Source organism: Zingiber officinale, chromosome 9A (genome assembly GCF_018446385.1).
Source record: "Zingiber officinale cultivar Zhangliang chromosome 9A, Zo_v1.1, whole genome shotgun sequence".
NCBI lineage: Eukaryota > Viridiplantae > Streptophyta > Magnoliopsida > Zingiberales > Zingiberaceae > Zingiber > Zingiber officinale.
This window is the reverse complement of record NC_056002.1, coordinates 28,672,540-28,744,628: the sequence shown is the minus strand read 5'-3', so window position 1 is coordinate 28,744,628 and position 72,089 is coordinate 28,672,540. Positions and strand designations below refer to the sequence as shown.

Below are 72,089 nucleotides of genomic sequence, written 5' to 3'. Positions count from 1 at the left end.
TCCAAGCGCCTGGATGGGGTTGAACCCAGCCATATAAGAAATTAAGTTGGCAAGCTCTAGTTGGACAACACACATCAAGGTACAGGCGCCCAGAGTTGGATCGACTTTCGTAGATAAAGCTTTGTCGAGATACAACCACATCAGTGGTCCAGGTGCTCGGGGATGGTTTAGGTGCCTAGAGGTGGATAATCCATCAATAAATCATGATCAGATATGTTGGACCCCGTGGTAGTTTTGATGTGATCAATCAAGTTGGTTAGGTCCTGCGTTGTATTTGATCCCTGTGTCTGAGTGTGCAGGAGCTTAGGAACACAGGAAGTCGAGCGGAAGACGCAGCTAGCGAGAAGGACGGCACAGGAAGGGAGCCGACGGGCTCGGTGCGTCCGAAGGACGAGAGAGCTGCGGAAGAGTACTCCGGTGGCCATGAAGAGCGTGCACGACGTTCGAGGGACGTTAAGCTGGGACGGAAGGCTGCTCGAGGAAGGCTGAAAATTGGGTTCGGGTGAGCCCTATTTCGGTTGGCCACAATCACCCAAAAGATCGGAGCATCGGAAGTCGCAACAAGATGGAAACAAAGTCAAAGGAGCTGAGCTGCTAGCTTGGAGGCGCCTCCAACCTGATTGGAGGTGCCTCCAGCTTGAAGGCGCCTTCAACCAGGTTGACGGCGCCTTCAGCCAGGCTGGAGGCGCCTTCAGCCTGATTGGAGGCGCCTTCAACCAGTCAAAGTGACCGTTCTGCGCGCGAATAAAGTTTTATCCGTTGACTCCCATGGAGGCACCTTGGACCCTCGTTGGAGGTGCCTTGGAGCCTCGGGATAGGATTTCCAGGACCTATATAAAGGCCACTGGAGCTAGAAATTCAATATCAACTCAAGCATTCAATCTGTAGTGTTTCATAGCAATAGTTCTGAGCTTTTGAAAGTGTAAAAGGCTTCTCCGCCTTCAGCAAAGGAGAGTTTCTTTTAGTGCGCTTCTACTGCCCTGGATTAACAACCTCCTTGGTTGTAACCAGGTTAATTCCTGAGTCTCTTTTTATTAATTTATTATTTTGTTAACTATTGCACTAACTGAGTTGGAAAGTACGAGGAGGGTATAGTTACTTTTTGTTTTCAGCAATTCACCCCCCCTCTTGCCGGCCTCCACTGCACCAACAAGTGGTATCAGAGCCTGGTCGCCTCAGAAGGACTAACCGCCAACTGAAGCACTACGATCAAGACAATGGCCGGCGCGAACATCCATCCCCCGAAGTTCGACGGAGATTTCGCTACATGAAAGCTCAAAATGGAGGTATTTTTTAAAACGGATTTTGATATTCTAATTATGATGAAATATGGTTTTGCAGCGCCGAAAGACAAAGAAGAAAACACATGGAGCAAGAAGGAGCAAGCCGATTTCGTCGCCAACGGAAAGGCAGAGTTCCACCTGCTCAGCGTTCTACCACCACAAGAAGTAAATCGGATCGGAAGCTACGACTCAGTGAAAGATCTCTGGGAAAAATTCCTGGAGCTACACGAAGGTACTTCCGAAGCAAAGCTAGCAAAACGTGACATCCTCCGGAACCAATTAACAAACCTCCGGATGAACCAAGGCGAGAAGGTAGCGCAACTCCAAGCGAGAATCAAGGAGATGATAACGCAACTAACGAACATTGGAGAAGAGGTAACCAATCGGGACTCTATCCGGTACGCGCTCAACGCCTTCCCTAGAACTCCAGAGTGGGCTTCCTTAGTAGATGTGTATTACATCTCTAAGGACCTCGAGGTAAGTACTTTAGAACAATTATTTTCCACTTTTGAACTTCACGAATCTCGAGTTTCAGAACCCAACGGAGCAGAGAAGACAAGTCAGAACATTACCTTAAAGGCAAAGATGAACAATTCTAACTCCGAAGCCTCAGTCGACGAATCCGAAGCGACACTACTGGTAAGATGCTTCAATAAGTTTTTTAGTACTAATAAATTTAAATCGCAAAGGCATCATCGAAAGAAGAGGACGGTTCATTGCTACAACTGCAACGAAGAGGGACACATTAAAGATGACTATCCAAAGCTAAAGAGAAAGGAGAAAGAAAGGGCAAAGCCAAAATACAAGAAACCAGAACCCTCCAAGCACAAGAATCTGAAGGCTACTTGGTCAGATTCGTCATATTCCGAATAGGAAGTCGAAGAATTCTCGGGACTAGCACTGATGGCCAACCATCAGAAAGAAGAAACGTCCAGCTCAGAGATGAGCATCGATGAAGGGGGAGGAACATCAGAAGAAGAAAGCAGCAGTGAAGAGGGAGCGTCACCAGACCAAGTAAGTAAGGTACGCAATCTAACCCCAACTCAATCTTTCAAATTTATCAAGTCTCTTTCTAAAGAGTTAGATCAATTAGAAAAAGAGAATGCTGAACTAAAGTTGAACTTAGCAAGAGCATGCCCGTTAGAAATGTATGATCATCTAAAATCAGAAAATGAAAATTTAAAATTAGAAATTGAAAAATTGAAAAATGATGCATGCTTAAAGAAATTTCCAAAGTCACAAATTAGAACTTATGGTAAATTAAATTGGTATATAAGGAAGCATCAAGGTCAACTTAGAAAAATACCAAGAAACTATGTACCCCCTAGATTTTTGAATAATCCTGTAGGAAGGAACCTCTATTGGGTTCCAAAATCTGTGCTTAATTAATTTTTCAAAAATTAAAAGCTTAAAGTGAGAAAATTAAACATTGAAATTCTTTATAGAAGCTTTGTCTAAGGAAGTGGTTGTTGCTCCAATAACCAAGAAGGCCTAGTGCCTCGCCACGACCTGCAAGCTAAAATATTGAAAGAAAATATTTAATTAACTTTCTGAAAAAGCATTAAACTAGAATCAAATAATGCTTTAAAAGTTTTTTTAATCTTTTTAAAATTCTAAAAAGTCAGATTGTGAAAATTTTAAAAAAAAAACAAAAAAAAATTTAAATTTGACTTAGAAATTTTTTTATTGACTTAGAAAATTTTTTCTGAAAATTCAAAAATTTGACTTAGAATTTTTTTGGGAAAAATTCATTTTGACTTAGAAATTTTTTTTTAAATAATTCATATTGAGGTAGAAAATTTTTTCTGAAAATTCAAAAATTTGTTTTAGAAATTTTTTTTGAAAAATTCATTTTAACTTAGAATTTTTTTTTATTCATATTGACTTAGAAATTTTTTTTAAAAATTCAAAAATTTGACTTAGAAATTTTTTAAACCTCAAAAATTTAAATTTGACTTAGAAATTTTTTTTGGAATTCATTTTTAACTTAGAATTTTTTTAAAAAAAATTCTATACATTTCACTTAACTTAAGTCATTTGTTTATTAACCCCATTTTTGCTGTGATCAAAGGGGGAGAGAAAGGCACAAGTTCAAGGGGAAGTTAAACAAGGGGGAGATAAAATTTTAAATGTTTACTTATTGCAAATTTTTTTAAAAAAAAAGGTGTTGCAATTTTATTTATTGCAAAATTGTACTTAACCTGTTAGTCTAGTAATTTATCTTTAAAATTACTATTTATGTCTATGTTGTCCCTAACTTGAACTTGGGTTGATGCACATCAAAAAGGGGGAGATTGTTGGACCCCGTGGTAGTTTTGATGTGATCAACCAAGTTGGTTAGGTCCTGCGTTGTATTTGATCCCTGTGTCTGAGTGTGCAGGAGCTTAGGAACACAGGAAGTCGAGCAGAAGACGCAGCTAGCGAGAAGGACGACACAGGAAGGGAGCCGACGGGCTCGGTGCGTCCGAAGGACGAGAGAACTGCGGAAGAGTACTCCGGTGGGCGTGAAGAGCGTGCGCGGCGTTCGAGGGACGTTAAGCTGGGACAGAAGGCTGCTCGAGGAAGGCCGGAAATTGGGTTCGGGTGAGCCCTATTTCGGTTGGCCACAATCACCCAAAAGATCAGAGCATCGGAAGTCGCAACAAGCTGGAAACGAAGTCAAAGGAGCTGAGCTGCCAGCTTGGAGGTGCCTCCAACCTGATTGGAGGCGCCTCCAGCTTGAAGGTGCCTTCAACCAGGTTGAAGACGCCTTCAGCCAGGCTGGAGGCGCCTTCAACTAGTCAAAGTGACCGTTCTGCGCGCGGATAAAGTTTTATCCGCTGACTCCCATGGAGGCGCCTTGGACCCTCATTGGAGGCACCTTGGAGCCTCGGGATAGGATTTCCAGGACCTATATAAAGGCCCCTGGAGCTAGGAATTCAATATCAACTCAAGCATTCAATCTGTAGTGTTTCCTAGCAATAGTTCTGAGCTTTTGAAAGTGTAAAAGGCTTCTCCGCCTTTAGCAAAGGAGAGTTTCTTTTAGTGTGCTTCTACTGCCCTGGATTAACAACCTCCTTGGTTGTAACCAGGTTAATTCCTGAGTCTCTTTTTATTGATTTATTATTTTGTTAACTATTGCACTAACTGAGTTGGAAAGTACGAGGAGGGTATAGTTACTTTTTGTTTTCAGCAATTCACCCCCCCTCTTGCCGGCCTCCGCTGCACCAACAAGATATGCCTTAATTCAGGTGTCCAGGGGTGGTTCAGACTCCTAAAAAGGGATATAAAAAAAGCTTCAACCATCAACACCAGAACAACAATTGATCTGACTTTCATACTCATGTGCTACTCCTAGAAGCTCTCCATGATACCAAAAAGCTGCTCTGGCAACCAACTCTCAAGCTATTACTCCACTTGTTGTCGACATATTTTACTTATTTGTTTTGTACTTAAAATTTGTATAATCATTCGAGCTTATAGTGATTGCCCAACGAAAACACTCACTGAGTGCGGACCTTGGAGTAGGAGTCGTCAAAGGCTTCAAACCAAGTAAAATCAACTTGTGTTAGCATTTGATTTTCTCTTTCTACTTTCCATTCCATTCTCTCGAGTTTTTGAAAAACATAAAAAAGTAACTCATACTATTCACCTACTATAGCGCTTTATGATCCTTCAATTATGAGTTATTTAAAAAGTACTAATAGGAAGTTATAATTTAGTCCAAACACTTGATGTATTGTTGCACTAGGTATCTCTATTAATGCCCATATAGTAGCATATTTTATTTGTTGCATTTTGTTTTTGTACAACTATAAAGATATATGTCTTGTTTGCTAAATTGGGTTATATTCTTTGCTTTCGTTTATATAGTACTCTCAACGTCTGCTAATTTGAATAACATTCCAGTGCTTATTGGCACAAACTTTGGACAAAAGTATATTACAGTTTTGTTAGGCTGGATGGATTTAGACTTTGCATTTATGCATGATCGCTCTACACCTTTAACTAATGATTTCACTGTGGATTAAAAGGTGATCTTTGACAAGTGAGAGCGATCAAATCGCATAAATCTAATGATCATGAAGATGTCTATTTTGAAATCACTTAGAGGTTCAATTACCGAAAATAAGGATGTTAAAACCTTCAATAGGGAGTTGGCAAACAGATTCACTTCAAATGAAAAGATCAAGACTACTATACTTCTCACAAAGTTAGTATCCATGAAGTACAATGGGAAGGGTAACATTAGGGAGTACCTTATGAAAATGTCAAACTTAGTTACAAAGTTTAAGATACTAAAGTTAGACATGTCTAAAAGTGTCATTGTGAACTTTATCCTAATCTCTCTGCCTACACAGTTCACTGCCTTTAAGATTAGTTACAATACTCAAAAGGAGAAGTGGACACTAAATGAGCTCATAGCTCAGTATGTATAGGAAGAAGAGAGACTAAGGGCTAACATATCTCATAGTATTCACTATGCATCCTCGTCTCAATATTTAAATAAGAAGAGAAAAAAGGGTAATGGTAAAAATAAGGGTAAACAATTTGCAATGACCGGGGTTTTAAGGCATAAAGTACAAAAGTAACAAGATCCAAACCTAACTTATTTCTTTTATAAAAAGTAAGGTCATCTGAAGAATGATTGCCCTAGATACGTCAACTGGCTTATTAAGAAAGGTAAACTTATCAAATTGGTTAGTTCAGAAGTCAACCTAGCTACTGTACCTAATAACATTTGGTAGTTAGATACTGGTGCACTAACTTATATAAATATAACTATGCGGGGTTGTCTCAAGAGTAGAATGTCAATTGATGTTGAAAGATTCATCTATATAGGAACTAACAAGAAGGTAAAAGTAGAGGCAATATGTGTCTTTAAAGTTTGTTTAGGGAACAATGTACTTTTGAATTTGGAAAATGCGTGTAGTGTTGTCTTTTAGGCAGAACTTAATTTCTATTTCATGTTTGGATAAATCCGAATACACTTGTGGAAATGGAAAGTTTAGTATTTTTTTAAAATTCTATCTTGTGTTATACTACTTCTTTGATTGATAGACTATACAGATTAGATACTGTAACCTATATGGATAATATTGTGATACATAGTATAGGTATGAAGCATGGTATGATAAATGAGAATTCCTCCATGTTGTGACATAAGCATTTAGGATATATCTCTAAATAATACCTAGAAAGGTTAATATCACTAGGAATTCTTGATTCCCTCGATATATTAGATTTTGGAATCTACATTGAGTGTATCAAGAGAAAAATAACTAGCAAAAGTAATAATTATTGGTGCAATTTCCCTTGGGTCAAGTTTGACCAAGTTGACAAGCTTGAGTTAATTCAATCTTGAGTCTTGATATTTGAGTTTTGATATTTGACAATATATGAAGATTGCAGGTGCAATTATCCATATGAGAGATTAACGGTCAAAGGTTGACCAGAAGAGTCAAGTAGGTCAAGGTTGATCGAATACTTGATTGAAAAGTCCTAACTGAAGGTTAGGCAAGGGCAAGTCCAATGAAAATGTTAGCAGAAGAAGAAAATCCAAATGAGTCATGGATGACTGGACACTTGGTGTGGAAAGTTTTAGTGAGTGAAGCCAGACAAATTGGAAAGTTCTTATGAGTAAAGTCAGGCAAATTGGAAAGCCCTAGTTAGTGAAGCTAAGTCAATGGAAAAGTCCTAGTGGTGAAGCTAGGCATATAGAAATTCTGGTGAGTGAAGTTAGGTGAAAAGCTCTAGTGACTGAAGCTAGGCAATGAGAAGTTCTGGCCAGTTGGAAAGTCCTAGTGAATGAAGCTAGGCGGATGAAAATCCTGGTGAGTGAAGCCAAGTGATAAAGTCTTAATGAGTGAAGTTAGGCAGTGAGGAAGTCCTGATGAGTGAAGGCAGGTAGTAGAAATTTAGGTGGGTCAAGGTTGACCAGACATCTAGTGAGTGGAAGTCCAAGTGGATCATAGATGACCAAACACTTGGCATGAGGAAAAAAGTCTAAGTGGGTAAAAGGGTTGACTAAACACTTGGTGATAAAGTACCAACAGGTCATGATTAATCGGATATTGGGCAAGGGAACCCTAAACTTGAGTTGAGCAAGATAGAGTTGGTAAATCGAACGGTCGATCGATTAAACTAGGTCTCAATCGATAGATTGGGAGAGTGCTGCGAGCAAAAACAGTTCAATCAATCAATTGATTGATTGGGAGAAATCATGAGAGCACAGTGTGCTCCCTAATCGATTGGGTCACTCCAATTAATTAGTTGATCGATTGGAACTATTTTTCTTACGAAGATGTGAGGGAGCTAGAATCAATTGGTCAATCAATTCTGGGTTTTCTGTGAGAGCACAGAGACACTCTGAATTGATTAGTTGATTGATTAAAGCCTCCTCAATCAATTAGTCAATTGATTGAGATATGACTATTACACATGTTGTGAGCTTTGGACGACTATGATCACTGGGATATGACGTGGCAATCGATTGGAAGCAAGTCCAATCGATTGGGAGCCCTAAAAGTGTAGATATAAAGGCAATGACGAGTTCAAATGAAAAAAGCACTCTCTTCGCTTCTTCTCTAATTCTCACCACCGGTTCTTAAAGTTTCTTGGAGCAAAGTGTTGCTGCATTTCTAAGTATCAAGAGGCATTTTCAAATAAGAAGAGAGCAAGCTAGGGAATTGTTTTTGTAAATCTTATAAGATTTCATTTGTATTTGCTTTTCTTATTTTCTTGTTATATTTAGAGTTTGTATGAGGTCTATACCTCCAGAGTATTTTCGATAAGAAGTGTATTTCATAGTAGAGAGTGTGCTCGGCGTGGATCCTTGGATTAGTCACCTCATCTCGAGATGAATACTAAGTAAATCCTACTTGTTAGCATTGGGAGCTTGCTTTGAGTTTATCCCCTATAAAATCAACATCAACGAAGTAAGGAAGCGAGCGAGATGAGCTATTCACCCCCCCCCCCCCCCCCCTCTAGCTCCGGAGTATCTCAACAATAAGCGTTCAAGGTGGAGTAATGGTGTCTTAGAGCTTATACATACGGATATATGTGGATTGTTCCCTAAGGCTTTTTGAAATGGTTAAACATACTTTATAAGCTTTATAGATAACTATTTAAAAGAAGTCACAATCCCTAAACATGTTGAAAACCTTCAAAGACAAAATTAAAAATCAAATTGATAAGAAGATTAAGGTTGTAAGATCAGACCGTAGTGGTGAATACTATAGTAGATATGACGAATCAAGTGAACAACGTCCTGGGTCATTTACAAATTACCTTGCACTGTGTGGAATCATGGTGCAATACACCATGCCTTGGACCCCTCAGCAGAATAGTGTAGCAGAACAACAAAATTGGACCCTAAAAGAAATGGTGATCAATATGATTGTATTTTCTTCGCTACCGGAGTCTTTATAGGGTGAAACACTCAAGACTACGGTTTACCTACTCAAGAGAGTTTCTAGTAAGGTGGTAATAAAACCCTATACAAGTTATGGACATGTAGAGAGTCTAGTCTTAGGCATCTATATGTAGAGAGCCTAACGAAAGGAGATTGGACTCAAGAACCGCTAGCTGCCATTTTGTATGATACTCTAAAAACTCAAGAGGATTCAAGTTTTTTAACCCCTTGAGGAGATCCTTTTTCAAGATAAAAAATTCCAAATTTATTGAGAATGGTGAGAGTGATAAAGTTAGGAAAATATCATTTGAGAAGAACATTAGTGATCCTAATATGGTAACTACTAATGTAGCTGATAGTGAAATGGTTATCATTCCATATATAGTTGAAGCCACACAACTAGAAGGGGTAGTTGACCATGATATTTCCATGTCACCTCCAATTCATTTTAAGGTATGTCATCATAAATAGAGGTATTCCTTTCTATGGTTGAGAATGACTCCCAACTACTTTAAGATCAAATGTCATTAAGGCGATCCATTAGAGAAAAAAGATCAACGATGTCTCATGATTATGTGCATCTCCAAGAGCATGAGTTTGATATTGGGTTGGAAGATAATCCCACATCCTTACAAGAAGACAAACAATACCCATATCCAAAAAAATGGATCAAAGTTATGATAGAAGAGATAAAGTTTATGGTGGGCAACGACATTTTGGGAACTTGTCGAATTGCTTGAAGGTGTGAAATTTGCTAGTTGTAAATGGATATTTAAAACCAAATGGGATTCACATGGTAATGTCAAAAAGTATAAGGCACGCCTAATCACTGAGGGATTCACTCAAAAGGAGGCAATGATTACAATGAGACCTTTTGCCAGTTTCAAGGAAAGACTCCCTTAGGATAATTATGACACTTAGCTCATTATAACCTAGAGCTACACCAAATGGATTTTAAGACTGTATTTCTTAATAGAAACATTGAGGAAACTATATACATAGTACAACTGGAGAACTTTGAGTTGGGAGATTCAAAGCACCCAGTATGTAAATGTAACGCCCGAAAATTCTCAAAACTATATTAGAAATATTCTATAATTATTCTGGAATTTTTAGATGTTTTTTCAGAATTTTTAAAGTAGCGAAAGTAGCAAAAATAATTAGAAAAGCAAAATAGCTTAAGCGGGAATCGAACCCGGGACCTCTCGGGTCCGCTAAGCCTTTAGACCACTTAAGTAGCCAGTTGAACCCAGCAGGGCCATGCTGAAAGAAAGGGGAGTCAATTATATTTATATTTAAGTTGGGCCGAGTTACCCACTTAATATAAATAGAAGATTTAAGTGGGGTTTGGTTTATTTTTAATTGGTTCGGCAATTTCTCCTCCTCACCCTAACCTCACGCCGCACCTCTCCCTCTTCTTCTTCCTCTCGGCGCCAATCCTAGGGTTCCCTCCCTAGGGCCCCAAGGTCATCTTCCGGTGACAACTCCGGCACGAGGACGCTCTTCTTCGCGAGGGGAACGCATAGACGCGAGAAGATCGTCGAAAGGATCGTCTCCACCGGAATTCTAGCGAATAGAATTGTAAGGAAATTAGCGTAAGAGGTAAGAAACCCCTCACCTGCAGTATAAGTAGCTTTCGTTTGATTGCATGCCTTTAGTTTAGCTATATGCAGATTTTTCGGCACCCCGGGGTGTGTTTAAACCCTCCTCACAGATTAGGGATCTAGAGGAGCACCTCTAGATGGGCCAGACACGTTGTTCTCCTTCAGTTGGAGGCTCTAGACGTCGTCGGGTGCCTAGAGGTGGTCTCCCTATTAGAGGGGAGAGTTGGAGCACACCAGGTGTTTGACAAAATGATTAGTGTAGCTAAATACCACCTCAGATATTTTTAATAGCTCAGTTAAATGCATTAGTAGCACTTAAATCAGTACATTAGTCTAGTTTCAGCTTACATGGGACTACGGTCCAATGGGTGGGCTCCCACAGTCGCCTCTAGGTTTAGATAACCTAACTCTAGGTTCAGATAACCTAGAAACAGCAAAATAAGAAATTAGTAGCTATATTCAGTATTTTATTTTCAGTGGCACTGTACTGGACCAGATGTCCATTTGGGTTGGGCTCCCACAGTCGTCCCTAGGTTCAGATAACCTAGTAAACCCTACTAAATGTGGGACTTGCATATCCGGGTCTAGTTAGGGATGCGCGCACAGCAAGTACAGTTGTCGGGCCCAAACAGCAGCATGATTACTATTTTCACTTATTATGATAATAGCTTTCAAACTCATAATCTAGTTATGTGATTATAGTTTAAGATCAGTACTAGCTCAGTTTTAGCTCAGTTTCAGTTACAGTTTCAGCTTATTTTCTCCTAGTTGATACCATGAGATAGCTCCATGCTTATATTTTATTATGCATGTCATGTTTCAGTATTTATGCCATGTAACTGCAGTATGCCATGCTTTAACAAATTCAGTGCATATTTGTAAATAGCATTCTTTAAAGACATGATTGCATCGTTGCATGTTTTTGTGAGGTAGATGGTTTCTTACTAAGCTTAAAGCTTACAGATACTTTTTCCTTATACTGCAGATAAAGGTAAAGGGAAAATGGATTAGCAGAGGAAGCTGAAGGTCAATGCAGTGATGGTGTGTGTGACAGAAACCTGGAATGAAGATCCTTAGGGAGTTTAGCAAATTAAGAACTTAGTTTCTTTTCTCAAGTACCTTTATGCACTTTTAGACCTTAGAATGTTTAAACCATGGAAGATTTGTTTAAGTTGTTAGTAATTATGTTGGAATGCTAGTTAATAGATGTTAGAACTTAGTTCAATTGATTTTAGAACTCTTATATGAGATTTTGGCACGAACTAGTGCTGAAATCAGGGGTTCTGATTCGAAATCAGAAACCAGATCGATCTACAGATCGATCAGAATTGGGTTGTGCCACTGGATCGGTCAGCCGACCGATCAGTGAGCCACCGGATCGGTCTACCGACCATCAGTGTACTCCTGGATCGGTCGATAGACCGATCCAGCCGCATACAGAAGCGATATAGCTTCTGGATCGGTCAGCCGACCGATCCAGGGTTTTCTCCGTGCCAGTATCAAGCTGGATCGATCACTGGATCGATCCGACAGCCCAATCGATTCATGGATCGATTGAAATGCCTGATTACAGCTAGCAGTACATCCGAGAGGCATAGATTATCTTCCCTAGCATGTGTACAACTCCTAGGTACACCTAGAATATTAAGTTCAGATTTTACAGTAATCAGTTTAGCAAAATTTTAATCAATCCAGATTTCCGCATTAGTAATTTAGCACAGCATAATGTAGCGATCGGCCTCACAGCCTAGTTAGTAGAAGGCGGGTCGTTACAGTAAACTAAGGAAGTCCATTTATGGTTTAAAGCAGACATCTCATCATGGTACTGAAAGTTTGATCAAGTGGTATCTTCATATGATTTTAAAGAGAATACAGTCAATCAATGTTTGCATATCAAGTTCAACAGGAGTAAGTTTATTATGCCTGTTTTCTATGTGTATGATATATTTCTTGCAAATAATGATAAGAGTCTACTGCTAGAAACCAAGTCATTTGTATTAGGTGAATTTGAAATGAAGGATCTTAGTGATGCATCCTTTATCTTAGGCATACAGATTGTACATGATTGTTTAAGGTATTCACTTAAACTATCACAAAAGGCTTATATAGAAAAGGTACTCATTTGGTATAACATACAAAATTATGCTCCTAGTGACACTCTAGTGGAAAAGGGTGATAAACTTATCTTATAACAATGTCCACATCATGAACTTAAGATTAAGGAAATGCAGCAATTCCTCTATGCATCAGCAGTAAGGAGTTTGATGTATGCTCAAGTATGTATACATTTGGATCTTGCATACATTATGAGGATGTTGGGTAGATATTTGAGTAACTCTAGACTAGAGCATTAGAAAGCTATAAATGAGTTATATGGCATTTACAAAGAACGAAGAATTACATGCTCACATATCAAAGATCAAGTCATCTGGAGATCATTGGATATTTAGACTTTGATTTTTCTAGATGTTTGGATAGCATAAAATCTAACTCAGATTATGTCTTCATGATGATAGGAGGGGTTGTATCATGGAAAAATGTTAAACATATGCTAATAGCCACTTTCACTATAGAGGTAGAGTTTATAGCCTACTATGAAGCTTCCAACCATGGGATATAGATGCAGAACCTTATCATAGGTTTATAAATTATTGGGGGTATTGATAGGTCATTAAAGATCAACTATGATAATAAAGCTACAAAATTATATTCTGAAAACAGCCATAGTTCATCAAAGTCTAAACACATCTACATAAAATTTTTAGCGGTTAAAGAAAGAGTTCAAAATGGACAAATAATGATAAATCATATAAGGGCAGATTCTATGTTAGCGAATCCACTCACTAAGAGCTTATCACCCAAGATGTTTCATCAATATGTGCTAAATATAGGGGTTCTTCCTTTTGATAAAGCACTCATTATGTAGGAATCTGCATTTTGTGTGATGCTCTATATTAACGAACACATATTTTAGCTCATTGTATATACTATAGATTTTCTATATATGTGCATGATTTTGACTTTTTCTAACATATGAATATCATATTTACTATTATGGTTTTACATTTGGTTATTGAAAATATGATGTGGACTGTATTTGGAGCCATAAGGTTGAATCATGATTAACTCTGTAGTTTAGCATAAGGTTTTGGTAAATATGATTTGGATTCGGTTTGGGTCATAAAGAGAACTTATTGAGAATATACACTTATAGATCATATTTTGTGTCATTCTTGTACTACACATCTACACTTGATCTAAGTCATTAATGATATTAATATTGTGATTACCGTTAGATCTTTTTATAGTTACAGTAGCTATGACTTCTTTAGTCTTGTACTAATTAATTTAATAGGCTAGATTATTTAAACGTTATTTAACCCAAAAATTTTGGCATGTTGAGCTCGACTAAGGGATTGTGTTGTATATAAGAGATCAAATATAGTCCAAGTGGGAGATTGAATGATTAAGTCCACATTGGTGGACTCAACCCAATTAAGTCCATATGGATGGACTTAATCTCCATAAGGTGGACTTACACTTGATTAACACACACACAAAACTAATTGTTATTAAGAAAATAAACCCTAATTAAATGATCTAATGCTTGTAGCATGAAGGGGGTTTAAATTATTGGATGTGGATTCAATGTATAGATCCATTAATCTAGTTCATTAACATTGATGGGTTGTTAATGAGAGATGAGCTTTATGGTGGATAGTCCCTATAGGTTGGGTCAGGTATATAAAGGAAGAAATGAGGTTCATTTTAGGGCATACTGAATCGTGCTACCTTTCTCTTGATTCTTCTCCCCCATTGAGAAGGACCTTTGGTTGTCAGCTCAATCCTATGTGTAGGATTCTTAGTGTCGGCTTAAGGGGGTGAATAGCCCTGCACAATAAAAACAACATTCCTCGAACTTTATAGCTTAATTAAACTAACACTTGCATAAAATAAATTAAGAAGTAAACTAAGAGTAGTGGCACAAAGGGGTTACTTTGTTACAACTAGGGAGGTTGTTAATCCAATGAAGATGAAAAGCTCACTAAACAATCACCTTCAGGTGGAGAAGCTTCTTACAACAGTTGAAGCACTCAATTACAGAATAAGACTGTAAAATAATTAATTACAAGTGTTGTTCTGAATCATTGGGACCAGGGTTGTATTTATAGCCCTAGTCGGGGCACTTGGAAGGTTCTAGGCGCCTCTAGGGGGATAAAAATTTATCCTCATTGCAACACAATGTGCCACATTGTGTTTAGCTACATTTTCTGATTTGGGCACCCGGAAGGGTTCCGAGCGCCTGGAGTCTGGGTGCCTAGACCAAGTCTGGGCACCCCGGACAGGTCCAAGTGTCCCGGACTTGGTCAGGGCACCCCAGATCAAAAATTCAACTTTTTTTTTATTTTTGATCCCGGTCTTCCACTCTATTTCCTCTCCCATTGGTCTGGGTCTTCCGCTCCAGCTCCACTCGCTTGGGTGATCTTGACCATCCGGAATAGAGCTCACCCGAACCCAACTTCTGACCTTCTCGAGCAAATTTCTGCTCCGACTTCTCGTCCCTCGTCAATGCTACGCGCCTCCTCATCCGCCCACGTACTCTTCCACAGCACCTCGTCCCTTGGACGTACTGAGCCCGTCGGCTCTCTCCCGTGTCGTCCTTCTTGCTAGCTGTGTCTTTCGCTCGACTCCCTGTGCTCCTAAATTCATGCATAATTAGACACTAGGGTTAAACCATAATAGGATCTAACCTGACTTGGTTGATCACATCAAAACTACCACTGGGTACTTGCAATCTCCCCCTTTTTTATGTGATCAAACCCAAGTTAAGTTAGGGTAAACCACAAACAAATAACAGTTTATAATAATTTTTTTTGCAAGTAACAAAAAAAATTGCAAGTACAAAAAAATTTAAAAATTTGTACTAACTACCCTCCCCCTAGACTTAATCTTAACTACTCCCCGTTTTGATTACATTAAAAATAGGCTACTTTTAAAATGACTTTAGAAAAGTTTAATTTAAAGTCTAAGGGAAAAAACATAAAAGGTTAAGCTTCAAAAATTCTGATTTTATAAACAAACTCCTTTAATTGTTGAGAAAATTTAACAAGGGTTGAACAAAAAGTTGAATTTTAGGGAAAAAAATTACTTTGTGATAACTAGTTTATAGAAAATTTTCTAACGAAAAAAAAAATTCATAAAAAATTGTTTAGATTAAAGTTTCATAGAAAAATAAATTTTAACCATCAGAATTTTACTAATAGAAATTTTGACAAACAATTTAAAGCATTTTTATAACTGCTGAATGCTTAACAGTTAGTCAATTAAATACTTATTTCAATAATTGGCTTCCAGGCTGTGGCGAGGCACTAGGCCTTCTTGGTTATTGGAATAACAATCACTTTCTAGACAAAGCTTTTTAAAGAAATCAAATATTCAATTTTCTCTCTAAACGCCCTAAGAAAAAAAATTAATCTAAGTATTATTTTAGAACTCAATATAAATTCCTTCCTACTGGATTAATCAATAATTTTTTAGGAATATATTTCTATAATATTTTCCTAATTTGACCCTTATAATATTTAAGATACCAGTTAAGTCCTGAAAATTTTCTAAATTTAGAAGGAATAAAAATATGAGCATACACGACTTTTCAAATTTTCTATTTCCTTTTTCAATTTTTCATTTTCTATTTTTACTTTATTGAAATCTTCTAGTCTACAAAAACCAGCTAATGTTGATTTTAACTCCTTATTTTCTTTTTCTAACTTGCGGCAATTTTTCAATAATATTTTTATAAATTCAAACATTTTATCCAAAGGTAGAGATCGTACCTGATTTATCTTATCGATCTCGTAATTTGAAACTCCCCCTGAAGTATTGCTTTCTTCCAATGTCGCTCCTCCTTCATCGATGCTCTCGATGCTCATTTCAGATGTGCTTGCTTTGTCTTAGACTTCTTGGCGGCTTTCTACTAGCGCGAGCCCGATGAGGACTTCTATCTCCGATTCAGATGACGTGTCGTCCCACATCGCCTTTAGATTATACTTGGGTCGGACTGGCTTCTTGTTCTTTTCCTTGTCCTTCAATTTTAGGCAGTTATCTTTAGCATGCCCTTCTTCATTGCAGTGGTAGCATCTTACTTTCCTTTTTCTTTTTATACCCTACACTTGATTAAATTTATTAGATTTAAATATTTTTTAAAATTTTCTTACCATGAGTTTCATTTTTCATCATCGAGAGAAGATTCAGAATCTCATTCATCCTTTTTTGCCTTTAAGACAATGTTGTGCTTTGACTCCTTCTTCAGATATGCATATCTTGTTTCATGGACTTCAAATATTGAAAATAATTCACATAACGTACTTAATTCTAGATCCTTAGATATCTAATAAGCATCTACTAATGATGCCCATTCAGTAGTCCTAGGAATGCGTTAAGCGTGTACATTAGTGAATCTCGGTTGCTTACCTTTTCCTAAGATTCGTGAGTCTGGTGATGAGCTCCTTTATTCTTGAGTAAAGTTGTACAATGGTTTCGCCTTCTCCTAACTTGATGTTGCTGATCTAGTTCCTAAGTAGATCCCGTCTCTTGAGTTTTGCCTCTGAGGTCCCTTCGTGTAGTTCGAGGAATTTCTCCCAGAGCTCCTTGGCTGACTTGTAGGCTCTGATCCAGTTGACTTCTTATGGCGGTAAGATGTTCAGCAGATGGAACTCTGTTTTGTCATTTGCCACAAAGTCGATTTATTTCTTCTTTGTTTATTGGTATTCTTCTTTGCCCTCAGGTGCTACAAAACCAAATTTCATAATTAAAAGTAACTCAAAATCTGTTTTAAAGAATACCTCCATCTTTTTCTTCCAGTTCGTGAATTCCCCCTCAAACTTCGGTGGGTATATACTTGGTCCGGCCATCTCATGTGCTTCGTTTGATGGTAGTCCTCCTTAAGTGACATCGTTCTGATACCAATTGTAGGACCCTTGGCGGCCGACTAGAGGGGCGTGAATAGCCCTGCACAATAAAAACAACTTTCCTCGAACTTTATAGCTTAATTAAACTAACACTTGCATAAAATAAGTTAAGAAGCAAACTAAGAGTAGAGGCACGAAGGGGTTACTTGGTTATAACCAAAGAGGTTGTTAATCCAAGGAAGATGAAAAGCTCACTAAAATATCTCCTTCATGCAGAGAAGCCTCTTACAGTTGTTGAAGCACTCAATTATAGAACAAGACTACAAAGTAATTAATTACAAGTGTTGTTCTGAACCATTGGGACCAAGGTTATATTTATAACCCTGGTCGAGGCACCTGGAAGGGTTCCAAGCGCCTCTAAGGGGATAAAACTTTATCCTTGTTATAACGCAATGCGCCACATTACGTTTAGCTAAATTTTTTGGTCTGGGCGCCCGAAGTCCGGGCGCCTGGACTAAGTTTGGGTGCTCGAGACACGTCCAAGCGCCCCGGACTTGGTCGGGGCACCCCGGACCGAAAAATCAACTTTTTGTTGATTTTCAATCCTGGTCTTCCGCTCCATTTCCTCATGCATTGGTCCGGGTCTTCCACTCTAGCTCCGCTCGCTTGGGTGATCTTGACCATCCGGAATAGAACTCACCCGAACCCAACTTCTGGCCTTCTCGAGCAAACTTCCGCTCTGACTTCTCATCCCTCAGAAACATCGTGCGCCTCCTTGTCCGCCCGCGTACTCTTCCGCAGCACCTCGTCCCTCGGAGGCACCGAGCCCGTCGGCTCTCTCCCATGCCATCTTTCTCGCTAGTTGTGTAACGACCCAATTTTTCCCATTTCAAGTTCTAAAGGGCCATAAAAATATTTGGAAATGCCTTTAAAATATTCTAGAGATTTTTAGGAATTTTTAGAGTATTTTTACGTAATTTTTGGAGGTCGTTTAGTATTTTTACAAAACCAAAGAAGTTTAAGCAAAAAGTGTTGGAGAAGAGGTTCGAACCCGCGACCTCGGGTCGGACCAAACCAAGCCAAACCGGCTTGACCAGCTGGGATAAGAGATTTATGTTAATCTCAAATAGAGTTAAATAAGGTTATAGTATAGTTGAGTTATATCCGATTACTTATAAAAGGAAATAAGTTTTGGGATTTTAGAAAACCTAACTTCTTCTCTCTAAATTCTTCTTCGCCTTCTCCCTCGCGACGGCGCAAGAACTCTCGGCGGAAACCAGGAGCAGCTAGGGTTGGAGATTCCGACGCCGGTGAAGCTTCCCTCCAACCGTCCTTCATCCACGGTGGCTGTTCCCGACGGAGAGAAGCCCGAGAGCTCAGAGGACACGCCGGAAAAGGGATCTACCTAGCCCTAGAAGTTCCCTTCCCTTCTTCTCAGTTGTAAGTGCAAGGACAAGCAAAGGTAAGTACTACTCACCTGCGGTAGGAGTTGTTTCGAGTTTTGCTTCGATTTGTTGGCTTTCGGAATGGAAATAGTATGGATTTTGAGATCTATGGATTTCTGCCGTGAGTTTTTGAGGAAGGATTGGGTTTTGATTGTCTTTTGCCAATCTAACAAAGCATGATTTGAGCTTGCGGGATTGAAGTTGTGTGGGTTCTTGATGTCAATCGAGTCCTGCCGTGAGCTTTACAGGGAGATCCGAATTTTGTTTAGATTAATTAAACTTGTAGTATGATTTGTGCCAAGTGGCTTTACCATTGGTTTCGTTATACAGTTAAGTAGTTTTTTGTGTTACCTAAGCCGCTAGCTCCTTATACCAAGTAGATTTTGAGCATTTCTTACATAGAAATTCTATTTCGAACTCCTGTTGAAACTGGACAGCCTTAATATCAGCTTATAGTTGTCTTTTAAGCATGCCTACAGCCCTTAAATGTAGTATTCGTGTAGGTCTAATTGCTGCCATAAATTCCAGCAAATGGATTTAGGGTTTTTACAACATGATAAGAAGCATAAAGTTGCATTCTTTTACTTTTATTGCAGCATGCTAAAAAGTCTAGAATTAGCTTCCTTTTTACTATATTTACAGTATGATTGGAATCACTAAAGTAGCATTCCTTGCCTATTTTTACAGCATGAATAGAATCACTAAAGTAGCATCCTATACCTGTTTATTACAGCATACTTAGAAAGCCCAAAGTTAGCTTCCTTTTGCTTTATTTCTAGCATGATTAGAAAGTTTAAAGTAGTATGTTTTTGCCTATTTTGTATAGCATGTTTAGAAGATTAAAGTAGCATGTTTTATTCTATTTTTCAGCATGTTTAAAAGCCTTAGAGTAGTCATCCTTGCCATGTACTTACAGCAGGGTTAGAAGCCCTAAAGTATCGTTCTATACTTGTTTTTACAGCATGATTAGAATCATTCCATACTTGATTTTACAGCATGTTTAGAAGCACAAAAATAGCATCCTTTGCCATGTTTTCACAGTATGATTCAAAGGCTTTAAATTGCTTTCTTTAGTTTAGTTTATAACATGCTTGGTTAGTTGTAATCCTACACTTGTTAGATATATCTACAGAATTCTAATAAGCTCTAATAAAGGATTATGAATAGTGTGAGTAAAGAAAAAGACCAAGGTCTAGTTAAAAAAAGAGATAACAAGTAAACTAAAGTAAGAGGCTAGTACCCGACATCCAAGAGCTTGTCGTTAAACAAATCCAGGTGACCATTTCCGAGGTCTTGGCCCTGGTAGACCGAGGTCTGCTCTTTTAGGATTGGTGGCTCGCAACCCCAACCTATTAGGGAACGCGCATGAGATGGTACTAAACCTGGGCCCAAAGAAAAGAAAAGTTAAGAAAGAAAGAAAGAAGAAGTGAGTAAAAGATAGGAATTAAAAGATTAATTTCTAACACAAGGATATAAGAAATGAAATAAGTTCCAAGCTTAGAATAAATAAGAATGGTTAGTTTTCTTTGATTCTAAGTTTACATTGTTAGTTTCTTGTTATCCTGCTTGATACTGAGTATGATTTGTATTCTGTTCATTTTCTGTATACCATGAGCACATGCAGATAGCTTTATTATTTCAGTTTCAGCACTTATGCATTTCATTTATGCATTTCGAGTTTTGTGAGATAGATTAGTAGCGTTTTCGCTTATAGATCTTGTCTTCTTTCCTCCTACTGCAGATAAAGGAAAAGCTAAGATATGAAGGGAGGCGACAGGGTGGTGGTGATGACGGATGTGTGTGGTGACTGAACTATGGAGAGGTCCAGAGGGGACTAGCAAGACTTATTTATTTAGAGTTTATGTCTAGTTTATTTTCCTTATTTCTGTTATGAAATTATGAGTTTATGATTGAGTTTGATGTGCATTGTAGCTTATTATGCTTCATTCTGGGAGCTTGAGTTTAGTTCATGTTGCTAGATTAGTTTTTGATTATGATATGATTTATTACTGCGTGGTTGTGAATAAATTGTGATCCAGCCGCATGTGGCTGTGTATATATCTTGTGTATTATAGATTTGGTCACCGGTACAGGGGAGACTCTGCCGAAATTTTTCGGTAGGAATTTCTCTGAACCGTGATAAATCTAAGTGTCGCTAATAATAGCATAAGTGACACTAGTAAGTAGAGTAGGAGTTAGGTAACGGTCGCCCTTAGAGAGTAGTAGTAAGAAGGGTGGTTGTTACAAGTTGCGTCTTTCGTCCGACTTCCTGTACTCCTAAATTCTTACACACTTAGACACAAGAGTTAAACCACAACAGGACCTAACCCGACTTGGTTGATCATATTAAAACTACCATGGGGTACTTACACTATGGAAGACTTTCACTGCGTTTGTAGGATCTTCAGTAACAAGTAAGAAGCAATAGTCCTTTGCGATAGATTCATATCAATTCTTCGCTAGCTATTTTTTTATTTTTCAATACTACTTTAAAGATTAATGATTAGCTAGATCTTGTTGTAGATGCGTCCTTTAGTTCCTTATGGATTTATCACAATTCGAACATGACTTGGCATAACCAGTTGATGTTTAGTTTGATGACTTGGAAAAGGATGATCTAGGGCACCCAAGGGACCACATAAAAGGAGAATCAAGGTCATAGCTTTGACAATAGCTAAAGGAGGCAAACTATGTAAATAAAAGAATGAAGTTGTAAAGGAAAAACTTTTAAATGATTTGTAAGAATTGAGTGACTAGTATTTTGGTTTAGTAGATTCTTAAGTGTAAGACTTGATCAATAAATAAAGTATTTTAAAATTATAATCAATGATTAGTTGACTAGATGTTAAACCCATGGTTGACCGGTGTACTTAATCAACTAAGGAGTTAACTCACATTGATCACGGATAAAATATTTCTATTCGGGATAAGTTGACTAAGTCGTTGATTGAGAATTAAGTTGATCTAACTTTGTAAGGCACTTTCTGAGTAGATTGTAGGTCGTTCACCTTATATATGTGTTTTTATATGTTCATATACATGATGTATTTTCATATTGGGTGAATTGCAGGTCATTCATGTTAGTGCAGTTGATACTAATAATCTAACTTAGGTTTTAATGTATGACAAATGGTTAAAGTTAGACTGTGTTGATATATAATGCTCTTACCAAGTGTGCAGGACTTGATAGGTCTGGAGGACCTGACACCTGGCTGGAATCTAGTTAGGTATGTTGGATATGATAGCTAGTGGGAAGTCCAGATAGGTTTGGAGAACCTAATATCTAGCATGAAGTCCAATTGGGTCCGCAGGATTTGACAACTGATTGAAGTCCAATTGGGTCTACGGGCCTGACAACTAGTAGGAAAATCTAGTGGGTCAAAGGAGAGTCGAGCGATTCTGCATGGTAAATAAGATAAGTTACTAGAGGAGAGTGATCCAATGAGGACGAGTCTCAGTTAGAGACTTGACACATTAGTCCACCTTAGATTCAATTTTAAATGTCTAAGCTGAGACCAAGACTAGATCCTGTCATCCTGATCTGAAGGATAGGATCTAATTAATAATGCTTATAAATTATGTTAACTCTATTTTACAGATTTTATTATTTTTCTATACATTAATATATCTTTGCAGGAGTTAGAAGCAAAAGAAGCCTCAGATATTATTCACCCGAGGTGCTTCAGTTGGATTGGAGGTGCCTCAGAGCAGCTGGGTAAAGCCTCTATGGTAGTGTGTCAAGGCACCTTAGTGCTAAGGAGGTGCTTCAATGCATAAGGTGCGAAGGCGCCTCAAGGGGAAGGAGGTGCCTCCCCACTCGAATAAGGATTGCAGCCTCAAAGGATAAAGCCTAGGCAAACTGAGGTACTCCAGTGGGAAGGAGGCACCTCTGTATGGATAAGAGTCGCTGTCTTCGATAAGGATTAGATCAATCGAAGGCACCTCAAAGGGAAGGAGACACCTTGAATCATCTATAAAAGACAATGCCAAGTTGTAGCCAAAGCACAACTTTTCTATACACTACAATGCTCATGTTGCTTCTCCGTCTTCGTGCCAACACTCTGCTACTCTGTTAAGACACTACTCCGCCCAGCACCTGAGCCTGATCCAGTGATCTACAAAAAGTGTTGGGTAACAAATTTATTGTTAATTCTTTAATTACTTCTTAGATAAAGTGTAAAGTTGTTACACTTTCTCTGATCTTATGTATTTGATTTACTCTTTCAGTAGTTTTCTAGAAGAGAGATATAGTGAATTGTTCATCTATATGGTTCGAGAGATCATGAGTCTTGGAGTAGGAGTCGTCGAAAGCTCTGAACCAAGTAACTGACTTGTGTTCTTGTCTTTCAATTACTCGCAATTTATTTTTCGCTGCATACTTTAGTTTACGAGAAGATTTTTTTTAATGAAAAGTTTTAACACGCGATTCACCCTCCCCCCCCCCTCCTCACGTGTGCTCATTAAACCTATAATTGATATCAGAGTGGGGTCGCTCTAAATTGGTTTAACAGCCATTTGAACAAATTTTTATATGATTTCAGTCTTTTCATTAATAATCAAAATCGGTGCAATTACCCCTTCTGATTAATTTTTTTGCTCGTGCTTTTTTTTGTTTTTCAAATTTGGTGCAACATCACTCAATACTTTTCTCTTTACTATTATTCTCCTGCACTACTTACCCCAAGACCTAGTTTGAAATTTATGTAAAAATTTGAGCTTTTATAATTAGATGACCCAAATCGAAGGATATAGAACCGCTCCCCCCCCCCCTGCGGGCGCTCTTCAACGGGGACAACTTCCCATATTGGAAGAAGTGAATGGAAGTGTACCTAAAAACCAACATCGACCAATGGTTCAGTATCTGAAGAGGATATACGACCCCGATCAATGACAACACCGGAATTCCATTTGACTCAGAAAAGTGGAATCCGGAAATGAAGAAGAAAGAGCAAGTTAACTTGAAGGCAATGAACACAATCCAGTGTGAACTCACAAAGGAAGAACTTAACCGCGTCAGACCACACAATAATGCAAAAGAGCTATGGGGCAAACTCATCAAACTACACGAAGGAATAAATGATACTAAGGTAACGAAACATGACCTCCTCTTAGATCATTTATTTAATATTAAAATGCAGGATGGGGAGACAGCAAACTAGCTACATACAAGAATCAAGGACATCATCAACGGACTCCATATGATTGGCCACCAGATGGAGAACAGAGATATTATAAGGTACACCCTAAACTCATTTCCCCAACGCACTATGGGCATCGATAGTAAATACCTATAAAGTTTTAAGAAATTTATCCAAGTTAAAATTAGACGAATTATTCTATAAACTAGAACTGCATGAATAAACTAACTCCAAAAAAACCGAGAAAGGTATTGCTCTTCTAGCAAGTTTCTCAAAAGAAGTTGTTGGGGTTGCAATGTTGCAAACATAGTCCCACATTGAAAACACATGGGAAAGATCATGGGTTTATAAAAGAAAAGATATCTTCATTGGTATGAGGCATTTTGGGTAGAGCCCAAAAGCAAAATCATGAGGGCTTAGGCCCAAAGTGGACAATATCATATCATTATGGAGATATTTAAATTCTTTACGATCCTACAATTGGTATCAGAGTCCAGAATGTCAAAAGGTTTAACCACTGACTGTGCACAAGGGTTATGGTCTGATTGAGCCATGTGAGTATAATATTGACCTCGAATAAAGAAAGTGGGGGCTCCTATGTTCAGATCAAGAGGACCAGACACCATGCAGGAAGTCTTAGTTGTGGCTAGGTAAGGAAGTCCTAGTAGGTCGGGTGGACCGAGGGGCAAGAAAACCTGGTTGGTCGAGGATCGAACATGGAAAGCCTTGGGGTTGCAATGTTGCAAACGTAGTCTCACATTGAAAATACATGAGAAAATCATGAGTTTATAAGAGAAAAGATATCTTCATTGGTATGAGGCATTTTGGGTAGAGCCCAAGAGCAAAACCATGAGGGCTTAGACCTAAAGTGGACAATATCATATCATTATGGAGATATCTAAATTCTTTTCGATCCTACAGAAGTAAATACCAGAACCCAACTTAAACCAGGGACTGAGTCTGACTCAGACTTAGACACCAAAGACTGAGTCTCACTCAGACTTAGACCAAGAAGAACACATAGTGAACTTGGTAAGGAAGATATTCACTAGAAAAAAGGACTTCTCCAAGAAAGACCTACAGAAAATGGTCAAGTCTACTTCCAACAAAGCAAATGTCACGTGCTATAGTTGCAACAAGAAATGATACTACAAGAACGAGTATCCAAATCAATACTAGTCTAAGAAATCAAAGAAGAAGAAGGCTCTGCAAGCCACTTGGGATGAGTCATCCTCTGAATCAGACAATGATGAACCAAAGCAGAACTATCTCGCTTTGATGGCTACCAAAACCAAATCATGACAACGAACTAGACGAAGAAGGTGTGTCCGAAAGCAAATCGAGTCACAGATCCATATCCATTTCTGAAGGTTCTGATGAGGTAGAATCTCAAATTATCTCTAAATTCTTTAAAATTATTTCTTGTTTAAATAGAAACTAACAAAATTGAAAATCAATTAAATGTGATCCTTAAGGAAAACTAACACCTTAAGGAACAACTAAAATTAGATCAAACAACTAAACCAGTTCAATCTAGAAATTCAACTCAAGTTGCAAAACTTGAGGAAGAAATTTCAGCTTGAAGGGTGAAGTTGAAAAATTAAAAGAATTATTAGAAAAATTCATAACTAGATCCAAGTACCTGGATATGATGCTTAGATCACAAAGGGCTATTTACAATTGATCTGGAATTGGATACAAATCTAGATCAACAAATAAAACCTTTATTTCATTAATAACTCAAAATAAGAAACTAACTAAAACTTGGGTTCCGAAAGCTTATTTGACTAAACAAGTAGGATTGAATCAATACTATATACCAAAAGGTCAAATTTATTATGTAAATAATAAAACAAAAATTCTATGATTCAAGGGAAGTCACTAAGTTAGTTGGGACATCAAAAAGATAAACTACGTTGTTGGAAAATTAGGACTAGATTAAAAAGATAATTTGACTCTTGCCCAACCTAGTACCAAGGTGGGGCGAAATAATAGTATGTTAGGGAATCTTGGTATAGGGAGTCAAGTGGGGTAAGGCGTACCCTTTTTGATATATTTAGCCAAGTGGGACTAATCAAAGCTATCTCACCACATCCTAGACTAGTTAAACTAGAGTTTCTCAGTAAGTTGATTAAATGTATAATTAAATGTTCGTTGCTCCGATACCCAAGAAGGTCCCTGTGCATTACCACTACCTGGAAGCCAATTTTTGAAATGTGTATTTAATTAACGGTTAAACCTGAAACTAACACAAAGTCAAATTATGTTCAAAACTTATTTAACTCATCTCACAAAACTATATAATTACATTGGTTGAACAATTAAAGCAGGTGAGATGAAAAAGGATATTCAAAATTTAAATTTTAAAACTCAAATTTTAAAAACTCAAATTTAATTAAAAATGAATTTCAAAATTTCACTTAACAATTTATTTTCAAAATTTAAATTATTCTCAAAATTAACTTTAAAAAAATTATTTTAAAATTTTACTTTAAAAATTTATTTTAAAAATTAACTTAAAAAATTATTTTAAAAATTAACTATAAAAAAATATTTTATAAATTTATTTTAAAATTAACTACAAAATATTATTTTAAAAATTAACTTAAACAAATATTTTAAAATTTTACTTTAAAAATTAATTTTAAAAATTTTATTTTAGGAATTATTTTAAAAATTAACTTTAATTTTTTTTAGTTTCAAAATTAATTTAACTTTAAAAATTATTTTCAAAACTAATTTAACTTAATTATTTTTAAAATATAAATTAAAGTGAACTTAAGTTTTTTTAAAAAAAATCAAAATATTCTGAAACAATAAACTTAATTAAATTTGTGAAATCAACCGGTTAGAGATCCCTTAAACTAACCGAGGCGCTTCTCATTAAGACGATAACTTTTCTACTCAAAGCCAAGTGAGGCGCCTCATACCAATGCAAGGGCCTTCGTTCAAGTCAACTGAGGCACCTCCCTTCAATAGAAGCGCCTCCAATTCTAAAATCATAAATTCATAGAAGTGATATGTCGCCTCTGTTCACACCACCACCAATGAGAACATAGGCACCTTCCTTATCGATTCTCCCCTTTTTTTTCCTCTTTTCTCTCAAGGATTTCATCTTTTTCACAAGATTCAAACACCACGTCTCCTAGGTATAACTTTTAACCCAATTTTTCCTTTAAATAAAGTTGTTTTTGGATTTTATGTACTATATATATGCTTGTTTAGGAAAAAACGGATTCTCAATCCGCCTTCTACTACGGGGATGATACCCCCTCTAAGGATAATAGATTCTCCACTGAGACATTAAGGCTTAGGTTTTAATGCATACATATGTACCTCGCAAAACTAGGTATCTATCTAGGTCATATTTTACTAGGCATTGCATGGACATTATAGAAATAATTGATTATTATCAACTTGACAAATTAGTTTATTATAGTTAATCAGTTAACCTAGCTCTCTGTGCTCATTTTTATAATAATTTGGTTAAAATTGATGATCTTACCTATTCTACTAGAGTAGCAGGGAATGACTTTAGATTTTCACCTATAGTTCTAAGGGATAACTTAGGACATAGACCATCTAGTTGTCCCTTTCTCTGCTACCATAGTAGAGATTTGCCCTTTGGTGAGCCCTATTCTCACATTACATTAGATATCAATCATCTATATTTTTTGGGTAGAGAGGGTTCCCACAGTGACTGCCTTTATATCACTGTCTTTAAGGGTAGACGGAGTCCATACCGCATGTATTCTATCTATTACATCTAGGGATGTTGTCACCATCATACCATCACATTCATTCTTCCTTTATATCACTGTCTTCATATCACTGTCTTTAAGGGTAGACAGAGTCCATACCACATGTATTCTATCTATTACATCTAGGGATGTTGTCACCATCAGACCATCACATTCATTCTTCCTTTATATCACTGCCTTCATATCATTGTCTTTAAGTTTTAATGCATACATATGTACCTCGCAAAACTAGGTATCTATCTAGGCCATATTTTACTAGGCATTGCATGGACATTATAGAAATAATTGATTATTATCAACTTGGCAAATTAGTTTATTATAGTCAATCAGTTAACCTAGCTCTCTGTGCTCATTTTTATAATAATTTGGTTAAAATTGATGATCTGACCTATTCTACTAGGGTAGCAGGGAATGACTTTAGATTTTCACCTATAGTTCTAAGGGATAACTTAGGACTTAGACCATCTAGCTGTCCCTTTCTCTGCTACCCTAGTAGAGATTTGCCCTTTGGTGAGCTCTATTCTCACATTACCTTAGATATCAATCATCTATATTTTTTGGGTCGAGAGGGTTCCCACAGTGACTGCCTTCATATCACTGTCTTTAAGGGTAGACAGAGTCCATACCACATGTATTCTATCTATTACATCTAGGGATGTTGTCACCATCATACCATCACATTCATTCTTCCTTTATTCTTTGCGCTAGAGGTTAGATATAGATATCTCCCTGCACATGTTTCATAACATTTTGCATGCATCTAACATCATCACTAAGGGTAGGATCCATATGCCCTACTATCATATATTGACTTTTCTATTTTATGTTATATGCCTAGACATTACCCAGGGCACACTCACTCCACTGAGTGAGTATAACATTATAGGTCAAAGGCAGTTTGGGCTAGTTCATATAGATGTAGATGATCAGGGGGTCTATGTTGGAGAGGGGTGTTCCACCACTCTAGGCACTCAAGCCAACTGAGGAGGTAATGCCTGAATTTACTTTTTCCAAGTTATTCGGTTCCAACACTCCTACTTCCCTATCTCTGGATGAGAGAGTTGCCCGTCTAGAGGAGTTGTTCGACCATATAAAGTAGTTTATTCACAGTCTCTACGAGGATGTCACTACATCCATGTCCAGCCTCCATGACGAGGTCGCTGCATCTATGTCCAGTCTCCACGACGATGTCACTACTGGATTTCAACGGACGAAGGAGTTTATTTCATCACTGCATCCACCTATTGACCAGTTCTAGACTTGATTTATGGATTATGTAGACATACTTGTTAATGGTGATTTTGGATATGTATTGACTTGATTTTATTACTTATTTACTTACTTGCTCAATTAGGAATGTCCATAGTAGACTAGGACTTACTATATTTTCTTTTAAAAGTCTATTTTTAAAATTTCTAAAAAATTTAGGTGTTCTTTGCAAAATTGTTTCTAAAATTTTAATAATCTTTTTCAAAAACTTCGGATGTGTTTGGTTTGCACGTTTTTCATTTTCATTTTTTGAAAAATACGCGTTTTTGAAAAATGATATTTGGTTTGTATTTTCAATGTCTATTTTCTAAAAAAATAGATAGCATTTTCTGAAAAAATAGAGAATGATAAAAAGTCATTTTCTATTTTCTAGAAAATGCGTGTTTTTTAGAAAATGAAAATAAAACATGTGTAAACCAAACACACCCTTCATTTTTCAAAACTTATTAAAGTATTTAATATATTTTTATACACAAATTATTACCCTTTTTCTAAAAATCAACAAATTGATTGGACTTACCCAAGTATGAACACTAGAATCCATGTTCCTATGGATTTACAAGCTTTGACATAAGCACCTAAGGCTTAACTTGTTTGGGTATTTTGAAAGATAGAAAAGTAAAAAAAAAAAAAAAGTTGGACATTTAATCTAAGGATTTTTTCTTAAATGTTTATTTTAAACATAATTTTCTAGGAACAATAAGTTTTCTTTACTAAAATCTATTATACTTTTGAAAACAACGCTTTTAAAAGTTGTTTTGAAAAACTTTTCAAAAGTTTAAGTTTTTCAAAGTTTTACACTTAAACATGTTTCCAAATTCTATGTTTTTTTACTTAGAAAATTTTGTTTTAAGGAAATTTTCACAAATTTTAGTTAAAGAGATTCAATTTTTTTAACTTAAAACATGTTTTTTTAAAAAGCTCTAATACTAATAACTTTAATTATCAAAATGTGTCTTTTAGTGTTAAAATTTTGATTTCTTTTTATCTATTTAACCCATGTCATGTATTATTTTTTGATGTATGTAAAAGGAGAGGATGAGTTAGATACACAAATTGAAAATCATAAAAAAGATACAAAAATAATAATAACATGAATCTGAAATATTTTATCTAACTCTAACCTACATGAATCTCAAATATTTTATCTAACTCTAATTAGGATTATCGTTAAATAAAGATTATTAGTGTAGTTGATACTAATAATCTAACTTAGGTTTTGATATATGGAAGATAGTTAAAGTTAGATTGTGTTGATATCTAATATCTTACCAAGTTTGTAGGACTTGACGAGTCTGGAGGACCTGACACTAGGTTGAAATCCAGTTCAGTCTATTAGACCTGATAGTTGGTGGGAAGTCCAAATAGGTCTGGAGGGCCTAATATCTAGCATGAAGTCTAGTTAGATCTGCTGGACCTGACAGTTGATCAAAGTCTAATTAGGTCTGCGAACCTGACAATTTGGCAGGAAGACCTGGTGGGCCAAAGGAGAGTCAAACGATTATGCATGAAGTCTAGTTAGATCTGTGGGACCTGACAGTTGATCAAAGTCTAATTAGGTATGCGAACCTGACAATTTGGCAGGAAGACCTGGTGGGTCAAAGGAGAATCAAACGATTCTGCATAGTAAGTGAGGTAAGTCACTGGAGGAGAGTAATCCAGTGAGGATGAGTCCCAATTAGTGACTTTAGGCGATGATCCAGCTTAAATCCAATTTTGGAAGTCTAAGATAAGATCAAGACTAGATCCTGGTATAGAGGATATGATCTAATTAATAATACTTATAAATTGTACTAACTTTATTTTATAGGTTTTATTATTTTTCTGTGCACTAATATGTCTCTGTAGGAGTTAGAATTAAAAGAAGTCTCGGATACTGTTCACCCGAGGTGCATCGATTAGATTGGAGGCACCTCTGAGTAGTTGGCGAAGTCTCTGCACTGGAGGCGCAGAGGCGCCTCAATGCAGAAGGCACGAAGGTGCCTCAGGTGGAAGGAGGCGCCTCCTCGCGCAGATAAGGATTGCGGCCGCGAAGGATAAAACCTCTGCCAACCGAGGCACTCTAGTGGGAAGGAGGTGCCTTCGTGAAAATAAGAGTCATTGTCATTGGCGAGGATTAGATCGACCGAGGCGACCTCCAAGGGAAGGAGGTGTCTCTGATCATCTATAAAAAATAGTGTCGGGCTGCATCCAAAGCACAACTTTTCTATATGCTACAACGCTCATTTTGTTGCTCCGTCTTCGTGCCAACACTCTGCTGCTCTGCTATGACATTGCTTCACCCAACACCCGAGCCTGATTCGGTGATCTACAAAAAGTGTTGGGTAATGAATTTATTGTTAATTCTTTAATTACTACTTAGAGAAAGTGTAGAGCTATTGCACATTCTCTGATCTTGTGTATTCGATTTACTCTTTTGGTGCTTTTCCAAAAGAGAGATATAGTAAATTGCCCATTGATACGGTCTGAAGGATCGTGAGGCTTGATGTATGATTTATCGAAGGTTCTGAACTAAGTAATCGACTTGTGTTCTTGTCTTTCAATTACTCGTAATTTATTTTCCGCTGCGTACTTTTAATTTGCGAGAAGTTTTTTAAAAAAAAGGAAATTTTTAACACGTGATCCCCCCCCCCCTCTTCACATGTGCTCATCGATCCTACAAGTCATCCCATGTATATATGATACATCTCTTTCGAATGGATTACAGGTTGTTCACTAGATTTACATATGTATAGGTGCATACATACAATATATATTTCGTTGCAAATGGAATGTGAGTCGCTCACTCTCATATACGATGTATCCTTCTTAGGTGGTTTACGGGTTATTATATTTGATATGTTTGTATTAGATAAATTATGAGTCGTTTATCTCTTGATAGGTGTATTACTTGTCGTTCATCGTCCTCGTAATAAATATTGTTGAATGTCGGATAAGAGAATACTATAATATGTAAAATGCTGAATGCATGAAAAAAAGGGGAATTGACAAAGGTAGTTAAGAAGAAAAGATTGAATGACCAGAAAGAAGTATATATAATTAAATGGTGCTAAAAATATAAATATATAAATTATGAGCTTTTTATTATATTTTCATGCACTTCTTTCGTTTCTCTATTCGTTTCTCTACTTTATTTACAATTGATGTATACTCTCCTTTTTCTTTAACCTTCAGATTTACATACTTAAGATGATTTTTGAGATAAAGTTGGATGATTGCCTAGAGATGATCAACAAAAGTTATAAAGATAATTTTAATAAAGTCCATCCCGTTTATTTTGTATTACATAGTTTGGTTGTTTATGTATTTTGCTATTTTAGTATTTTCCATGAGACTGTGTGTATGAGATCAGAGGGTACAGTGGAGTTGTGCGTTTTGCATTGTTCTATGTGATTTAATAAAGTGTTGCAGATTCATATTAGCCTGGTGTACCAATATTCTCGAATATTATTTATGATTTTATATAGAGATAAATATTATCTTGAGTAGGGACGCTATCTCTCCTACCGGCATGAATCTTTGGGTCGCGACAAACTTGCTATTGATTTTGAAAGAAAAAAAATATCGTTTGAAAAAGATTTTATCCGATGGAGTCAATTAAAGAGTTTGACTCAATTTGAATGGTCTTTATAGTCAACTAGATTGTGGATAAGCCGACTGGAGATAATAACATTATGATCTATTAACGAAAAATAATTAGTCTTATTAACTATTTATAATTAAGGATGATTAATTTAGTTCTATGAAAATTTTTTATTGATTATCAAGATAAATTAAAAAGTACACACAACAGTTAATCTAAAAACTCAATATCCTTTAATTACACCTCCTATTTGAAGGAAAAAAATAGCTCGAAGGTTCGATAATGTGAAAGCCATAATTCTCAAACCATTTCATAACTCCATAAAATTTTCTTTTATTTGTTTTCAATGCTCAACTTCAGATTTATACCTTAAGTTTTTAATCTTTTTATTTATAATTATTAGGTTTTTTTAATCTTTTACATAAATAAATTTTATACGAGATTTCTCTACTTCTATCGAAGAAAAAAGTAGTGAGTTCTCCGTCTTAAGAGTTCCACGTCGATTCTAACAATCATTGGTTAATCACAAACTAGAATCAAAAGGGAAAATGATTCAATAATAAGTTGCCAAGTTGAGGTTAATCAATGTACTAGCATGTCTTTTCTCATATTTTAGAAATGATTAGTAATTATCAATGATTTATCTTTTCCGTATTAATTTAGGGATGAACTGACGTTAGGGGAGCGAATCATCTTTGTTACCACATAAGTTGAGGTTAATCAACCATCACTTAATATAAAAGTCAACAATAGGATTAGCAACGTATAACCTTTTATAAAAAATAATAGTTATCAACTTCATTAGTTTGAAAGCATAACCTCAAAGTGATACTCCAATTCATGAACGTTAATTGATTGCTCGTAATTCAATATCGGCCCATTAGTTGATGGGCTTGGGCCTTACAACAAGCTCCATTTGGGCTTCCAATTGGCCCAAGCCAATTTAGATTTTATTGTGGTTCCATTAGCATTCTATCAAAAGAAACGTCTAGATGTCTAGAAATTTCTACTTATCATTCGTTTGAAGGTGGTTTGTTCGATCATACAACAAATTTTGATATCATCAGTTAAATTAGGGAAGTGCAAATGGTCATGGGGACAACTCAACATTCTATACCTCCCTCGTGAAGATCTTGGGCGTGATGTTGGGCGTGATGCGACGAGAACACTGGGGTGAACGATATCGTCTTTTGCCACTAGATTGAGTTGAAAACCATTTTTATCTGCAGTCACGTTAATTCTTGATGGCTCATTAATGCCATGGACCAAAAGGCACAAAATACCGATCGATCGCCCATTAATAGACACCAACATCTTTGGATCTCTCCTGTGCTCCTTGTCGGAGCCATTATTGTAGTTTGACCTTTAATCCTTTGACCAAAACAACACCATGCAAGATCCCCAACCTCATCTTCACATGCGACGGTCAACGCCCTCTGTCACGTAGGCTGCAGCTACCACATGGCGGCTCCGACCTTTACAGAGTTGCTGTTGGATCGCAAATTAATTAACTCGATTTTGTTCATTTTCTTTTCAGGAATCACATTAATTATTAAACTTAAAAAGACGACCACAAAGGGCGGTAGAAGTCAACGCTGGGAGAGGCATCACGTGAGGACGGACAGAGCAGCGATGGCGTGTCGGCTTGTCCTGTCCGTGCCTGCATGCAGTCAACGCTCACCCATGCCCCATGCAGAGGCCGCGCCTGCGTCCACGTAGTGTGAAAACTGATACAAATCTCAAAAAGGTCCAACGCCCTAAGATCCTCCTTAGATTTTGTCGCATCTCAGCCACAACAATACTCAATTAATTAATTAATATTTAATTAAATTCAATGTTAATTTTGATGCCACTTTTCGCTCAATTATTAAAATGTTAATGTATTATTAATTTATTATATTACTGTGATATAATTTATATAAAAAAACACGCATTTAGATAATCTACAACGAGGTCTTCATGTCGACCTTTTGACTTTTGTATCATCTATTAGGAATCCCAAACTTCTTATTTTTTTTTTATCATATTTATTAATTTATAGCATCCAAACGATCATGAACTAAAAATAAATCGTATCATATGTTACATGAGTGTCCTAGATGATTTATACTGGGTGTGAAATATCTCATTTATTATCTCACCCCTTATACTGGATGATACTCTTCATAATTTATTCCCTTCAAAAAAATATAGGACCGTAAAAATAACGATTTCATCATATTGCATAAGTAATTTATCTTAGAGCTTTGATATAGCGGTCAAATGAATTAATCAGACACTTATGATTTGAATCTCAATTATTATGCATTATAGGATTTTTTTGTTTTTCTTCACTTCTCAATTATTTGATAGTTGGAATATGAGGTTAAACTGTCTATTCTAGGATTAGTCCGAATTGCATTGAAGATTAGGATAAGAAGCTTCTTTTATTGAGCTTAATTTTATTTAGGATCATATTATTTTGAATAATGAGCATATGCTAAAGAGACACTTAGTCTTCCATTCCAAAATAAAATTAGGGAAAAGAAAAAGTCAAGGAATACCAAACTTCATTGGCTCCTTTTGCATAAACAAAATAAAATTATTGTCTTTTTCTTGTGTTTAAACTATTGATTTTTAGGGAGGAGTTTGACTTATTAGACATTTGCTTTCAAAGTTAAGATGTTTTTATTAAATCACTTAACCTTTGTTATCTACTTCATTGACCTCTAATTAAAATCATGTTCAAACCACTTTATTTAGGAAGGGCATTTAACTTCTTGGATATAGCAAAGCGAAACTTAAGTAGTCAAAAATGAATAAACTAATGTGATAATAAAATATAAAATAAATTATATTATTTCACCAAACAATTATTTACTATTTTAAATGGTGTGACAATTTTTTTTTAAAAAAAATATTTTGACCATGAAATGGTTAGAGAATAGAAAAGGATTTTGTTTCCTAGAGTATGAAAAATTAATCCCTTATTCCTTACAAGAAAGCTGCCACCCTACCGGCACTTGTCTACAAATCTGTGAATACCAAACAAGTTGCAAGTTGTTATTAATTTAATTGAGACCTCGCTAACCTTTTCAGTAGCTTGCCATTGCGGCGCATAAAGGTGTCACCTTTCTCTTCTTCCTCCCCTCGCCGGTCGACCCAAATCCGCTCCTCGCCGCCGGCGAGTCTCCAAGTCGGCATCTGGAGCTTAGCAGCTCTGCATCTTCCTCAATTGGGCTTCATAGCTCCTGAACTCGGAGAGCCCAAACCGGATCCTTTTGGGCTTTGTGAAGCTCGTCCGTCGATGGGAAATTGCTTGGGCACCAAGGTCAAGGCGGAGAACGCCTCCCCCACCGCCTTTGCTTCAGGTACCAAGCTCCGCCCCTCGCCCTTCTCGCGGATTCGAGCTATTTAGGAAGCTTTGGTAGGATCTCAATATGCGTTTCAGTCAATGCATTCTTGGGGCTACTTTTTACGTGTTCTTCGTGATTCTTTCAGTGGGTTAATCGAAAGTTGATGTTTTCGCTTTAACTGATTTATCATTCAATCGATGTTTGGTTTGGAGTTGTTATTTGATCAAGCGCACTGCCAGTCAGTCAATCCGATCCCCAATTTCACATCGTACGTCTACAATCTAGCTAACCTAGGAGGCGTTGTATTTGGTTGGATTCATAGGAGGAGAATCTGAGCATAGCTCCAGGAAGGGGAATGTATCGAGCGCTTCGAGCAGCAAGGTGTCTGCTTCCTCTTTGCCTTCAACTCCACGAAGTGAGGTCGATATCTTGTCGTCTTCGAATCTGAAGAGCTTCACCTTCAATGACCTCAAAACCACCACCCGGAACTTCCGGCCGGACAGTGTGCTTGGGGAGGGAGGTTTTGGCTCAGTCTTCAAGGGCTGGATCGATGAAACCACACTTGCAGCAGCCAAGCCTGGGACTGGATTGGTCATTGCTGTGAAGAAACTCAACCAGGAAGGGTTTCAGGGTCACAAGGAGTGGTTGGTGAGACTCTTCTGTCTTTTTTCCCCCTTGATTTCTCTTTGTGAATTTTGTTTTTCCTACTATGTGAATTTGGTATAGATTGATACTCAAGTAAGAAACTACTTTGAATCTTGTAGGCTGAAGTTAATTACTTGAGTCAGCTGTCTCACCCAAACCTCGTAAAGCTTATCGGATACTGTCTCGAGGATGAACAAAGGCTTCTCGTGTATGAGTTCATGCCTCGCGGCAGCTTGGAGAATCATCTTTTCAGGAGTAAGTTCTTTGTGATCTATGCCATCTGTCTTTATTGCAATTCTAGCCTTGTTCTTTATGTGTGGCAAAAATTCTTAAGAGATTACATTTGCTTCTTTTTGTTTCTGGTTGCAATTCAGGGAGTTCATACTATCAACCGCTTTCGTGGAATATCCGGATGAAGGTTGCCCTTGGAGCTGCAAAAGGACTTGCTTTTCTTCATAGTGACGAGGCAAAGGTCATCTACCGTGATTTCAAAACCTCCAATGTGCTTCTGGATTCTGTATGTAGTTCATATATTGATCCTTCCATTGCAATGCGATGTGATGTATATTCATTCACTCAGTTTGAATGCTAATCTTTCTTCCTTTTGCAGGATTACAACGCAAAGCTTTCTGATTTCGGATTGGCAAAAGATGGGCCATCTGGGGACAAAAGCTATGTCTCTACAAGGATCATGGGGACATATGGATATGCTGCTCCAGAGTATCTTGCAACTGGTAATTTGTTTCGTTTGTTAATGTGTCTAGTGTTTCCGGTCATGTCCTAGTTACGGTTTTACTAGTCGTCCGGCATGTTGATTCTTCGTTCTAGTCACAATAATTTCAAATCACTTTACCAATATCAGAGATATCAGCAATGCAAAATGTCTACTTATTAACACATTTGTTTGTTATATTTGGTGTCAGTTTAACTTTGGCACTATAACTTGATACATGTACTCGATAACTGATTCACTTGAATTTTGACAGGCCATTTGACGTGTAGGAGTGATGTCTATAGCTTCGGAGTTGTTCTTCTTGAGATGTTGGCCGGACGACGAGCCATTGACAAGAACCAACCATCAGGACAATACCATTTGGTGGAGTGGGCAAGGCCTTTTCTCATGAGCAAGAGAAGTATCGCGAACATCATGGATCCCAGATTGGAAGGGCAGTACTCAGCGGCTGGAATCCAGAAGACGGCTCTTCTTGCACTGCAGTGCATATCTATGGAAGCAAAGCGGAGGCCAACTATGGATCAAGTAGTGACTGCTTTAGAACAGCTTCAAGATGCTACAGACATAGGTAGAAGTTCAAAGACCAAGCTGAAGTCAAGACGATAGAGAGCAAGCACCAATTACCCCGTGTCGCCTAGCCAGAAATGAGTTGATCGCCAAAGGCCCTTAGCATTATCGTCGAGTGTATTATCTATTTTTGTAAATATGTTGAGAGTGTTACTCATATGTCTGTTCTAAATGGTTGGTTTCATCCCTATTGAGCTCTACAAGGTTGATTTGGATATAATTCGCTGCATTGATTTACTGTGGGCATGGTTGTTCCTTGAGTTAATGGGCAACAAATTATGTTTTCAATTTCAGCTCTGACAAGAAGATGAATGAACATAGCTAAATGAATAGTGTGAAAAACATTTTTATGATTTATTGGCTCGAGATTAATAAACCACCAGAAAAACTTGTAAGCATGATAACATCAACATCCAAGAATTTGGGGAAAAAGAAGATTCTACAAAATGGATCATCCATGAAACAAGATTGGAATACAAAAATACAAGAAACTATTAAATTATATAAGATCACAAGACGATGTGTTTGCAATCCATGATACAAGTAGACAGGTAAGTCTTTTGCTGCCACGCATACAAGCCTCATTCTGCAGACAGATCGGCATACTGCCATGGATTGAACTTGATAGTTTCCATATCAATCTCGTCGATAGTTTTGGAGCTATCGATCTGAGCCCGGTGCTCTGAGTATTTACCGCTGTATTCGTACACCTCTATATCACCCCAGGGTGTGGGACTGATTTCACTGGTTATGTTGAACCATCTTGGCGTAAACTGATGTCCCTTAGCTTCTCGGATCCTTTTTTCTGCTCTCTGTCGCTCCTCCAAACTGAAAACGATTGAACCATGATTAGTAAAAACCCTTTATTTCTCTTATAAGTTCTAAAATATCTGATTTCTACGGCGGACATAGGCTTATGTAAAATTGACCATACACATTGGATCTGTTTCCGTTCTGTGTAATTTACCTCTTTCTACAGAAACTCACCTGCTCTTTTCTGCACCGGCTTTGGACAAATCACCTTTCTCGAGTGCATATCTATCAGATCGCAATCGGGAGTCTGATGCTAAAAACCTTTTAGGTGCTGTATCGAAGCTGTTTATTTTATGGGCAAAATATGTGTATTGAAATTTGTCATTTTCAGGAGCTGCAGCAAGTCTCCATACCTGGAAAAAAAATTACAGAAGCATCATAGGAGGTGGTATAACAGAATCAAAAGAAAATGAAGAAATGACTGAGAAAAAATATTCTATATTGATACTTCAATTACATGTACACGTTATTGTCAGTAATATTTGAAAAAAGACAATGAATCCTACTCCAATTCAATATGCTGGAACCTGACCTGGTTGGTCTGTGGTTTTTTAAATTGTCAGGGCTTCATACATGTTTCATTCTGAAAGTACCCAGCATCCCTGCCTACCAAAGTTCCAAACAAAAACTTCTACAAATAAACTACTAAATGAATTTGTGTAAATTTAGATCCATATGATCAATATTGATCACACTGTGGATAAAGCATTGTAAGAAGCAGAACAATGTTTTGCTTATTATGAAAAATGAGCTAATAACGCATCAGAATAACCAGAATAACTCTTTTACTTATTATGAAAAACAAAGGTGATTTTGGAAAATTTATGACTATGTTAATGTCAAAAGATGATTCAAGAATCTGGCGCTCGTGTATGATTGCTTCAAAAAAAAAAAGGTTATTAGCCAGCAAGAAATTGCATGTTGCACAACTAGTGCGAACTTAGCTCAATTGGTAAAAACCTTGAAAATTTATTGCCAAAGTCTTTGATTTAAACCCTGCCTTCATCAAAATGTTAATGCTTAAGTTGATTGCATGCCATATTATTTTGAACATGCAAGAAGCTATTGGCATTTTAAAAAAGGAAGAGAGAGGTAAATGCAGGTAGACAGATGAGAGGCGCTGGGTGGGGTAAACCATGCAAGTCATCATTTCTTGAGAATCGACCCTTGGTCATTACACCAAAAATGTCATGTGTCCATCGTTTGTGCTACGCCTTGGGGGCAAGCTATTGGTATTATTTAAAGCATCTATATATATAGTGTATGCTTCAATTGTGCATAAAGAAACAATTTGCTCGACAAAAAAACAGGCACACAGAAGAAGTTTATAATCATCATGCATCTAAAGCAGGTAATAAGAGTCACAGAAAATTGATGCATGCCTCCTTTAGCTCAGTTCCAGGTAGGGGTTCTCCTTCCTGATCACACGGCTGGCAACTCATTGATTCATTCCATTTTCCAGTCATTAGTATTTTTGGTTCTTCTTCTGCACTGTATACATATCCATCCACTTCATATCGCCCAGCACTGCCAATATATTAGTATCGTGTCCCGAATGTTTAGACCAAAGATTAGAGTTTAAAGGCAAAAGAGGAGAAAAGTCGATACAAACATAAGAATGAATTCTGACTATCATTTCGCATCACTTGCACACCAAAAAGGAATTAAATGCTGAGATAGATTGAGATGGTCTTAGAAAATCATACCCAAACCAGCCACATGGTTGGAAATACAATACAACTTTATCCCCAGTGGTCAAGTTTGTCATAATCATCTCACCAGGTGAGTCAGTCCATGTGCGCCCGAATATAAGATTATTAACCTTTGTAAGAGGTGGCACCAAATCCAGTATTACATCATCTTTCTTGAGTTTCACCCTTGTCCTGCACCACAAGCAAACCTTCAAATTATTCAGGCAACTAAACGGCTATAGTTAAAGAAGAAAATTATCTTGGTTATCCAAACATGAACACACTTATGATTGACTTTAACCATGATAGAGTTCAGATATTCAAGAAATTGTTCTAAAAATAACTAGATTGTTTTGATCTTCGAGAAGTCTCAACAATATTTCTCACCTTCCCAGAGGATAAATTTCAAGGGAATTTCCTAAAAATTTTGTTTTCAATTTTGAAGTGATATCATAAGTAAAATGATCATTCTCAGCATGTGCTGCGCTCTTTGGTGGATGATGACTAACCTGAAAGTAGGCCATTGCACAAGTCAGGAAATCAAAATAGCACAATGCATTAAGACTGTCAACAAGAGAATAAATATTGGAGAACGATACAAAAAACCTTAGGAACCTGGACTTGCAAGTGATGCAAACTTAGGAATGACTAACCTGTTCTGCGATGAATGTCAGATTACCATGATTAACCATTTCATAAGTCTCACCAAGGATAGGATTGAAAGGCTTCCATGTACGCTGAAAGGCATAGTACACAGAAATTGCCCAAGAAGCTGGAGAACATAAGAAAGAATCTGCATCACATTATGATTAAAATGGTTGAACAAAAAGATGAAATATTTACTTACAAGAATAAACTAACCGCATATATGGATCCTCACACTGATCTGCTAGATCTAATAAGTAAGAGTACTCCATTAACTGGAAACAAAATTACACTCGATAAACAATGGCACAAATATCATGCTCATATTATAGAAATACATCTGACAAATATGCAGAGCAAACTGGATGTGCTAATGCTATCTTAAAAAAGCAAACCATCCAAAATCCTTCTTTTTTTCCTGGATGAAGATTCTACACAATGAATGTGAAGCTTCCACAACTTTCAGCCAAGCAGTTAGTGACTACACTACTCATTTTGAGGGTGCATTTTACTAAAGTCCAGTAAGTCTGGTTCACAGAAAATAAGCTAGTATATCTATAACTATTTATCTCCTGGAACACGGATGACCTGCTCTTCTATCTGAGATCGTAGCAAGATGTTCGAAACTAGCAGAATGCCAGCATCAAAAGCCATCTAAATGAATGGATAGCCACAATAGATAATGCAGAAGATCCATTGAATAGAAAGATGGAATATCGAATATACATTGTTTGCTCCAAGTCAAGGTATATTCAAAAGCCAAGAAAATAGTTTAATCAAATATCTTTGTCATAAACCTATCAATGAAGCAACTTCAAATGATTCCACACTCAGGAAACGAAAATGAGATAGTGTAAACATTTTTTTAGAAGATTTTGTCATGAAAAAGATAAAAGAGAGTCAAAATAAAATATGACCAATGATCTATATCAGTTTCTAAATTATAGCAATGGCCTCTATCAAAAGGAAATGGAAAAATGGCAAAGTCAAAATCCATCATCTAGCAGCAATATTGTCAAGTAATCATGAAGTTATTGGCATTTCAGATAAAATCTGGAATGAAAAATAGTGTGCTTCTCCACGTGTTTATGGCTATAATTTCAACATATTTCTTGCACAAAGAGAAGCAGACAAAATCAAAATGAAACAAAAGAGAGAACTTTCATAACCTAAAATGGAAGAGAATGCACCAGAATCGAACATGAGTTTTGATGTTGTCAAAGGTTCAAGTTAAGTCTTGTTGTGATCTAACAAGTTAACTAAGTGTGCAGGATGTTTACTCAACCGGGAAAGTCTTAGCAGATCGTGAAAGTCGGGTAGGAAGTCCAAGTGGGTCGAAGGACCCGACACTTAGCAAAGAAGCTCGATAGGTCTAAAGGATTTGGTATCGAGAGGAAGCCCTGGTGAGCCAATCCGATACTAAGCGGCAAAATCCAAACAGGTCTGGAGGACCAATGTTTGGTAGGTAAATTGAGGTAAGCAACTGGAGAGGAGCAACCGTGAGGTCGTGTTCCGAAAAAGAACAACCTTAGGTTGTTAATCCAACTGAAGAAACCGGAAAGGTTTCCAAGTTGAGATCAAGACAGTTTTAGTTAATTACTACTCATGCATCATATATTACTGTTTTAACTTTGTTTTGCAGGAATAGTTGTTTAACTCTGTTTTGCAAGAAATGGTTTGATCGGTTGACCGAACCCATGGATCGGTCGACCATACCAGGTTGACACAGAACAGAAATAAGATCGCGCCAAAGCAAACATGGAAGCCAGGCCGATCGTTTGACTGCACCCAGAGATCGATCAACCGAACAATAAAAACATTAATGGCGAATTAATTTCAATTCTCGACGAACAGGGAAATTGCTTTGTTTGGTCGATCGAACAAGTTGATCGGTCGACTGATCAATTAATGTTCATAAATGTGCGAAGATCGGATCTCAGCGAAGAAAGAAAGCATACAGTCCAGTTGACCGATAGGTGGATCGATCGACTGAAAGGATCAGTCAATCAAACGACTTTTCGGTCGACCGAATGAGACTTATAAAAGGCGTGCTCAAGGTCCGAGCCAAGGCAACTTTTTCAATTTGTTCCGAATCAACTCTCTGTTCGTGCTTATATTCCACACACCATCTTAACGTGCTAGCTGTTACATTAAGAATTGCCGACAAGCTTCGCTTCTTATTCTTTGTCGGTATATTTTTATTAGCTTGCATTGCTTTAATTTCAAGAAGACAATAGTGTATTACTATTTTCTAGTTGCATTGTACGAATTTCTTCTTTCCGAATATTTCGAAGAGAAGAATTATAGTGAATTATCCAACGATGCGATCAAGGATCACGGACCTTGGAGTAGGAGTCGGTATAGGCTCCAAACCAAGTAACCACCTGAATCACATGTCTTTCTTTTGCTATCTTATTTCCCTCCATACTTAGATATTTGTTTTACAAATCGATACGAAAAGAAAAGTTTTTTAATGAGTGACATTCAACCCCCCCCCCCCCCCCCCCTATCAATTGGTATCAGAGCAGGTCGCTCTGAAATTACTTTAACAGCTTTTCAAGCAAATTTCAAAAACTTTTTCATTTTCTTTAAAGAGATTTTTCTTATACATTTATCTTATCTCGCACTGCTAATCCCAGGACGAGAGTCTTGAAAATTCCTTTGGTTAATTCTGTGATTGCAAGAATGTCGAACTCCTACCGAGACAGTTACAGTACGGTTCGCCCCGTTATTCAAAGGGAAAAACTTTAGCTACTGGAAAAATAGAATGAAAACTACACAAGGGAACCGACGAATCAAAGGTAAATAAGAGAGATCTTTTATTGAATAATTTATTTAACATTAAAATGCTTCCCAAAGAGACGGTCACCCAACTGCACGCACGACTCAAAGACATCCTCAACGGCCTCCATCTGATTGGACACCACTTGAAGAACCGCGACACAATAAGGTACGCTTAAACGCCTTTCCTCAGAACACTTTGTGGGTATCAATAGTAGATGCTTACAAAGTTTATAAGGATCTTTCCATTCTTAAATTAGACGAATTGTTTTGCGAATTAGAATTACACGAGCAATCTAACTTGAGTTAAGTCAAGAAAGGAATTGCACTGTATGCTGGACCAAGAAAGGAGACCGAATCTTGAACAAATAATGAATCAGAAAGTGAGTCAGACTCGGATTCAACAAATGAAGAAGAATTGGTCAATATGATCTGAAGACTAGTGACAAGGAAGAAGTTCAAGAGGAGCACTAAGAAGGTATTGATCACCATACTCAAAGCAAATCAGAAATAATTTGTTACAGATGCAACAAGAAGAGGAATTTCAAACACGAATGCCCAAACCGAAAAGACAAAAAGCCTAAGTCGACAAGAAGGAAGAAAGCTCTTCAAGCAACGTTGGACGAGTCACTTCCGAGGAGTCTGACGCGGAAGAACCGAAGCACTCGAGTCATCTTACTTTTATGACAAGAAACGAAGATTCCGAGTCCGAGGAAGAGTACGAGTCCGAGACCGACACCGAGTCTGAGAGAAACCACGGATCCGTATCAATTTCCGAAGGTCCCAATATGATAATTTTTTATTCCAAGTCAAATTTACTTAAAATAGTTAAATGTTTGTTTAAAAAATTGACTAAATCCAAGGAAGAAAATAACTTACTACTTAAAGGAAATTGACCACTTAAGGAGCAAAGTAGCTTGAGTCACTTGGCTAACCAAGTTCAAGTCGGAACTTCAACTCAAATTGCAAAACTTAAGAAAGAAAATTCCAACTTGAAAGGTCAAGTGGAGCAACTCAAGAAAACGTTGAGAAGTTCGAATTGGGATCAAAATGTCTAAATATGGTACTTGAATAGCAACAAGTCATATACAATAAATCCAGAATTGGTTAAACTCAAACAAAACTAACAAACCATATTTGTCATTAATTAGTCAAAATATTAGAAATCAAGTTCAAGCATACGTTACTAAAAAATGCTTAACCAAACCAATCAAACCAAAATCAATATTTGATCCCTAAGAGTCAAATTCATTTCTTAGATAGACCATATCTAAGTTATGGCTCAAAGGGAGAAAATAGAAAAACCTTCAACCTACTTGATTAATCAACTATGCATGATTAGAATTAGCTTTATTTTTCTACTTAGCTTAGAATTCTTAGTTAAAAAGGTTTACCAAACTATAATAACATAGCATCGGAATGGATTGGGATGATAATACGCTCAGAAAACTTTGTCGAAGGTATGTCTAGGCTGAATCATGTGTATTCTACCTGGTGCACTAGACCTAGTGGATCTGGCCGAAGCTACCACAGTCAAACATAAACTAGTTAGACCAAAACTTAGTATTAAGGTTTTTGGGCAGGACTATTTTGAAAAATATTCAAAAAGTGGTCCACCGTTGATACACAAGAAAGTCATATGCATCGACACTGAAGACTTATCCTTAGGAAGCTTTCTTAATTAACACAAAGCTAAGTTTGTATGTAACGTACGTTGAAGAACCTTTTTTCAAAATTCTTAATAATTTAAACCTAATTAAAAACTTAATTTAAACTTAGTTGGATTAATTTTAACTAAACAAACTTAAATCAAAATTAATTAAAACTAAAACTTAAATTAATTAAAACTTAATTCAAAATTAATTAAAACTAAAACTTAAATTAATTAAAATTTAATTCAAAATTAATTAAAACTAAAACTTAATTCAAACTTAAATTAATTAAAACTTAATTCAAAATTAATTAAAACTAAAAACTTAAACTTAATTCAAACTAAAATTAATTAAAACTTAAATTAATCAAACTTAATTAAAAATTAATCAAAAACTTAATTCAAAATTAATTAAAAACTTAATTAAAAATTAATTAAAACTTAAAAAATAATTAAAAACTTAAATAAAAAACTTAATTGAAAATTAATTTAAAAAACTTAATTAAAAACTTAAATAAAAAACTTAATTGAAAATTAATTTAAAAAACTTAATTCAAAATTAATTAAGAGTTAAATAAAAATTAAAACTTAAATCAAAATTAAAAACTTAATTAAAGCTAAAATTAATTATAACTTAAAAAAAAAAAACATTATCATTTGCATCCGTCGACCGAACAACCAAATCACAGGGAGAAGCTTTAAGACTAATTCAATTTATCTATCGACAGAACAAATTGTTCCGTCGACCGAAAAACCAAACTATCACAAAGAATCATTAAGACAAATTCAATTTATCGGTCGACCGAACTTTTTTTTTGGTAGACTGAACACCTAATTCTACGTGGGTTGGCACGAAACAGTCGCCCATAATCAAATTATCGATCGACAAAATTGTGTTATCGGTCGACCGAAAACCTAATGCCCATCCCTGATTCGTCCACCTTGCACAAATTAAAGGGATCGGTCGACCGAACCCTACAATCGATCGACCGATAAAAGGCTATAAAGACGCAGCGAGGCAAAGCCTAGGGATATCAAATCCAAAGTTGCCTCTCTAGTTTCTACTACCAGAACATGGTGCCCAGTCTTCGCGATGCCTCAGTAACATCTAACCAATCCTTCTTTCATTTTCTAATTTCAGTTTATTTATTTAATTCTTTTAATAATAGTGAAAAAAGTCGTACGACTGCACAAAGAGAGGCTAGCTCCTTAAATCCCAGCCAAGGCCCTAGGTTTTCAACTAAGGATTTGCATCAATCATTTCCAAGTAAAAAACTCAAAGTGATAGAGACTCATTGTCTTGACCTTCCATTTTATCAAATATATTGTCCAGAGATCATAGATAAAACCTAGCATTTTCAACTTGATAGCATTGTTCTTTGTAGATATGCTTATAACTCAATTATGTGTTCTAAATTTTATCACAACTTATGTGAGATTGATTCTCATCACTATAAAACCAAAGTAGCAATCCGGGATACGCTATTTGACCTTTATATGTTTCTAAGATTCTTGCGAATTTGACCTTATGTTAACCGCATCTTTTTCAGTGCTTCTCTTCCTGACGTACTACCCAACCCTTTCACTTAGCTGACTCTTGATCTTATGTATGCTGACTTCTTTAAGGGATATCGTCCCAAAAAGATGTCATCCGTATCACTGAGTCTTGCATTCATCCCTTGTCATCTAGAGATCAGGGAGTTATGCGTTTAGTGCATCTTTTTTTGATGTGCACACTAAGCCACCGACTAAACTTTGACTTAGGTTACTAGGTGTTTAGATCTATTATCTACTATTCGGGGTACTGCACCTCGAATAAAGTTCATATGATCTAATGCCATGTTCTCACTGCATGCATTGCTTCACTAGGGGTAGGAGTTCATCAGGGTGATGAGTTACTAGAGTTGTCTGATTTTGATCCAGTTGGGATCAGACAGATGTCTTTGGCTGGGATCAGGACTAGCATAGAAGGATTGGTGTATAAGCAGACCCATCCACGATACGTCCCACCTGTAGAAGAGGCAGCCATAGCTGAGGATGAGGCGATAGTAGTCGAGGAGCCACATCAGCCGCCTTTTGATGCAAGATTTGCAATGACACCGATTTTCAATGCGGGCCAAAGCATCTCTTACGCACCTCCTCCACCAACCAGTGACTTTTTTAATCATCTCTGAGATGACATTTTTGGGTGGTTCGACTCCCTAGAGACCAAGATGACTGACCAATACAACTCTCTCCAAGGACAGCTTGTGGATTTTCGTCAGGAGATGACTGATCGAGCTGATGCTTTTGAGAAAGAGTAGCGTAGGATGTGCGATTACTTTCGTGCTATTGATGATGACGTTGACAAGTGAATTTTAGATATTGATACTTATTTTGACATATTTGTGCCTTGATGGCATAACCGAATATTTTGGCTGCTTGTTTAACTTTTGCTTAAATGTTATCCTTGCGTTCTTTCATGTAAATTAGGAATGTTTTTTTTTAGAATAGTTTTTTTTAATATGTACTTTTAAAAAAAATTACTTATTAGTTTTTCAAAACTTGTCTTCAAAATTCTCCTTTCAAAATTTTTTAAAATTGCTTTCAAAATATTTTTAAGGAGAAGGTAGAAGTACAAGCATTAGGTGAAATATACGATGACTCTAATACAACATGGGATAAGATGATATCAAAGTTGAAAATAGAAGCTAAGAGTGTACTCGGTGAGTCAAAGGGACATGAACCACTAAGTAAAGAATCTTGGTGGTGGAATGAGAAAGTACAAGAGAAAGTGAAGGAAAAACGAATAGCTTATAAGGAATTATATATTTGTAAGAACGAGGAAAACTTAAAAAAATATACAATAGCCAAGAAAGAAGCTAAAAAAATAGTGAGTGAAGCAAAAAATAAAACTTTTGAACGGTTATATCGAAAATTGGATACAAAAGAAGGGGAAAGAGATATTTATAGAATAGCTAAAATGAGAGAAAGAAAAACAAGAGATCTTAGCCAAATAAAATGTATTAAAGATGAATGTAATAGGGTATTAGTAAATGATGGAGAAATAAAAGAGCGGTGGAAGAGGTATTTTCATCAACTTTTCAATGAAGGTTTAGGTGACCAACTTAACTTAGGTAATTTAATTAGGTCAAGTAAGCATAGAAATTTTAATTTTTATCGTAGAATTCAAACATCAGAAGTAAAACAAACTTTAAATGAGATACACAATGGAAAAGCCGTTGGACCAGATGATATTTCGATAGAGGTATGGAAGTGCTTAGAAAAACAAGGTATTGAATGGTTTACAAAATTATTTAACATGATATTGAAAACGAAAAGAATGTCTAATCAATGGAGGATAAGTACTCTAGTTCCCTTATATAAGAACAAGGGAGACATACAAAATTGTGCAAACTATAGGGGTATTAAACTAATGAGTAATACTATGAAACTTTGGAAAAAAGTAATAGAAAAAAGATTAAGAAAGGAGACCACAGTAACAGAAAATCAATTCGGGTTCATGTCTGGAAGGTCGACAATAGAAGCTATACATCTCCTTAGACAATTAATTGAAAAATATCGGGAGCAAAAACAAGATCTACACATAGTATTCATTGACTTAGAAAAAGCTTATGATAGAGTCCCAAGAGAAATTATATGTATGGAAAATTTTAGAAAAGAGAGGTGTTAGCGTAACATATATTGAACTAATTAAGGATATGTACGAGGATGTAACGACCAAAGTAAAGACTTCAGGCGGAGTATCTGAAGCATTTCCAATAAAGATAGGGTTACATCAAGGATCAGCCCTAAGTCCCTATCTTTTTATACTAATTATGGACGAACTCACTGCGCACATTCAAGACACAGTACCGTGGTGCATGTTGTTGCAGATGATATTATTTTGGTAGATGAGACACGTGAAGGAGTAAATGCTAAGCTAGAATCTTGGAGGGAAACACTAGAAGGGAAATGTTATAAGCTTAGTAGATTAAAGACAGAATATATGGAATTTAAGTTTAGCAATATTAGAAGTAATGAAACAATTGTTAAGATAGGAGAGTACGAGTTGTCCGGAACCGAGAGATTTAAATATTTAAGATCATTTTTACAAAATGATGGAGGGATTGAGAGAGACGTCTTACATAGAATACAAGCAGGATGGGTGAAATGGAGGAAAGCGCTGGGTGTTTTATGTGATCGTAAAGTACTTCTTAAACTTAAAGGTAAGTTCTATAAAACCACTTAGACCTCTATGTTATATTAATAAATGTTAGATTATGACTCGAGCACATGAGCATAAGATGAGAGTTGCAGAGATGAGGATGTTAAGGTGAATGTGTGGACATACGAAGATGGACAAAATAAGGAATGAGAGCATTAGAGAGAAAGTCGGAGTTGCATCTATTGAGGACAAACTCCGAGAGACACGTTTAAGATGGTACGGACATGTACTTAGACGACCAATAAATGCTCCAGTTAGGCGATGTGAAACTATGATAAACATGCATATCAAACGAGGAAGAGGAAGACCAAAAAAGTGGTTAGCAACAATAAAATAAGATAAAATTTATTTAAATATAAATGATAATATAATAAGAGATAGAGCTCAATGGCGTAAAAGGATTCATACAGCCGACCCCACCTAGTGGGAAAAGGCTTGGTTGTTGTTGTTGTTGTTGTTGCTTTTAAAATATTTTATCTTTATGGAATAGCCTATGATTTACCGCAGAATTACATGCTCTTATAATTTTAGCAGTCAGTATCTCACAAGCACAGTAGGATACCTTGCTTGGATGTGAGATGCTAAGAACTTAGCCTAAGATTTCAGATACTTATGTCAGTGCATCGTTATAAATCTGGGCTTTAAACAAAATACATTGATCAATTTGAGCAATCTGATTAGTAACAAACTAGTTAAAACCAAAAGCTCAAATTGACCAACCTGAGTCAACAGCTGCAATCTTATGGTAGTCAGCTTACTATGAAGGTTGGACATTTCATAATAAGAATATTTTTTTTTAGTTTTTAAACAATGCTCGGGCTTTTAGGCACATATCAACTTAAGGGGGAGGATAAATATCATTTTTGAATTTATTTCAAGACTAAAAAAATTCAAAACTTCACATTTTATCCTCTTTACCAATTTTTCAAAATTTATGAATTCCAAAATTTCAAATATTTGGATTTACACTAACGTTTTTTACAATGATATATTTCAAAATTTCCTTTTTCCAAATTTTCAAAAGTTGTTTTATTGTATGGTTATCATTTTCAAAATTTATCTTACTTTAAACTTAAAATTTTCAACTTTAAAATTCTACACTTATGTTTTTAGAATACTTTATTTTTTAAAAAAAAATTGTCTTCACATTTTTATTTCAAAATTCTCTTTACAAAACATTTTAAATTCTACAAAAATTTATTTTCTAAACACTAATTTCATCACTTAGTTTTTGGTTAACAGTTCTTATTTTCAACAATTCTATTAATCATATATTTGTCCTTAGAAAAATTTTCAAAAGTGTACTTTTCAAAACTTATTCATTAAAAATCTTGAGAAAAGTTTTTTAAACTAACTCTTTTCAAATCATATGCTTATACATCTTTGGTTCCAAAATTTTTCCAAGTAATTTTTCTAACTCCAAAACTTAAATCTTGGAATGCTTCAAACTTATTGTTTATATTTCCCCTATTGTTGATGTATGTCAAAAGGGGGAAAGAGTGAATTCAGGGGAAGTTAACAAACTTAGGGGGAGAGTTAAGTTAAAATGCTTGTTTACTTATTTTTGCATATGTTATAAACTTAACTATGAACCTTGGCCAAACATTAAAAAATGAGAGATTGTTGATGCAAAGTGCACCAGAATCAAACCTGAGTTTTGATGTTGTCAAAGGTTAACTAAAAAGTTAAGTCTTGTTGTGATCTAACAAGTTAACTAAGTGTACAGAATGTTTACTCAACTGGAAAAGTCTTAGGAAACAGGCAGGAAGTCCAAATGGGTCGAGAGGACCCGACACTTGGCAGGGAAGCTCGATAGGTCTAGAGGATCTAGTATCAAGAGGAAGCCCTAGTGAGTCAATCCGATGCTAAGCAGCAAAGTCCAAACAGGCCTGGAGGATTAATGTTCAGCAAGTAGATTGAGGTAAGCAACTGGAGAAGAGCAACGGTGAGGTCGTGTTCGAAAAGGAATAACCTTAAGGTTTCCAAATTGAGATCAAGACAGTTTTATTGTCAATTACTACTCATGCATCATATATTATTGTTCTAACTTTGTTGAATAGTTGTTTAAGTCTGTTTTGCAGGAACCAGTCTGATCGGTCAACCGAACTCATGGATCGGTCGATCGAATCAGGTTGATACAGAATAGAAATCAGATCGCGCCAAAGCAAACATGGAAGTCAGGCCAATCGATCGACCGAATACAGGGATCGGTCGACATAACAATAAAAGCATTAATGGCGAATTAATTTTAAATCTCGGCGAACAGGAAAACTATTCTGTTCGATCGACCAAACAAAGTGATCAGTCGACTGATCAATTAATGCTCATAAATATGCGAAAATCGAATCTCAGCGAAGAAGGAAAGCAAGGGGTTCAGTCGACCCATAGGAGAAGACTGAAAGGATTAGTCGACTGAACGGCTTTTCAATCGACCAAACGAGACTTATATAAGGGGTGCTCGAGGTCCGAGCTAAGGCAACTTTTTCAATCGGTTCCGAATTAGCTCTCTATTCCTGCTTCTGATATTCTGTACATCATCTTCACGTGCAAGCTGCTACATTGAGGATTGCCGACAAGCTTCGCTTCTTACTCTTTGTCAGTATATTTTTATTAGCTTGTATTGCTTTAATTTCAAGAAGATAGTAGTGTGTTACTTTCTTCTAGTTGCATTGTACGAATTGCTTCTTTCCAAAGATTTCGAAAAGAAGAGTTATAATGAATTGTCCAACGGTGCGATCAAGGATCGCGGATCTTGGAGTAAGAGTCGACATAGGCTCCAAACCAAGTAACCACCTGAGTCACCTGTCTTTCTTTTGCTATCTTATTTTCCGCTGCCTTACTTTGATATTAGTTTTACAAATCGATACGAAAAGAAAAGTTTTTTAACGAGCAATATTCAACCCCCCCCCCTCTATCGGTTCCTTTCGATCCATCAGAGAAATCTCATAAAGAATAAAGTGGTGATCCTAGTGTGGGAGATTATAGGCGGCATTAGTTGAATTTGAGAGGTGCAGGGGAAAAAGTACAGATCCAACCCAACTCCATGTATTTGGAGAAAGATCTGACATCATGAATTTGAGATTAACTTGGGGTTCCCTTTTCTCTCAGATGAAGTATATTTATTGAGTGAATGAGCCTATTTTACAGTGTCTTTCAGAGCCAAATTGAATTCTCCACCTTTATCAATCAATTATTGTACTTTCATGCTTGAATGAAAACAAAAGTTGTGTCAGGAACAACCAATCAGTTGCAATCTGGGAACAGCCAATCACATGGGATATATTACAAGTTTCAGAGGACTACATCTTAAATCTAGTAGGGCATATTCACTTAATAGGAAAAACATCTGTTGAGCAAATGGTCTGGTGCAATAAGAAAACAGACAATGCATGCAAACAGGGAAATAAATAACATTAAAAAAATAAATAATTGAAAAAATAAATAAATTTGAGATTGACACATCCACGATGAAAGAAAACTAATTAAAAAAATATTCAAGATTGGCGCATCTGCAACAAATTTTAATTTTGATTTTTTTATCATTGGATAATTTTGAGTCAATTAAAATTTTCTATTTTAGTACTAAATAGAGAATAATTATAGTCCAAGTTAAGTCTAACATATTTTCTTATTTAGAATATTATTTTTGTGTTTGTTGCCGAGCCAAGTCTATACAAGAAGTCTAGATTTCAATATTCAAACTAATACAAAGTTTCAATTTGTCAGAGTTTTTCCTCTAAGTGAGGTAATTGTGTTCTTTGCTTCATCAACTTTCCACAGTTTGATATTGATGTTGCGTCAACAAATGTATCCAGAAATAAAGTGAGTGTATGACCAATTTAATACAGGTTAAAACACACATATACACACACAAATATAAGGGAAAAAATTTGGTGCAAACCTCAGCCATCTTCTGAAGCATTGTCATTGGCTCACAAATGATGACAGGCAATGTCACAAGTGATGTTACATCCGATCCTATATATTTGTGCATCATCTTCCAATAACCATCTCTATCCTACAAATCATAAATAAAAAACAAAAATGATATGATGTACATGAAAATGGATAGCAGAAAGTGTGGAAAGTCGGTGGCAAGATATGTGAAAGACGACCAATTAGATTTAGGAACCAAAATGAAACATGCCTCATAGATATCTGTTAGTTAAGTTCAAATTAGAGCGCCGAATGAAAGGCATAGGAATCAGATAATATTCAATGTTCTCCAAATTAAAAGAATATATGTCAAGCCACAGTTATAAAACATAGGAGATGATGCAGGAATCATTATAAGGTTAGCTCATCATAGTCAAGATGCAATTAAGTGCTAAATTGTTTCTATAATTGCTTCCTAACAAAATCACTGTCAAACGTTTTAAAAAAAAAAAGAAAATAATCAAGTTGGGGATTAGATAGAACCAGAACTTCTCAAAGCTAACAATAATGATGGTATATAGCATTCACTGGCAAAGTTTTAAACTATCTCAAATTCTTGACTAAATTCAGAATAAAATTGTCCATAGAATAATGAAAAATATAACATAAAAAATGACTAATTAGTGAAAGAAAGAAACCTCTTGCTTCCATCTTCCTCGCTGTGCTTCTGCCTCAGCATCTTCGTTGCCTCCTTCAGGATTGATAACTTCAAGTCCTTCATAACCCAGTAGCCTGAAATGTTGGTCATGCTAGAATATGTTTAGTGCATAAAAACCATAACGTTACTGAAAATTAAAACACTGTTTATTTGTGACCCAAGTTAGCATTACACTCAGCACAATTTAAAGTCACAGAACTTCATGATAGACTATGAATCAAACTTACTAAAATCAAGGGGGACTATGCAAGCGAACAATTACATAATGCATATGCAATATAAGACAAGATGTGATAGCCAATTTTAAACATTAAAAGTTATTTATATTGATAATAATGCACAACATAAAAAAGATGTACAAAGTTACAACTGTCAAACGCTTTAGACCAACGCAAGTTAAAAGACTCAAGCATGACATAAAAGCTAATTGATGATTTGCAAGTGGTCCAACCAATAAGACAGCCTCTTACTTAATGTAGCAAACAGATGGATAAAAACAATGATCTGAAAGTGCAAGAACTGAATCAGCTTGCTAATGTTGTATTATTCAGTGTTTTTACTTTCAGAAAATAAAAAATTTTGAGCAAGAACTATAGAGAGGATAAAATAGCTGGTATAGTTCCTCAGTTATGAATTTGCACTTATTGTCAATCCTCTTGTTGCTGCTTTCACTTCATCATGCCTTCTCACTTCCAAATCCTGATCCTTGCCATAGGAGCCATTGCAGAGGGATAGAGGGAACATGTAAGAATGGCAGACTACTATGAAGAAAGGGGCAAAGAAGATCATTCAAGCATTGACACCATTGTGGGTGTCAATAGGCGAGTAAAACTTGTTAGAGTTGACCACTCTTGCAAGATTGCAGATGGTACAGTACGGATATCTCTGTTGCATGCAACAAAGTGACATAGAGAGAAGGATAAATCATGCAAGAGTTTGAGGTGTGCTAGTCTTTTTTAGGGGAAAAAATCTCTTTAAAATTGGTAAATTCAGACTAAGTCTGTGTGGTCAAAACCAGCTTTGGCTTGATCAAATATAGCCAACATATAGCAATAAGCAGCCAATTTTAAAGTTCTCAGAGTGTATAGATAGAAACCACGAATAAGGGTGCAACTATGCAATATTTAATTTGGCCGGCTATCACATACTCCCTATGTATCTAGATATGCAACAAAACAGCCCACCTTTTTAAAAAAAAAAAAAAAAAATCAAATATCGAGAATGATGAAACCAAAGTTATCACAGCAATACTGCTTATTAATATATCTCAAAAGTATATCCTTGATATGGCATGAAAGCAAGTTTGAAATTCAGGAACATATATATACGCATGGGAAAATTACAAAGTGTGTAACATTGAGGAGAAACCTAGTATTATGAATGTGCTATTTTTATAACAGAAGTCCACTTCGGAGTACATTATAAGTTGATAATATAGCATGTCAATATCAGATAACCACTTTCCACCAAATAAGACTATTAGAACATTAGGTTAGCAACTATGATCATTACTAATAGGGATTTTTATTAAGCAACTAACAAGGTTTTGAAAAACCTGTTAGCATGCAGTGCAATAATCAGATAACTAGTCATTGTCGGTATATAGGCAATTCTTATTAAAAAAAAATAGAAATAATTATCCTATCTTATATAGTTGCAGGTGCATAAATACAGTGTTTGTAATCTGGACATTCTAGCTAGGCCTTACTAACTCTGCAATCTTGAATCTGCATTGATAAAAGATCTGAGCAGATGATGCATTTTACTCAAAATCCTTTTTTTCAAATACAAAAAATAAAATAAAATCTTCCTATCTTTTCTAGCAACCAATGTCGAATCACAGAAGATAAGCTCTATAAGAGCGGAGGCAAAGCTAGTGTTGCTATTGCAATTTCCATAAACTTCCACACAATTGCAATTTCCATTCATCTATTCCTTGTTGATCTTAGCAATGCCTTCATGGTCCCAGGAGACCAATGCGCATGGATCCGTGTTAGCTTAATGAAATATGAAATATTGTAGTTGAATCCTCTTAGTATATAAACACAGAATTACAATAATGACAATATAGCAAGCTACTACAGTCTATCACAAGCAAGCACCTTTAGTTACAGCAGAATCCCAAGTACTAATATAACAACTAGCTACAGTTTATCATCTAGCCACCAATGTTGTAAAACAAAGTTAGCACTAAAGAGCCATTAAGCGAACTCATAAATAAATAAAAACAGTGATTTACACTAGCTGTTATATCAAATCCTTCTTTATTCATTACGAATTAAGCTCATGAAACTTGCTCCTACCGGAACAGAAAATTAGATAGTGATGAAGGGATTCATACCCGTTGACTGATCGCTGCATCGCACTGCCCCAATTCCGAACGCTAGACGTGATGGAGGAGAACAAGCCTCCACCAGTCGGCTTCTCATCTTTAGAGCCCATCAACAATTCGATCCCACAGACCTCCCCAAACGGGATGTCAAAACGTATCTCTAATCAACAGTCAACACGTCTCGAGGCCGCTGCCGGCGCATAAACACCAGCGAACGGAGAGGCAGTAGAATTAGGGCAGAACTTTATATAGATTTGTCAAACGGAACTCCTCCCTTCTACCCATGAAAGTACCTGCAAATCTATTGCGCGAATTCTAATGGGCCCGAGATGGGACACACTAGAATCCGTATTCCCCGTGACAGGCTATGGGTAGATAATATGCGACTATGCGAGAATAAATTGTTTTTGTTAGTAAAAGCGAAGAAGAAAGTAAATGGTAAGAATATTTTAAAAATCAATTTTTAAATATACATAAATTATAACTTAAATTGGGTAAAAATTAAAAGAGTGCGAATCATTTACAAAATCGTTAGTATCTTATTTTCAATTAAAATCAAGTGAACACCATATTTAACATGAAATATTCAAAATACTTTCTAATTATCTTATCATTTAATTGTGTAGAAGTTAACCATCAATTTCTATAAATATAGAAAATGTTTGTTATTTTTTATATAATCGCATATAATTTTCAAGTTATCACTTAGATAAATAAAATCAAAATGATATAAAAAAAATATTAACAATTAGTTTCTACAGGCAAAAACTACATGCTAATTTTTATAACGTATAAAAATTACATATTAATTTTTATAGGATTGTCCATGATAAGACATATTCATTTAAAATACAATAAATGTCATAAAATCTCCATCAAATATTATACTCATTCAAATATTATTTTAATCAGATTAAAATAATATAAAGTCAAAATTATATATTATAACAACTACTACACAGCAAATGATTAAAAAATACAAAGATATTTTAGATAATTCATGTTAAATGTTTATACATTAAAACAACTACTATACAGTGAATGATTAGAAAATGCAAGGATATTTTAGATAATTCAATGTTAAATGAAACATCCATGTGACTTTTATTGGAAATGAAATGTCCATTTTATAAATGATAAACACTCTTGAGATTTTTTTTCCCTTAAAATTTAAATTCAAAACGACTATTGAGACAACATGTAGCAACGATAATGCATCATCGAATAATACAAGTTCTATTTGAAAGACAAAGTAAGTTTTCTTACAATAGCTTCGAGTAAGACTCTATATACATATAGAGAGACCATTAATCCTTTAGCATTTACAAAACAATTTTGCAGAACATCTAAGTACATCAATTCATTGAGGAAAAAAAATTAAAAAGATTATGTTGGAGGAAGACATACCGATAAATTCAATTACTTCTTCCTCCATTTGTGCTTTCTCATTCCTTCAAACTTCAAGAAAATAAGAAAAATTCTAATCTGAGAATCTAAGATACACCAGTATACCCACAAAATACAGTCGAATAAAGAGGTTTCATTTGTTTACATCAGTGATCATATACACTGAACCACTAGGTTGACATATTGCAAATTGAGTTCGAACTAGTCGGGCTTTCTAACAATTTAGGACATGCACTGTTAGTCCAACTCCGGCAGCACCCGGACAGGCTCTATGCTTGGTATATATAACTGCAAAAGAATAACAAGCTAGACCATGTCCGTTGCATCCTCGCCAGTCATATGCCATGCTGAATTCACTTTGTGCTTGCATACGGGGCATGTACCTTGTTGGCGCAACCACGGGTCGATGCAATTTGCATGAAACTGCAAGAGGAAATACAATAATTTAGCATGCGGAGGAAAAGACTATAGTTCATGAGAAATTTCAACAGCTAAATTGATCAGGAGAGGAATTTCAAAGTAGTGTCTTACAAAAAAGAAGTCAATTCTATGATGACCTAAAAAAACCTTGATTCTGTTGGATAAACAAAGTTGAGCGAGTGGGGGGTGGTTTTGTCGGGGATGATATGGCAATGTGGTTAGAAGCACAAAACTCTTATGTTTAACCTGCCTCATATGCTGTCACCACCTTGTAACATCTATGGTGCAGCCTGAAATGGATGCTAGGCTACCTACCGATGTCTCTGCCAGTGAGTCAAATTGTCATTTGGATCCTTAGAAGTTTGGTGTCAACATGGCAGTTCGATGAAACAAGGAATATGGAAGAACAGACCTGAAGATGTCCTCTAGATTATAACCTCAACAACAATACCAACTCCAATGGAGAACACACACATCTCAAGATTTGACATTTGATGCATGTTAAAGCTCAAAGAATCACAGGAGAAAACATCAGAAATTCTGAAGTTTTAAAACATGCACACAACCTTTGTGAGATTGAGGACGAGCATCATTTTCCAATTCGATAAAAATGCAATTGAATCTGAGGTGAAACAGAAACTGTAACCTGATGCAAGCACGGTAAGCTCCGTACTATTTCTCCCACATTGACTTGCTCCAAGCAAACACTGCATGTCAGTTCATCTTCTTGAGAATTAAAATTTCCATTTAATTTCCCACTTTCCAACCTTTTCTGCTATCAATTGCAAAGTTTTGTTAGACTGGTAATCAGTAGGATGGAATATAATTAAAAAAATCTGAGCAAGAATAGTCCAACTAAGCAGAAGAGTTCATATTTTTACCAGGGACGTATATGACCTATCCCTATTTGTTATCTTATGCAAATATTGGATTACAAGCAAGCAATAAATTCAGAGAAAATTCAGTGAAAGGTGTGTTCTTTAGAAGCATTAGTCTTGTATCCATTGTGCATTTATCATCAATGACCATTTTGCTTTTCGATCTAATTAACTAACATTTGTTTACTTGTGTCGAAAGAAAAGAACAAAATGGAAAGGAAGGAGTGGTTTCGTAGAAGGGACAGAAAGGACATATGGTAAAACCTTGATTAAGGTGTGGATCTCTCTTCTACACATTCACCGCAAGTAATCAAGGGATTTCCTTTTATATCCTCCAAAAGTGGAGTGCTTTCGGCAGAAACCAACAAAATTCCCCAAATAAACAAGGCCTAAATTCTTGGATTACAAATTTAATAAATTTCTCCCAAAAAAAAAAGAAAAGACCTTATGCGAGCAAGCTTGCAGATATGAGAAGCCAAGTGAAATTTAGTAGTCAAATAAATTCACAATGGTGATTTGGAGACATGGAGTAAATGAACCGTCGAAGAATTTAGTTCCCTATGGTTGTGACAAATCTCTCAATTAATAAGTTAATAGCTACTCCAACAACTAAAGGATTTTTTTTTTCTTTGACAAACTGCAGAATCCACTAAAGAAACAGCAGATTTTAGTTATAAATTTATATGCATTCCTTTGCCAGAAAGATTTGTTCAAAAGAATTTCAAGCTTCACTTGTTCAGCAAAGTATTCATCTTCCTTCTCTACTTGCTAATTAATGATCGAGTATGCAGGTTCATTAATATAAAGGATAAAAAAAATATTTATTTGTTAATCTCTTATAGCACAGGGGCCTATATTCCAATAATTGGTACCAGATATAAATCCTGTATCAGAATTCTTTGAATAAGTGTCTTTTTTAATCAATTCAAAATATAATATCCACAAGAAAGCAGAAGGAGATGAGATACAATCAAAAGTTTTCAACACATAAAGAAAAGATTTTTAAGATAGCAATAGAACACATCACAATTTAATGACAATTCAAACCTGAACCTTGAGAAGCAAAAAGGCAAATCTGAAAGCCGAAGAGTCAGATGGAGTTAAAGCTCCATCATGAAGTATTTCAGAAACTACATATTTGTTTTATAATGTCAACCTCACAATGCATCTAAACTTTCACATTGTTATGAATGAACTATTTTGTCTACTTTTTTGTGTTAATTCACATGAATTATTGTACGACAAGCCCCTCAGATATAGTTGACAAGTTAATGCAAGGATTAGAAATGAGGTGTCAAGTTGATGCAAAAATGATAATACCATAGAAATCTACTTCATTTTAAATTAAGGAAGAGAGAACCATAAAGCATTCTGAACATAAATGATTAATATCATGTAAAGGATTACCTCACTTGTAGTTATGGAAGAAGATGATGCCTGTTGGAACGATGATCCATTGCTGTCAGGAAGAGTCAAAGTAGTTGATTAATTTAACAGATACCTATGGGACATGTAAAGACACCTAAAAAACAAAATAAAATAAACTTGCCTCTTCCATCCAGAGTTAGATCCTTCACCAGACAAGACCTTGTATTTGTGTGCAGGAAGAGAATTGATCTCTTCCTCAGTCATTGAAGGAACATCTGGAGGATTATCCGAATCCAATGCTCTTAAGGCATCATAATCTGAAAGATAATGGAGACAGATGTTTACGATAGCAAATTTTTCAATAAAAAACAACACATGCAAGAATGAATAAGGCAGACATTAGAGCAAACAAAAAGGAATAGTCTGGATAGAGCAAATTCTTGAAGCTTTAACAACATGAAAATAAGCAAGCATGATAAGAAAATAATGTTATCCATAACCCTGTACCTAAATCATCAAATTCTCGGTCAAGAAGGGCAAGTTGGAGTCTGAGGCTCTGTAACCTCCCTCTCGTAGCAAGGGCAATGGATGGTGGAACATGCAATCGCAGCTCTGTGTGCCCAAGCAAGCCACTAGCAGCAGCAGCATGAGCATGGGCTTCAGCCTGAAGCTGCTGGCACGTTGCATACATCCTAAGGCTTGTGACCATCAGAAACACCACCAAGAGAAGCCAAATCTAACCCAGAGAAAATGGATTTAAGATAATACCAACACAAATCACAGCAATCACGCAGAACACCAGATAGAAAACTACCAGAAAGTTGGGTGACATCTGATGTGAATTTAGTATCATGAAGAGCACAAGGACTGGAATATGAAAACATGAGCAACAAATTAGAAGGATATGTTTAAGTGAAACTGGAAATTAAGTACAGACAAATTTCACCGGAAACTCAAGGCATACCCGTCAAGAGAAAAGCCATGGAATTGTTATTAACAGGTCGAATGCCCGCCTGCATACGCTATCACCGAATCAACAAAAAAAGGCATCCGACAAGCATTATTGATTAGCAAACATGGTAGCTTGAAACTGCAAACAGGTAAGTCAAAGAGGCATACTGTTAATCGCCTATCTTGAATAAATCTTGGCAATCCAGTTTCGACGCCAATCCTGCTTCCCCGTAGCACATAACTCATGATTATGGATGTCAATGACCTAAAATGATGATATCTTATTTTAAAATATGGCTCCCTCGCCCCAGCTATAAACCACAAGCCTGCGTGAATTAGAAAGTAGCTTCAAAGTCAGATAAAGAGGGCTAAGAAAGAATCATGTTGAAATTCACAGAAGCAAAATGGCTTTGCCGAGGAAAAATACGATTTTTAACAGACATATAAAGATTTTAAACCAAAATCGGTTCTGCCGGAACATAGAATGTTTTTAACAAACTATTGATCGACTAAGAGTCGAAGGGTTCCCATGATAGAATTCAGATCGATCGATTCCCCAACCTATGCTGCAGAAACCCTAGAACCATTGAATTTTTCAAAAAGTGTTCTTTTTTAATTTCTAAAGGAACGTAGACTTACCTCGATTACGATGGACGAAAATTTCTATATATTTGACACAATCTGATCTTTATTTCTGGTAACGATTTGGCTTGCCGGGGAGAGAGGGAGGAGGGGAAGCGAGGGGCGGAGGGTCGCGGACTCTTCTCGTTCGTTCTGACGATGAATTATGGGAAAAAGCCCCTCTAATGTTTAGAAACGTCCGAAGGGGACAACTCAGCAATAAAAATCTCACCCACAAAAATTGAAGGGTTAATAATAAATTTTATCATAAACTTCGTACTAATTTTCACATTGTAAGACTTCACTTCGCCTTGGTCTTGCTTAGCTTTCTCTTCAATCCGACGGAGTTATCCAGGATGATAAATGGTGATTATATTTACAATTGAAAACAGGATTGAACCATAAAGATATTAGAATTTAAATCTCCGGATCCTGTATATCTCACCATCCATCATTTATTCTCTCAACTATATAATTTATCTTTTTCATAATGATCTTGGATTGAGTGCGGCAGAGGCGATGGGGCAACGATTTTTCCTTCTGCAGCTTAGCTTTCTCTTTATTTTTCCGAGCCGGTCATCTAATAATAGTCAGTCAATGAGATAAGGCGAAGTTAACTAGATTTATCAATTTTTTTTGTTTTGTTTTTAAGATTCCTTTCCTCTTTCTTCTTCACAAACTTCTCCCTTTCTCTCTGCAGGAAATCTTGCACCGCCAGGTAGATCACCTGCCCCGATTTCAAAACCAAATCTTTCCTCACTCCGCGCAATCAAAATCTCTCCTTTAGGGCGTCCGTAATTATACCTGATAATGAAAATGGAGAGGCCGACGAAAGCGACAATGAGGAGTACGAGATGAAGGCGGAGGAAGCGGAAGCGCTGTCCTTGGCGGCGGCGGGAAGTATCTGCTGGATTCCCCGCCGCAGCCTCTAGTTCTTCTTCTCCTCAGCGCGTGAAGAGCAAAGGAGAGTCGAAGGCTTCCATTGTGGGAAGAGAAGAATTTGGTAGCAGAGACGAGGAGTAGGGACGGCGACGCCATTAGCACCGTCGGCATATCTCATCTGCTCGCGCCTGGTCGACGAGGCGATTATATCTCTAATCTTAAGCTAACAGCCATGGGATTCTCTTGGTGAGTGGGGTGAATTTACACATGTTCCTGAGATTTGATCCCAAATCTAATATGATAATCAACCTATTACTTATAACTCAGCTAAATCCACAAGGACACTTATTAAATATACGTGAATGGAGAAATGGGAAAAAAAAATAAGAAATTCCATTATGAATGAGACTTTAATCTTATAAAATTTCAAAACACATATTATTTATTTTATATTAATTCATATGATGATGTGTACAAATGCATGGGAAAAAATTCTCTCTCACGTGTGAGTGTGCAGGAGTATAAATCTAGGGTCCGAATTGCACTGAATCAAGTTGACTCGTGTGCGAGCACGACCTACGTACGTCGAATGTTGAGTCGGTCGAGACAAGATAAAAATTGTTCAAATGGAACATCTAACATTTTGTCACATAAATCTTTTTGTTGCTTATTAAATTACAGATTAATACATAATTTAATGGCCAAGTGAAACATTTAAGTTTCACAACTCAACGAGTGGTGATCATTAATTAATCATTAACACTGCCTATTTGTCTGAGCTCCTATATAAGGAGCCTGGAAATTCTCCACCTATATTCCCTTCCTCTTTTGTCGTGCTTATCTTACTCAGCAGAATACATGTGATTGCAGTTAAGTACTTTTCAGTTTCTCGTCACCACCAGTACTTAGTGTGCATCACGGTTAATCGTTGTATCCTAGAAAACAAACGACCCGAGAAAACCTCGAACCATAATCGAAGTGGGGTGAATCTACTTCAAGGAAATTACGTCCTTCGCAGGCCTCGATCACTTCGCCCGCTCGATCGCTTCCCCCGCTCGGCTGCTCTATTCGCTTAGGCCGCTCTGTCACTCGGGCTGTCCTGCTTTCTATTGTAAGGTTGTTCTGCCCGATTAGGCCCATCTATGACTTAGTCGATTTGCCGCTCGGTTGATTTGCTGCTCGATCGCACTATCCGGGCGGTGGCTCGTCTTGATCAATTGCTCTATCAATCGGGCTACTCTACCTTTAGGCAGCCCTACCTTTCCTTACTAGACCACTATACCTAGTGGACTACTCTACCCGATCGATCACTCCGACTAATCTGCTGTTCAACCGCACTACTAACAGCTACTCTGCTCTGCTTGGTCAAGTACTCACCCACTCGGCCTAATCTGCCACTCTGTCCGCTCGGACAGTTTTTCGCTCGGCCGACCTGCCAGCTCTTGACTCAGCTGCACTGTCAATCGGCCGCTTAATTAGCTGCTCGACTACTCTGCCTCACGCTCCGCTCTGTCCATTCGGTTGATCTGCCTGCTCGGCCGCACTAGTCGCTCTACAATCAGTACTCATCACTTGATAGAAATCAATTTCCGCTGATAATCTAAGATCATTAACTCATGTCATCTTAATAGATAAATTAAATTTAATTTGATATCTTTATATCGGACTAATTTTCTAATATCTTTACCAATAGATTATCCAACAGCAGGGTAAACGCTTTAAATGAAGAACTACGTCTGATACATGTAATATATCCGTAGAGTTCATATTCATTTCATAATCAAACTAAGATTGGTAATCCTAACGGTAGAGAATGGAACCCCTCTTTGTTTCTACTAGCTATTTAACAGTTAGCATAGCTACAAAATTATTTTGAATTTTTAATTATATTAAAGTATTTTTTAAGTTTAAATAATTTTAATTGATTAACCCTCACAATTCTGAATTAAATTCTATGAAAATTTTCTATCAACTATTAAAATAAATTTAAAAGTACGAGCAATGGGCAGGCAACCCAACATTATAAGTTTATCATCTCATAAAAAAAAAAATACTCTACAATGCATTATAATTAAGAATCTAACTATAGATATTTAGGAAACTATAGGAATGTCCTATCATTTTACTATAGGAGTTGAAGTATTGGTGATATAATGACATCTCGTGGTTAGAGCTCAAGATTTATATGGTCCATAGTATGTCTATAAAAATCTACTGCTCTCAACTGAAAAAAAAAAACGAAAACTTTCAACAATATTTTTTTTATTTATCCTTCACTATTAAATTACACATCATTAATTAATGCTACACTAAGTGACCCATCCATATTTATAATTTTGACAAAAAAAAATAGCTTCTCTTGAAATAAAAATATCATACCTACCTAAATTTTTTGTTCATTTTTTTAGTTTCACAAATTTCTTTAAAATTTTCCATTGGAGTTACCGTATAAATTATGAACTTGTACTTAGGACATCCCTACATCGTTATAATATCCATCATCTTATCAAAAAGCATGAGGTCTACTGTCACATATTCATTACAACAAAAATTTTTTCTTTCACCCACATTCTTTTTAACATTAACACTTTTTATTTATGGATCCACAATCCACTCAGTCATTTTAAAATCATATTATATTAAATAAATATATTTTAAATATATTTCAAACTATTTAAATTATTATTATTTTAATAATAATCTTATTTTTTAAAATTTATAATTTTTTAATGAATAAAATTTAAAAACTAAAAAAAAAATATACACATGGTTGACCCACCCCACCTTTGCTTGAACGCATTCAAGCAAAGGGTATTATAACACCCTCTTCTCAATGTTAAAACAGTAAAGGATTGTTATAATATCTTTTAACATATACATTACAAATGCTCTTACTATGAAAAAAAACTTCCAATATTTTTAATAAATAAATGATAATTTACCAAAAGGCATAGGTTGAATTACATATTTACCAAAAGGCGTATTATAGTTTTGTTTATACCAAATGACACACAACAAAAAATGAAGTACCCCTTTTACCTCTCCCGCCAATCTCCTCTTGTCAATCACCATTTCCAAGCATCCAAGCCATATTTTTAACTAAAAATCATTTTGTGGTTTGGATGCACATCCTCTCACCCCTCTCTCTCCCTCCATCCCTACTGGTCTTATAAACACGAAACGATCATAAACCTCCTCCGCTTGTTACTTGTGATGTTTGGCGACAATGCAAAACAAGAGTTTCAAGAGAATAGTTCATAGAATAACAGCGGTTAAGAACCGCAGCGTTGAAGAATAAATTTGTAGCAAGAGGAAAATTAGTAGAAGAAGATAGTTAAAGATTTAGTGATGTATGCCCCCATAGCCTTGTCCACCTGGGTAGGTCGAAACATAATGGGAAGGTAAAAATCAAATACAGTTGGTGCAAATAACTGAGTCATAATCGAAGTACTTGTAGAATGCCGCTAGGCCCTGGTTCTTGACTTACATGTATATGTATACAGGAATATTATGCTTGATTTAAATATTTTGTAAGTAGGAGGAGTGGATTCTTATATTTTGTATGCAGTGCATCCATAGTTTTGTAAAAAAAAAAACAGTTGTGTAAAAAATGTTACTGTTATATTGTTGTTTGTAGTATTCATTTTTTAATATAGTGATATCTATGATATGAGAAGTGTAAACTAATATCAGGAAGGCAAAATTAATACATCACACCATATATTAATTTTGTAAAATAAAAACTCGCTAGCAGTTGTGAATATTCAGAAATATAATAGGCTCAATCCAACTGTGCATTTAAAATCAATAAGTTGGAGTTGGAAATTTTAAAGTCTTATAAATTTGTTTTCAACTCTAACTAAGTTATGACCTAAACAAAATAAGTGTTGTTGTACTTGAAAAATATAATAGGATAGCGGTTGCTGCTAATAGAATACAATTCAGGTGCACATGTTTTGTGCCAACTAGCACAGAACATGAGCTTCATTTGTAAAGGTTAAAACTAAGTTTTGACACTATATATAGCTTCTACAAGCTTAAGCCTTCATAGAGAAGGTGATTTTAGAGAAATCCAAGTACCGTAGAGCCATCAGTGGGTTTTGACCACAATTCACTGATGCAGCTACACATCTCGATCACGCCCATTTCAAGTCTTATGAGTTTCTAGTATTCCAAGAACTCCAACGGTTCTATCCATTACTAATTTAAAGATCCCTAGAGGTGATCGAATGTTACGAAACATCTCAGTCTTATTGTGGGTCAAATATGCTAGAATATCTAATCAGGTGTGTTTATTGCTCGTATAGATATTGAATGCGTCACTAGATGTATCTAATGCGTAGATACCATTGCACAAAGTTCCAGTGCCATAAAGAACACCATTCAACGTTATATAACAATAATTGTTACTAAATGTCAAATGGAAATCTTTTCTATTTAAGCAAGAAATATAAACAATGTTCTTTATTAATGCGAAAACAAAATAATAATTATCTAGTTCTAAGACAAGCCCACTAGAAAGTTGTAACAAGTATGTTCCGATAGCGATTGTAGCAATCTTGGCTCCATTCTTAATTCGCAGACTTATTTCTCCCTTGATGAGTCTTTTGCTATTCCTTAGCCCCTGTATGTCCTTACATATATGTGAGCCACACTTAGTATCCAATATCTAAGTGTTTGAGGAAATAGCATGATGATCAATAACGAAAATACCTAAAGAGGATGGGGCATCAGATGCCTTATTTTTCTTCACAGACTTAAGATAGATCTTGTAATTTCTTTGCCAATGCCCCATCTTGCCACAATGATGGCATGGACCCTTTTATGCTAGTTCTACTGTCTTGGTGTTTTTGCTCTTCCTCTTAGAACCTTTCTTGGTGGAGTCTACTAATATCATAGTTTTCTGTTCATTTATAACAGAAGGCTATACAGTCTTGAGTATATTAATCATCTCGAGAATGGTCGATTCCAAATTATTCATTCGATAGTTTATCATAAATTGTGAATGACTTTTCAGTAAACTATGTAAAATTAAGTCAATACTTAACTCATGATCTATTGTAAAATCAAGTGATGCTAAACGCTCTATGTAGTCATCCATCTTTAATACATATTGTACTGCAGATGAACCCTCCTACATCTTTAAGCAAAAGAGAAGCTTAGAGACCTCGAACCTTTCAGATCTAGCTTGCTCATCAAATAGCTCATGAAGATGATAGACAACATCATAAGCATCCAAATGTTGATGTTGTTTCTGTAGTTCAGGAGTCATAGCAGCTAGCATGATACAACTTGCAAGTACAGAATCATCCTTATATTTCTGAAGGGCCAATAATTGGTCCGCAGTTGCATTGACATCAAGACTTGTGGGAAGAGGTTGATCAAGGATATAAGCTAGTTTCTCAACTTTGAAAATAATTCTCAAATTTCGAAAATAGTCCAAGAAGTACAGGCAGTTAGTTTATTTGAGTCCAAAATCAAACGCAGATTAATATCAGTCATAATTAAATGATTAACATAGAAATACAAAATTGAGAATGTATAAGAGACATGATATTATTTATGTAAATAATTTACATAAAAGGTCACTTATTTATCAAATTTAAATACCCTTATTTTTGAATTCGGGAGATGGTAGGTTTTCTCCAAGTGGGTTAATATCCACTACAGATAAGAATAACCTTGACTTTGGCCAACAAGTCATTCTTAACTATAGTGGTATGTAACAAGTTTACTGATTGCATATCACTTATATGCAACTATCACATTATGCTAGCAACTGATTGATCTTCGCATAAATATCGTGTTGTTAACACATTAACAAGTATACATCAAATGCATATCACCTAACTTCACCTCTATCCACATTGATCATGACTTTGGCACAGCAAATCAATATTTCAAGTTTAAAATTGACCTGTTAATCATGAGATTGCATTTCTATGGTTTGAACATATTTAATTTCAAGTTTGAGCTTAACTTTGGCCAACAACTCAAACAAGAACTTAAATTCTGGTTCTTACCATATTAACGGAAGGTGTAGGTTTTAATATTGAGTAAGGGATTTGGTCTCATCTACATCATGTAAATATTCTATCTACATGACATTACATGTATGACATAAATGATGACATGACACGTCGCACGCATGATATAAATGATGACATGACACACCTCACGCATGACATAGCATGACACATCATATATATGGTAAAATCTAATCATGTCATAATTAATGCATCTACATGACATACAATATGATATGAACATGACATAAATTTACATATATTATAATTCTATTTTAGAAATAAAAAATATGTTATAAATCTGATTTTAATAATTCAAGATTTATTTAATCAAATTAGGAAACTAATTTCTAAATTTAATTAACATATTTCATCTAAAATCTTTCTATCAATCTTTAATTATTTTAAAAATAAATTTCTAAATTAATTTCTTAACAATTTAGGAAATAAATAATTAATACTTCTTAATCTTTAGGGGCGCCTTAGTAAAAATAAATAAATCTTGCTAGTTAACCAATTTTTAAGTCATGAAATTTTTAAACAATTGACAAATATTAAAAGACATTATTTATCTAATTTGACAAGTTTATCAGTTTGTCAATTAAATATTTAATTCAGTAATTGGTTTCCAGGCTGTAGTAAGACATTAGACCTTCTTGGTTATTGGATCATCAACCACTTCTAGACAAAGCCTTTTAAAAAATTTAAACATTTAATTTTTCTAAAAGCCAAAAACAAATGTTTAATCTAAATAAGATTTTGGAACCCAATACATGTTCCTTTATACTGGGTTAATAAAAAATTTAGGAGGTATATAATTTTTTAAAATTTTTTTAATTTGTCCTTGGTGATGTCTAATATACCAGTTTAACTTGATATGAATTCTAAGTTTTGATTTTTTTTAAAAGTTATTTAATTCTGAGCATGCATCTTTTTTTAAACTGTCGATTTGAATTTTCAAGTTTTCATTTTCAACCTTTAAATTGTTAAATTGTCCTTTTAAATCATCGTTCTTTTTTTTTTTCTAATTTTGCCAAATCTTTGGTGAGAATTTTGATAAACTGAAAGGACTGCTTGGGGGATAGAGTACGTACCTCACTTACCTTAAGTTCTGATGCTCCCCCTTTATCGTTGTTTTCTTCTGATGATCCTCCCCCGTCATCTATACTTATTTCTGAGCCGGTCTCATCTTCTTCTTGATAAATTGCCGTTAGGGCTAGTCCGACATATGCTTCGATTTTAGATTCAGAGAATGACGACTCGTCTCACGTGGCTTTGAGATTATTTTTGGGCCGAGTTGAATTCTTATTCTTTTCCTTGTCTTTATTCTTTAGTTTCAGGCAGTCATCTTTGATGTGCCCTTCTTCGTTACAATTATAGCATTAGACGATCCTTCTATTTCGAAAATGCTTTCTCATCTGCGATTTAAATTTATTAGATTTAATAAATTTATTGAACTTTCTTACCATAAGAGTCACTTCGACTTCATCGATGGATGCTTCAGAGTCTTGATCTTCCAGCTTTGCTTTTAGGGCAACATTGAGATTTATCTTTTCTATTTCTTTAGGATCTGTAATTCGAGATTCATGAAGTTCAAAAATGAAAAACAAATTCTCTAGCGTACTTACCTCAAGATCCTTAGAGATGTAATATGCATCTACTAAGGACGCTCATTCTGAAGTTCTTAGGAAGGCGTTGAGCACATACCGGATTGAATCTCAATTTGTTACCGATTCTCTAAGATTGTTTAACTGAGTAATCAGTTCCTTGATTCATTCTTGGAGTTGCGCTACCTTTTCTCCATTGTTCATCCTCAAGTTTGTTAGCTAGGTTCAGAGAATGTCTCTCATTGCTAACTTTGCGTCCGATGTGCCTTCGTGAAGTTCTAGAAACTTCTCCCAGAGATCTTTAGTGGAGTCATAGTTGCCGATTCGATTCACCTCCTAGGGGTGGAAGGATGTTGAGTAGATGGAACTCTGCTTTACCGTTTCCCACGAAGTCCGCTTGCTCCTTCTTCATCCACTGATATTCTTCTTTCTAGGCTTCGTGTTGATCCGTAGGTGCTACAAAATCATATTTTATTATTAACAGAATTTCAAAATCTATTTTGAAAAATACCTCCATTCGGCGTTTCTATTGTGTGAAGTTTCCGTCGAATTTAGGGGGGGGGGGGGGTGAATGCTTGCACCTGTCATCGTCTTGATCTTGATGCTTTAGTCGACAGTTAGTCCTTCTGAGGCGGTTGGGCTCTGATATCACTTGTTAGCACAGCGGGGCCGGTAAGAATGGGTCGAATCACCTGAAATACTAAAATACACTCCTCATTCTTTCAACTCTATTTAAAATGCAACAATAGTAATAAAAATAAAAGTGACAAAAATAAGGAAGAGACTTAGGATTTACTTGGTTATAATCTAGGTGGTTGTTAATCCAAGATAGTTGCAAAACTTACTAAGAATCTCCTTCTTTGAAGGCAGAGAAACCTTTTACGCACAATGAAAACTCAAACAGTTGTTAGGAAGTTAATATAAGAGTTGATATTCTATTTTCTAGCTCCAGGGGGTCTTTTTATAGCTCATGGAAATCTTATTTGTAACTTGAGGGCACCTCCAAGGGGAATGGAGGGTGCCTTCAGTGAGACAACAGCAGATAAAGGTTTATTTGCTGCCAATGGCTACTTTAGCTAGGTCGAGGGCGCCTTCTATGGGCATGGAAGGCGCCTCCCTTGCTTATGGAGGGCGCCTTCCATGGGCATGGAAGGCGCCCTTCGCTTGAAGGAAGCAGAGGCGCATGGGGCGCCTCAGAGGTGCCTTCTATTCTTTTAGAAGCGCCTTTAGCATATTCTCAAGCCTCTATATGGTTTTGAGTTGCTTCGATCGTCTGGGTGATTGCGGTCTATCGAAATAAGGCTCACCCGAATCCAATTTTCTACCTTCTCCTCGAGCAGGATTTCGTTCCGGCTTCTCGTCCCTCGAATGTTGCGTACGTTCTTCTCGTCCACCGGTGTACTCTTCCGCAATCCTTTGTCCCTTGGATGCACCGAGCTCATCGGCTCTCTTCCTGCGCTATCCTTTTCGCTAGTTGCGTCTTTTGCTCGACTTCTTGTGCTCCTAAGCTCCTGCACACTTATATACAAGGATCAAACCAACACAGGACCT

General features: G+C 36.1%; 3 protein-coding genes across 7 annotated transcripts; 1 reads left to right on the top strand and 2 right to left on the bottom strand.

Moving 5' to 3' along the window:
- Positions 1–35,444: 35,444 nt before the first annotated feature.
- Positions 35,445–37,884, top strand: LOC122021419 (receptor-like cytoplasmic kinase 176). Its single transcript, XM_042579539.1, has 6 exons — positions 35,445–35,734; positions 36,042–36,367; positions 36,484–36,619; positions 36,739–36,881; positions 36,975–37,098; positions 37,351–37,884. Exons 1-6 carry the CDS (start codon positions 35,671–35,673, stop codon positions 37,701–37,703), a joined length of 1,146 nt encoding a protein of 381 aa, XP_042435473.1. The 5' UTR covers positions 35,445–35,670; the 3' UTR covers positions 37,704–37,884.
- A 172-nt stretch (positions 37,885–38,056) lies between these two features.
- LOC122021417 (oxysterol-binding protein-related protein 3A-like) lies at positions 38,057–56,634 on the bottom strand. Its single transcript, XM_042579538.1, has 10 exons — positions 56,388–56,634; positions 54,027–54,120; positions 53,354–53,470; positions 41,016–41,088; positions 40,822–40,940; positions 40,556–40,677; positions 40,184–40,360; positions 39,860–40,004; positions 38,652–38,830; positions 38,057–38,492 (listed from the first exon to the last, which is right to left on the bottom strand). The coding sequence occupies exons 1-10, from the start codon at positions 56,486–56,488 to the stop codon at positions 38,246–38,248; spliced, it is 1,374 nt and encodes a 457-aa protein (XP_042435472.1). The 5' UTR covers positions 56,489–56,634; the 3' UTR covers positions 38,057–38,245.
- Positions 56,635–57,837: 1,203 nt separating this feature from the next.
- LOC122020445 (E3 ubiquitin-protein ligase SDIR1-like) lies at positions 57,838–62,206 on the bottom strand. 5 transcript variants are annotated; one of them, XM_042578373.1, is made up of 10 exons: positions 62,042–62,206; positions 61,844–61,968; positions 61,571–61,728; positions 61,416–61,473; positions 61,266–61,318; positions 60,959–61,187; positions 60,633–60,768; positions 60,491–60,542; positions 58,852–58,980; positions 57,838–58,208 (listed from the first exon to the last, which is right to left on the bottom strand). In XM_042578373.1, exons 2-10 carry the CDS (start codon positions 61,881–61,883, stop codon positions 58,092–58,094), a joined length of 972 nt encoding a protein of 323 aa, XP_042434307.1. In that variant the 5' UTR covers positions 61,884–61,968; positions 62,042–62,206; the 3' UTR covers positions 57,838–58,091. The 5 variants fall into 5 exon arrangements, with proteins under 5 accessions (XP_042434307.1, XP_042434310.1, XP_042434308.1 ...); XM_042578376.1 differs by having other exon boundaries at positions 61,416–61,464; XM_042578374.1 differs by having other exon boundaries at positions 61,844–61,963.
- Positions 62,207–72,089: the final 9,883 nt, after the last annotated feature.

Bases quoted from the DNA above. Each gene is read 5' to 3' on its own strand.
- LOC122020445 (XM_042578373.1), bottom strand. From the start codon at position 61,883: ATGTTCCGGCAGAACCGATTTTGGTTTAAAATCTTTATAT. The intron at 60,543-60,632 runs GCAAGTTTATTT...TCTTCCTGACAG, and splicing joins TCTAACTCTGGATGGAAGAG to CAATGGATCATCGTTCCAAC. The intron at 58,209-58,851 runs GTTACAGTTTCT...TTCCTCTTGCAG, and splicing joins GCTTACCGTGCTTGCATCAG to TTTCATGCAAATTGCATCGA.
- LOC122021419 (XM_042579539.1), top strand. From the start codon at position 35,671: ATGGGAAATTGCTTGGGCACCAAGGTCAAGGCGGAGAACGCCTCCCCC. The intron at 35,735-36,041 runs GTACCAAGCTCC...TTGGATTCATAG, and splicing joins CCCCACCGCCTTTGCTTCAG to GAGGAGAATCTGAGCATAGC. The intron at 37,099-37,350 runs GTAATTTGTTTC...GAATTTTGACAG, and splicing joins TCCAGAGTATCTTGCAACTG to GCCATTTGACGTGTAGGAGT.
- LOC122021417 (XM_042579538.1), bottom strand. From the start codon at position 56,488: ATGGGCTCTAAAGATGAGAAGCCGACTGGTGGAGGCTTGTTCTCCTCC. The intron at 53,471-54,026 runs GTTTCTTTCTTT...TATGATTTGTAG, and splicing joins GAGGAAGATGGAAGCAAGAG to GATAGAGATGGTTATTGGAA. The intron at 40,005-40,183 runs GTATGATTTTCT...ATATATTGGCAG, and splicing joins CAACCATGTGGCTGGTTTGG to TGCTGGGCGATATGAAGTGG.